The sequence below is a fragment of the Salminus brasiliensis genome, chromosome 3 (genome assembly GCF_030463535.1).
Source record: "Salminus brasiliensis chromosome 3, fSalBra1.hap2, whole genome shotgun sequence".
Lineage (NCBI taxonomy): Eukaryota > Metazoa > Chordata > Actinopteri > Characiformes > Bryconidae > Salminus > Salminus brasiliensis.
Window position 1 is genome coordinate 11,302,947 of NC_132880.1, and position 72,089 is coordinate 11,375,035.

The 72,089-nt window shown below is 37.9% G+C and overlaps 1 protein-coding gene across 1 annotated transcript; it reads right to left on the reverse strand.

Annotated features, from left to right (window-relative positions):
* Window positions 1–41,520: 41,520 nt before the first annotated feature.
* Window positions 41,521–54,779, reverse strand: tent5bb (terminal nucleotidyltransferase 5Bb). Its single transcript, XM_072674640.1, has 2 exons — window positions 54,320–54,779; window positions 41,521–44,078 (listed from the first exon to the last, which is right to left on the reverse strand). Exons 1-2 carry the CDS (start codon window positions 54,476–54,478, stop codon window positions 43,053–43,055), a joined length of 1,185 nt encoding a protein of 394 aa, XP_072530741.1. The 5' UTR covers window positions 54,479–54,779; the 3' UTR covers window positions 41,521–43,052.
* Between the last annotated feature and the right edge of the window lie 17,310 nt (window positions 54,780–72,089).

The window sequence follows — 72,089 nt, forward strand, 5'->3', positions numbered from 1 at the left end:
TTTTAAAAGTGCTTTACACTCTCAAAAAGTGTGTACATAATGTGACAATTCTATATCAATTCCAGGGTTCTTTCTTTACATTATGTACTGGATTTTTCATCCTCACACGTCTCATTTCCAAAACCTTTTTTTTCAGTGGCATCCCTCCTTTTTCTTAGGAGCGGTCTATAAAAGTGTAAGGTGTTTTATGTTGTTTATTTATGTATTTATTTGGTGATTTAATGATGCAGCAGGTAGGGTGTGTGCCACACAGCTCCGGGGTGGGGCTGTGGGTTTGATTCTTGCCCTGATCTTTGTCTGTGAGCAGTTTAGTTTTCACACCACAATATCCGGGTTTCCTCCCAAAAACACACATGTGGTTCAAGAATGGAAGGTAAATAAAACTGTTGAGGTCATCTTTAGACCTTTATGTGAATTATGTGTGATCCCTCTATGATTTCTAATGTGCCCCAGCCAACACATAAACATGTGGACCTACATGTGGCTGCTTTCACTTAGCAGCTGGCTACTAATAGCATGTTACACATGTTGCAGTGTGCCCTCACAGCAGTGAGGAACTTGCACTTGACAAGTAACCTCAATGGCTTTCATCTGAAAGCAGTAGTCAATATATCACATTTATATAACATAAGGCTTTGTTTAGTTATTCTGGTTTAGCACCAATTACTCAGGCTGGGATTGCCTTCACATTTTGATAAGTGCAAACAGCATTTAACCTAAACCAGGATTTTTCCTCCTGCTAACATTACCTAGGTGCTTGGGGTTCCTTACTGCCAGTGCAATAAAGTCAGACTCTGAGTATGTCTTTGTGTGCTCTGTACTTTAGACAGCAGGAATTATTTGATTTTACATCTGTATGAGAAGTGCAGCTGCCAGAATCTTGATGAACAGGAAACTCAAAATGACCAGGTTCTAGAAGCCTTCTTCATATGCACAAAGGCTACATTCACATTGCCAGGCTAAAGTGACTCATCTGATTTTTTTCCTTAATGTGACACAGATCCGATTTTTTCAGAGCAAATAATTAGACAAGATAGCCAAGTCTGATCTAGGCCAAAAAAATCTGAATAAAATAATGAGACTTGTAATGTGAACCTACTACAAGAATGTCAGTTGCTTCTGAAAACAAAAATAACGATTTAGAATTGCCAAAGGTTTCTCTCTAGAGATAAAATAGTTTCTCAGGCACTAGACAAAAACATATTAATTTAATGTATTAACTTACTGTAGAATGATTTTTGGATATGTGGTTTTCATCACCACCACTGTGAACTGTCTGTTTCTGTAGAATGGCACATTTCACATATGTCATGCCATTTCATTTATCAGTGGCTTATCATTTAATATTAATTACACAATATTATTACATTATAGTATAATTATGAAAATTATTTGGAACTCTGCTTTAAGACAGCCCAGAGTAATTTAGCAGAACAATCAGTGAGAACCACCAATGTCTCTTTTGGGGACAAAGAGTTAAGCTATATGAGAGCTGAGTGGGGTTTGTCCCGCTACACTGTACAAAGTTGTATAAAGACAATTACATGGTAATAAGCAATTAAACCAAGTTTATTCAACTCATCAGATTTCTAGGAAAAACAGAAGGCACTTCCAGAAGGCAAAAGAGAATAAACATATAAAAGGAACACATCCCAGGGTCATGACAAACTTGTAGTCACAAAAACAGGCAGTGGGTCGAAATCCAAGGTAATACATACAGGCAAGAAGTCCAAAGGGCAAGGCAATGAGCAAATAAAAAAATCAAAGACAGAAGTCATACACAGGATAGATAATCAGGTAGAAATGTTCAGTAGTTCACCAAAAGGGATATAATACTTAACAAATCACATAGTTTAAAGCCTGGGCTTATAAACTAAGCTACTGGACCATACACAGGTGATACAAATCAGTACTCAGGTGACTGAGAACGTGGATGGATGGTAGGAGTCACTCCTGCAATCACCTGAGGGATTCGGGGACATCTGTGGATTTGTGGCAAGTAGCATTTATCCCAAGACTTCATGTCCTATTACTGATTCCTGTAAAGCTGCTTTGTGACAGTGCCAGTTGTAAACAACACTATACAAATTTGATTTGATTTAGACAATGGCTAAGGTCCTAGAATGTAACATAGGGGCTAGGGGTTCAAACAGGATTTGCAAGACCTCTTGTGGTAAGGCCGTAACACTTCAGAATAATGCAAAATACAACAAGTGCCGGAGCCATTCATTGCTGGGAGACCAAGGGAGCATGAATGGGCTTAATCTCTCCCCAGTGGGTGTCTAGTAGCTAACACAACAGAACTGGCAGTTAGCGTTCTCCTATAAGTGGGTTCTGCTGTCCTCAGACTTTGCATTAATGGCAATAAAGATATAGCTAGTCTTCACACTCTATGCACTGGTTAGCAATTGGTCATGAGGGACAGTGGGTGGGAATTGCAAATGGCTAAAATGGGGAGAACATTGGAGGGAGGGGATGGGGTCAATAATGTTTTGGCATATTCTGTCTGGGAGCAAGCCTAGTGTTGCACTTTTTATTTTTGTAATAATTCAAACCAGAACTTAAAGATATCATGGTAATATTATATTTACTCTCATCTCATCTGCACATTTATCATGCTTATAGAGGACTGGCAAAATATTTAGAACAGTTAATGCATTCATTTGTTTACTTGCCTCCCCAGACAGAGAGAGAGAGAGAGAGAGAGAGAGAGAAAAGAGAATAAGGAGAGACATGCCTCAGAGCAAAGATAAAATTTGTTGTGTCTTGCTGATCACAGCAGTCAACTTTGAATCATTGAATCAACCAATTCCCCATTGCTTAAATTGCTGTACGATCTAAAGTCCTCCCACCCACCATAGCCTAATATTTTTTCTTGCTTGCTTACAGCAGGAGGGATAGACAGTATTTTCATTTGAGTCATAGGAAAATTTCTTGTTGGTGTTGGCTTTTACAGTGGTGTATAATACAAACATTTACCTATTCTCTAATACACAATTGTTTGGTGAAAATACTGAATACAAAGTAAAGCTCCTGATACCCGCTCTTTCTTGCTGGTTTTTTTTTTGTTTTTTTGCCACTATAGGTCAAAAAATACACTAAATCTAATTAATATCAGAAGATTTAAGCCCAGCGTCTGTTTGTCTCTGCCAGAAAACCTGTTGTGAGTGGACCTTTTAGAATGATATGTCCAAACACACAACAGTCTACACAGAAATAATTGTGGGAACACAAAATCAGTTTGCTATGACCCTCCCAGTGTCCAGATTTCAATTCAAATTTGATTAAACTTAATCATCTAAATTATGTGATGTGACACATAACAAAAACAGCTTTATTTAGGATCAGGATTTTCTTTAGGTTGTGGGATGTAGAGAAACTGATCCATGTTTTAGTTTTTTTATGCTTAGACTGCTGTTGTGCGCTGTATCTAGGATTACCAAAAACCACAATAGACTGACTGCAACTTTAAAATACTGGAGCTAGAGTACTGACACATACAGAAAAAAAAGAAAGTATTATATCTATTTCTTACACAAACTTCTTGACCAAATACAATAAAGTGCAGTAACAGCATATGATTGTAATGTAATGAGTTTGTAAAGCTCTGAAACACTCTTTCAGAGTATATATCATTATTATAGAGTATGACTCATGGAGCAGAAAGAGGTATTCTCCCACTGTCATAGATAGTCTTTGGCAGTGGAAAATGGTTGATGGGTGCAGATAGGCAGTGGATTTAGATGATCTCTACTACCACCTCATTCTGTACAGGTCAGTGAAAACACTATTACATGACTAGTGTAAGTTGAAGTATTATTGTCTTTTTAAACAATAACTGTGATTTGATGTGATTTAAGTTCAATATTCAAAATATTAATTCAAAATTTAATGAATGAGTTTTGAAATTACAGAAAATGACAGAAGGAGGCAGCGTAACTAAGAGTTAATACGTTAAATACGTTTCAGCAGTATTTAATTCAGAAATCCACACACATTTCTCCATTTCCCTCAGCATTTTACCTGAGTCTTGTTCAGAAAGCTATTATTATGGGTAAGTTTGCTGAAGTCTTTGGTAAAGCACAAGCCCATCCACAGGAGCTCAGTTTTTGCCAAGCTCACAAGGGTGGTAAAATATCAGACACTTTCCTGCAGTGCAATGATCCGTGGTATGGTTGTATAAACTTGACTGGTTTATAGGACAATGGGTAGAGTTTGTGTTTATTTCCCCCTTCACATTGCTTTGGAAAGGGCTTAGATTAGCACTTAGGAATTTTGAGATTAACTTAATTCAAGAAGTGATGAGTGCAGGCATACTGGTACATCATCTGGAACATCTGAAAAAAAAGGCACGCCCCTGACTAAATATTTACCCAAAGATTGTCCCAAGACATCATTTTAAGAGTCACTTTGTGCTTCAACACCAGTTAATTAAATGACTCTTAACAGCTCCCCTGTTAGTCCACCGCTGTGCATCCACAAGAAAAACAAAGTCTGGTGGCCACAGGTGTTGTTCGGCATGCATCCACACTCATTACGTTCACTCCGGTAGCTGTTGCCTCGAAACAAACAGAAGCATGACCACATCAGAGGTTGTTGCCAGGCAACATTTCTCCCTCTGAACATGCATTAAGTGCCGGCTTCAGACTGAGACTTTTGTAGTCTGATATTTGTGTGTTTGTACATAACACAGCGGCTGGGTGCACACGAGTTTGCAATGAACCAAAAATGACCATTTTTTGCTGTGTTTATTGACTTGTAGTAAAAGCACTGCAGTGTTTGATAAGTCGTATATACTCTGAATTGGACTACCTGTTTGAAATAACTATTTTGTAGTGTTACTGTATGCTATGATTTCACATTGCTGTAATATGTTAAATATGCTTCAAACACACTACAGGTTGTTCTTAAAAGTTGGAGCCAAATCATTTGTAGTCAGTTGTAAAGTTTTGAAATAATAGACTCTCAAAAATAGAATCTTAAAATGCTGATTTTCCTCTCTTGAGATCAGGTGCTACTTATTTGTCTTTATTTGCCTTAGGAATTTGTGGAATGTTTTGGGTCATTGTCACCATTGTTTTGTACCAGTTGGCTAAGTAGAAAGTATAGACAAACAACATTTATCCTTTTACTTCTATCAGTAATCACATAAACACATAATACCAGTGACCTAGTTCCACTTGCAGTCTAATCTGCTCTTTCTGTTATTGATTGTTACCAGGTTTGCATATTGAGGCCTTCATGAAGGCATATTTTGATTGAATTAAAGATGGCCTTTCTTTACTTACATTGACACCTTTTTGCACACTAGGGAGCACTATGGAGTGTACTATGGTACACTATGGGGCATTTCACCTCACTGTAAACAGTAGTTCTTCTGTTTAACCTATATAAATTACTTCATTTGGCAACAGGCAATTGAACAGGGTTTCTTCTAATCAAATAATTACAAATAATTAACCACTATTTTTATTTATTTAAGTTGAATAAACCCAGTACAAAGACTTGTTAACACATGACAAACCCCTTTTCACAGTGTAGGACCATAAAGCAACATAATTCTATGCTAGATAAAAACAAAACAAAATTATATGTAGAAAATAAATCTGATACATATAATAAAAAATATCATAACAAAGTATAGTAGACACAGTAAGCATACAGTCATCAGCACTCAGCACTCAGCACTGAATATGAGTACTGAATTAGGGGAGAAACTGTTGAGCTGTCAGCCTCTCCACTGAAACACCCAACTGATAAATGGCTAAGTGTAGTGCATGAAGATGTGAAAGGCACAATGACCAAACTTTATCAGGGACTAAGCATCTGATTGGGAGGAGAAAGGTCAGGAAAATAGCTTATCATAACAACTGGAATTTGCCAATGTGGTGATGCAATTTTTATTTTTAATTTAAATTTTAATTTAATTTACATTTCCTTAGCAGTGTCCTGTAGCCATTTGGTACTATCATTTAATCTGTAATATATAGTTGTTTAATGAAAGGTGTTGCTCCATTCTGTTTTCCATTTCTTATTCAAAGATCTTTAGAAAATGTTGTCTTTTTGAATGAAAAGAGTCTTCTCTTAACTTACCTTATTAATAAATAAATTAATGTAAAATAATCTTGATACATTTCAGTACTGAGTGTACCTTAATGTGTTGCTGACCTTACATCAAACTGTCAGACATTAAGTGCTGCATGTGAAAAAAATATTAATAAAGAAACAAATGAAAAATATATTTAGAAATCCAATTGTGTTCCAAAATGGAAATTCAGATACTAAGAAAAGACAGATAATTTACTTCCGAACTCACCTCCCTGCATTGGCTATCAGTCAGATATAGAATCAAGGTTTTTGAGAACTTTGATAACTGTTATGTAGCCTTAACATTTTGTATACTCCCATTGTTCTCCCAAAAGACAAATCATGTACCCTGGTGGTGTACAGTTTTTATGAAAATGTGAACAAAGTCAATGTTTCACTTTCTCTGATGTTGGGGTCACTCTAAGAAAATGTCATTAAATTTCAAGCTGATTTTTGTTTACTGTTTTTATGACTTTTAAGACAACACAAAGGTTAAAGCTTTAGATATAGTGTACATGTGTATATATTATATACAGTGGGGAAAAAAAGTATTTAGTCAGTCACCAATTGTGCAAGTTCTCCCACTTAAAAAAATGAGAGAGGCCTGTAATTGACATCATAGACCTCAACTATGAGAGACAAAAAATTCAGAAAATCACATTGTCTGATTTTTTTAAAGAATTTATTTGCAATATGGTGGAAAATAAGTATTTGGTCACCTACAAAGAAGCAAGATTTCTGGCTGTCACAGACCTGTAACTTCTTTTTTAAGAGGCTTCTCTGTCCTCCACTCATTACCTGTATTAATGGCACCTGTTTGAACTCGTTAACAGTATAAAAGACACCTGCCCACAACCTCAAACAATCACACTCCAAACTCCTCTATGGTGAAGACCAAAGAGCTGTCGCAGGACACCAGAAACAAAATTGTAGACCTGCACCAGGCTGGGAAGACTGAATCTGCAATAGGCAAGCAGCTTGGTGTGAAGAAATCTATTGTGGGAGCAATAATCAGAAAATGGGAGACCTACAAGACCACTGCTAATCTCCCTCGATCAGGGGCTCCATGCAAGATCTCAGCCGGTGGGGTCAAAATGATCACAAGAATGGTGAGCAAAAATCCCAGAACCACACGGAGGGACCTAATGAATGACCTGCAGAAAGCAGGTCCTGGAGTGGCCTAGCCAATCTCCAGATCTCAACCCCATAGAAAACCTTTGGAGGGAGTTGAAAGTCTGTGTTGCCCGCCAACACATCACTGCTCTAGAGGAGATCTGCATGGAGGAATGGGCCAACATACCAGCAACAGTGTGTGCCAACCTTGTGAAGACTTACAGAAAACGTTTGACCTCTGTCATTGCCAACAAAGGATATATAACAAAGTATTGAGATGAACTTTTGTTATTGACCAAATACTTATTTTCCACTATTATTTGCAAATAAATTCTTTAAAAATCAGACAATGTGATTTTCTGAATTTTTTTTCTCATATTGTCTCTCATAGTTGAGGTGTACCTATAATGTCAATTACAGGCCTCTCTCATCTTTTTAAGTGGGAGAACTTGCACAATTGGTGACTGACTAAATACTTTTTTTCCCACTGTATGATTGTCTATTCTGTTGTTTTTAGTTTAATTTTCTCTTACTTGTTTAATAAAGATAACTTGCCATAAGAGATTACACTTAACTTCCCCTTCTGCTTTTTCCTTGTCCGACTGCAGCTTTGAGACAGAAAGCCAATGGAATGGTGAGTAGACGAGGTCTTAGAGGTGTCTCCTTGACAGGAGCTGTGAAATTCACTTTGAACACACTATGTCAATAAATCACATACAATGTCAACTAAAGAACAGCACGGGAAAGGAGAAAGCAGGAATTGCACGAATTGCCACAGTAATCCTAGGAACTTTTCTTTTTTTCAGCGGAAACTAGGGGAACGAGGATAAACTTTACAGTAATCCTAGCAGAACAGTAAAGAAATTACTGTTATCACCGCATGGATGAATCATTTTGTACTCAATTTGCTGAGATTTGCTGTTGAACCACATTGAAATGTAGGTGTGTAAACAATTAATTATTGTTTCATGATTATTTGTCAATTGTTTTTAGAAATGTCTTTAGTTTCTTTTAGTTTCTTTCACATACACTGAAAACTAAATCTGAATGCAGATAGCTTTAGTTTCAACTTAGTTTCAACTTGTTTTACAATTGTTGACCAACAGCACAACTCTTTTGACTACACTGTCATCTAAAGAAACTGGCCTTGTATAGGAATGCTAAACATTAAAAGTTGAGGAGGAGTTCATGTTAATAGTATCTTATTTTGCTTAGATTATATAGCTATATTATCTGATGCTGAGTATCTACATTGCGACATTACAAGCCAGTGTAGAAGTCAGTGTAAGTGTAGGATATTCAGATATTATAGATAATGAATAGATAGTGAATAGATAGTGAATAGCCCAGTCTTAGCAGAGTGTTATTTTTCCATTAGCATTTTTTCTCTGTGCACAACCATGACAGAAACATCACACTGTCCTGACAAAAAGACTGTAAACCCTTTGTAGTGCCAATGAATGAAAGCATGAAGGCCCCTGTGCAGTATTTACAGACAGCTCAGCGTAAAGAGGAAGAAAAGGCCTCATAAAATCCCCAACAAATAGAGCAATGAAATGCAGATCAGGAATTCAATTACTTGTTATCACATCAAAGACGAGGGCCGAGGGGGCCCATGTCCACAAAAGACTTGAACACAAAAATCACAGTAAATAAACAAGTTGGCAGTCAGCACAAACATGTTTATCAGGTTGTAATGCACAATGAGAACATTACATGAGCCATAACATAGGATACAGAAAATATGACCAAACATGATGTTATCCTAATATATATAAGTTTAAAAGGATTGAGGATGCAATGTCGGACTGATCAAAATTATTGCTGCAGTTCATTACTAATAACCTAAAAAAAAAACATACTCTGTGTGACATTTATTTCTGGTTTGCAAATAGGCCAAAATAAAGTTAGCAAATAGAGCCAAAAATGGTTTGTAAACATCATAAAATAAATGTTCACAACAACATTTGCATTGCTATCAGGGTTTTTGACAAGGGTTGCTCAAGTTGCACAGTATTTGCAGAGTTGCACAGAAAAAAACAAAATAGAATGCAAATACAGGAATGTTTACTGAAACAGTAAGTATGTTTACATGTACGAAATAAACGGACAGCAATTAAACATTTTTGTGCCCTAAAAGAGGCTGTCTACTGATTCTTAAAAATATTCTTGCTTTCTGCCATTGACACCTACATGAATGTACTTTTCACAGCCAAATAATGGTCATTTTAATCGAGAGATTTCTGCAGTTGTTTCCTCTGTTAAAAGGTCTTAATATACCTTCGGTGAAACTAAGCTTATGAGAGTTGCACACAAAGTCAAACCCACTATGTTTTGGCTGTGACATACAAACACTCCAGAACTGTAGTGGCAATATGACACTCTTATGGTCATTTGCATGACTATTGAAGGAGGATTGCATCAGTAGTAAAGTACTGCCTTTTGACTGAGGCCAGGAACTTTAGATGAAACTATGCTGGAAAATATTGATATCAAGTGATCCCTTGAACCATTTGGGCCTAATGTGGTGTCATTTGTTGGCTCATCTAGTTTAACCAACAAATGCAAGCATTGCTTGAACAATGTATTGCCTACTAGTCACAGTACAATTTGTTAGCAATTGCCAATGCTGTTTGCATAACAGACTAATTTATACTTGCATTTGCTACAAAACACTCAACACAGTGTTTGTGACAGCTTGTGTCTTTTCTGTTTTATTTTGTTGTTTTTTTTTTGCATTGTTGTTGTTTACTGATGCTATATTCCTCATGGTTCATAGTGTTTCTGTTTCTGTCTAGTCTCTGCCCTTGCCCTACTTGCTCTTACATTTACATTTGTCTTATATTTATGGCATTTAGCTGATGCTCTTATCCAGAGCGACAAGGTTACTTGTATTACAGAGGTGGGCCAATGTAGTGTTAAGAGTCTTGCCCAAGGACTCTTATTGGTGTAGCGCAGCATAGCTATTCAGACCGGAAATCGAACCTCAGTCTCCCACATGGTGTGGTAGCTCACTGGAAGGCAGTGGTGTTATCTGTTGCACCACACCAACCAGTGCTCTTTAGTGTCTCAATGTGTAAATCATTTCTGTTGTGCCTTTGTCTTGCTTCGACGTGTCTGTTAAAGGTTGTGTTCTGCTCATTCTTGTGTGAAATCGTACCTTTATTATCTTCTCTGTGTTTTATGTCCTCTTGGACATAAAACGCAATGATATGCAATGATACATTTTAGTCAAGGACCTTGCAGCAGGAAAACTTACCCTCAAAGTCAGAGGTGGGCAATGAGGCCAGAGGTCAGCACAGTTCTAAAAGGCATACTAAACATGGCAATAAACAGGTGAGTTGAATCAGGTGTGCTTGAGCTCCTGTAAAAGCCCAAAACTGTGCAGGAATCCAACCCTGTAGGACCAGAATTGCGCACCCCTGCTCAAGCCTCTGTCAATGGCTCTGAAGAGTGCTGGCATGATGAGACCTGTCTACAAACCACATTCCACTGCTCTGGAGAGCACTGCCCAAGCAGTTTTCTCTCCATTGGTGGCTTGCACAACTGGAGTTGGCCCTCCTGTCCCTGCACCAGTAGTCCCAGCTTCTCCAGTGCCCAGTCCCAGCTACAATCATCCTCCAGCCAGCGGTCTTAGCTGGCCAGTCACCATGTCAATGTTGTTCCTGTTTATGTTAGTTTCTAAAATAAATCCATTATTTGCACGTATGCCTTGGTACTTGTCTTTGCCCAGTCAAGACACATAAAAATAATGTTTAGCTATTCTAAAGGGCATGCATTGCTATAAAGGCTTTAATTGCACACACAGCTTGAATTTTCTCCATAGCATTGCTTATAGAATGGGTTGCTCTGGAGCCGCCACACCTAAGCCTAGACTTTTTTTTTTCCAATGACAACCATATAAGTAAGTACAATAAGTACAAATCCCTCACCCCAGCTTTGGGTTGTGGAGCAATGGAACTGCATTTTCTGGGCTCATGACTCCCTTATACACTGTATGTCCAAAAGGACAGACACTGGCTTGTCCAGCATTTCTACTTAAATCAAAAGGATTAAGAAGGAGCTTCCTATGAGTTACACTGCTGTGAGAATTTAACTGCATTAAACGTTCTAGCAGTGGAAAAACATGAAGCATAAAGTCTTTCCAGAAGAGCAGAAGTTTAAAATGCTCCTTATTAATACCCTTCATTTCAGCAGAAACGCTGGATGAGCCAAAGTCTACACACATTTGGACATGTAGAGTATGAGGTAACTCTGTAAATGTCACTGGCGATAGCAGAACCCAAACCAAACTCAAATTATGCTGGCCCCTTGTACCTCTCTCAACCCTGAGGCCCCATCTTCCCTAAACACACAGAGTCTTTGATTAGATAAAAGAGAGTTCATACTGCAGGATCCATGTCAGCTCATGCCTCATTTTCCAACCCTAAGCTCTTACCTTCTAAAATTCCCTCCAAGGCCCCCAACCCACAATCTGACCTCTTCAGGAAGTGGAGGCTGGGGCCAGGGGGTGTTGTTTTAATGAGTTTTAGACTTGCAGGCAGAGAGGTGTTTCATATAAAAAAGTCTCACAGGGCTTCTATAATTCCTGCCCCCTGGAGGGAAAGTGAAGCTCGAGGGGGCTGTAAGCTCCATTAGGAGTGCTGAGGGTAGTTGTACACGTGGGCTGATATATCCATGAAGCTTCATCTAGGGCTTCACATGAATCACTATCACACTTTAATGCCATGCAGGCTGAAAAAAAGGATTATTTTAAATTAGGAAGTTTTACATAGAGAAAATCCATATTTGTGCAGTGCCATACAAATTCATTGATTTTTGATTAGATTAATGCTGGTCTTGTGGTACAAAGTCTAAGAAATATTACGTTACCATCTCTAAGTGGACTTTTTACTTTTTTACTTTTCAGCATGAGTGGGTTGGTAAACAGTACAGCGGCTTTTTGAGAAATTTAGCATATAATACTTTCTTGTAAGTTTAATAGCACTCAATTTAGGTATTGTACACATTTTTTTTCAAATGTAGCCTTTTACAAAACCTTTATTCTGAAGCCTGTATATGTAAGCATTTATTGTGATGATTTAGACACTGGCTGAACTTTAATTGAACACTGGCCTTTAATTGTAGCTTTGTCTCAGACATGGTGAGCATTTTAGCAGGAACATTTTAACTTTTCCTCCACACATTCTTAATAACACAAATTAAAAGTAAATAACTAAAATGATAACACAAGTGGAAATAAAATTTAATTTGTACAAAACAATTTATATTATAAACATTTTTTCAGTTTCACAAATGTCTGGACATACAGATGAATTTATGGCTTTTCTCAATTTATTTTTATGCAATAAATAGTCAATAGTGTTAATTCATAACATGTGGCAAAAGAAAAAGAATATCTGAAATGTTGCTATTAAAAAGAGTAAACAAATTAATTTATAATGTGTAGATATTGAATTATATGTAGATATTAACCACTAAGTATCGAAGTCACTAAACAATCCATAGCATCTCAACATACTCTTGTTGATATGTCAGTGATACGCTGTGAAAAGTTTATTAATAATACAAAACAAAAACAAAACAAAGAGAAACTAAATTTTCTCTCATCCACTACCTATATTTTTCCTCCAAAAACTGTAAAGCAACTCTGGATTTGTACAAGGCACACTATTAATAATAATATAAAAACTGCTAAAGGTTAAAAGTACTACCAAAAGTTTTGATCTTTGCACTAACTTGCAAGATAGGTGGACATCTTTGAGGTTCTTTATTGAATGTTTAAAAGCAAAACCTTCTAAATGATCTTGGTGTATCAGAGCAATGATGGGTGACCACAGTTGATCTGTGGGTAATCTTGTGCATACTCCACATTTGGGGAAAAAAAAAGATTGACTCAATAAATTGTACTTAAAGGTGTACATTTTAGTAGGCTTTAAAAGCCACAGAAAAAAAGGAACCATATGAAGTCATTGTGGGCCTTTCGTTAGGTTATTGAGCTTTGTACAAGCATAGCATACAGCTCATTTTACAAATGCTTTTGCACAGATTTAAATCATGTCATACACCCACTTTGATTATTAAGGTCCCAGTCTTTTGCATACAACATGCATTTTATTTTATTTTATTTTTAAAAAAGATTACTTTTAGGTTGAGTGGAGAGGAAACCTTTCTTTGAAACAGTAAAAATGAATGCTGAAAGTCAAAGCCCCTGAAAAGGTCAAACATCCCTTTTCTCAGATCTACCCACCAACAGGACCTCTTTTAGCATGCTGCGATGCAGTAAAGGAGGCCACTCCTTTTTGTCATGCACTGTTGTTTCACATGGAGTTCAAGAACAGGAGGAGACAAGTAAAACAGGCTCATAAAGCAGCTATTGTTTAGCCAATTTAATCACAACCACAATTTAATGCACAACCACACAATTTTTTTTCAAACCACTCTCCTGCATTTCTCATCAAAACCTCTCAGCTATTATGCTACAGCACATCCCACCCACATTAGAAGCCCCAATTAATTGTATGGGGTAAAATGAAAAACAAAAACGGTGAGCTGGCATGAAACAAAAAGCATGGACGAGTGAGAGAAACAAGAGGGAGGTGTTTGGATAAATACAGTGTTACACATGCAACATAATATCCTCTATAAATTTAAACTCAAATACAGACATACAGAAAATATTGCAGGGACAGAAATTTTTTTGCTGCTCTGCATTCTCTCTCTCTTTTTGTTTTTAAACCCTTTAAATCGTATGTAGGTTATCACAAGTTGCATTACTTTCAAATGCCCTAAACCAGAACCCGGGTAAACTAAACGGCTACTAAGTAAATCACTTTAGTTATTTATTCAGGGTTAATGACGGAATCCTTAACTTAGGATTTAAAGAGTTAAGAAGGCAATGTTTGAAGGAGGCATAAAGTATCTGAGTGTAACATGTCAAATTCCACTGTGTAGCACTACCTCTGTGCCTGCTACTACTAAATGACTTATGCTGACCTTTTTGGGACCTGAACTGGGAGGACAGGAGCTTTGCCAGGCAATACAAAAAAGTAAAAAGTGTGGTCACATTTCAGATGTAAAGTCTCACTCTTCCAGGCAGTGTATAATATCTAAATGTTTTACTGTAAAGCTGTTCACATTAGGAATGTGTATGGGTCCTGGAGTACACAAGATGTGAATGCTGTCACTGTATCCACTGCAGAGAAACAACCCTTATGTAGGACAATTTTTCAGTGGCATCTTGTTACATTATTTGTAATTGAAAAATCACCTGGAATACAATAGCAACCCTACTGCAACACCATCACAACTCCCTGAATACCTTAGCAACACTAGCAACCACCTGGAAAACTATATCAACCAAGCAAGCAAGACCCCATCAACTACCTGACAATACAGCAACTACATAGCAACACTCTAGCAACAACAAGGATTAACATATCAATGAATGCAATCAGCTACTTTAAGTTGTACGTATGGCTAACACAGATGTACAAATGCACACACACAGCTTGTTTGATCCCTGTAGAGAAGTGTTGCCTATAGAATAGGACTCTCAGAAGAAACAATAAATGAGCAGGTGTTTCAATACCTTTGTCTATAAATTATAACATTAATCTTCTGATGTTAAAGGAGAACGATTGGAAAAAGAGTAGGCCATATGATAACAATAGTAACTAACAAAACACATTTTGTTTTCTGCTGATATGAGCCCAGACTGATACTGATTATTGGAATGTTGCCATCTGTAATCCTAATACATTATTTAACTCCTAAACACGTGCAGTTATTAAGGATTTAGACAGGCTTTTTGATATTTTGCTTAATTTACTACACTATGACAGCAGTTTTTGAACATGTTTAGATATGATATTTACAGCTTTTTTATGAGAATTAGATGTGTCTTTTATTTTAGGTCACCAATTTGTTCTAGACATGAAGTTCCCAGAAAACCCAATTACAAAACTGTAGATGGAACAGAAAGGATTTAGATAGAGAGCAGCAGAGGTGGGTGTTGTGTTACTGAGTCTATTTGTGCTCATGCTGATAAGGAGATTACTATTGGAACAAAGCATTACACAATTTCATCCTGCAAAAAAGAAAATCATGCATATAAACTCATCTGCTCCATTAACACATAAGAAACAGAGTAAAAAAAATGTGTGTTGTAACAGAATCTGGGCTGTTAGTCATCATTTTCAATTAGTTAGTAAAGCTGTAAAGCTGATGAATTTTGCAAATCTTGACAAAATTTATGTTGTAATTTATGTTTAATTGTTGGAACAATGATCATTCAGATACACAAGGCCAATCATCATCGTTTAAAGAAGAAAATAATAAATGAATATAAATATGGGATATGCTCTTTCCTCCAGCCTGGTCTCAGGAGACATTTGTACCTGTGTGTACCTGTTTTCCACCCAAATCATCTTCCACCCCCACTCTTGCTGAACCCTGGGCTACTGCATCTATATTTCTCCACGTAACTTTATAGAGTTGCATACACATAGTAAGTCATGGTTGACACTGCCATGGGTTGCTAGCCCATGGCAGCCCCACTTGGGTCTATTCACCCTTGCTATTCACAGCAGTCACTAGTTTGACTAGGTAATGTAAGTACTAGGTAATGTCCTGCATGCAAGGATTCTGCTCATAGAGTGGCTGGATGCTCTGTCCTCATCCTGTATGTCTGTTGCCCTGAAGAGTTCATATCCACCACAGATACTCCTCTAGGCCATTATTATCTGGATCAGGTGCATATTAGGATTGGACCTCTAAAAAAATGCATTTTTGTCATGAATTAGTTTTGTTTTACTAAACACTGTATTGTAGGGTTTTTTTTTTTCTGTATCACCTATTCCAGAAGTGCGGCCAAACAAAGGTTACCAGGACTGGCAAAGGTTAAATAGATGAAGAAAATTGCTACAACAATATGTCTTCATCAAATTAAATATCAAAATAAATAAACTATATTTGTATTTTGTAATCATTTGTCATGATTTTAGCCCTGCCCAAATTCACAATGTTAGTAATTTTTACAGATTGCAGTAGCCATCTCCAGGTTCCAGATTAAAAATAAGTGAAATCTGTAGCATTGAGCACTAATCCAACATGCCATAGGAAAACCTCAAGTGTATTATGATTCAACATTAAAATCTTGAAGAATTTACAAATAACTTGCATAAGGAGCCATGCTTCTAACAGATGTGATGAGACTTTCATCCCCTACATTTTAATAAAGGGGTACAGTGAACTGTCACAAGGATTATTCTAGTGTGATGATAGTGATGCATAAATTGAGCTGCCACTTCCATCTTTTCAACTGTATGTTCAGTTTGAATGCACAGTTGCAAACGAAATTATTGTAATTCTAAATTAGGTTTATTAGCAGTTTGCAACCTTTTAGCTGTTTGCAATAAACCAATCAAACTATAACAATTTAAATAACAACACTAATATAACAAAATGGCCATTATTCAACCCAATGACAAGTAACTTTAGTACTTAGTAGAACACCCTTCGGCCATTATGACCTGCTGTAAATGTGATGTGCTAGACTGCTTCTGCACATAATTGTATTTGAAACAAACTTCCAATATGTTAAAAGCACATATGCTTTTATCAAATGCTTGGTAGTAAACTTTGATCACACACATCACAAATATAATATAGTATATTTCTATACATACATTACTATGAAGTATACTTTTAAACATCATTTAATTGAATATACTTCTTAAATACTTGTTTTCAAATGGACTTTCATTTTGTTTTCAATGGACTATACATTTTTGCAAAGTGTATTAAAACAACTACAGCAGTAATTTATTTGAAGCACACTTGAAATGTCACATAAGATTATGTAAGTATACTGCTTTAAAAATAAATTAAGCCTTTCATTCATATAACTCATATAAAATTTAATCTCACATATTAATAAAACTTCATCTCACATATTACTCAACTGTAATCATTTTACAGATTTTTATCATTTATAATAATTGAGTTTATCTAGGACTGGAAACTGTATTGACTGTTTTAGTGCAGTTATAATACTTAATGTATTTTAATTTATTTATAAACTTAAGTAAATAGTATGTAAAATATATGATTAAATACATATGTATTAATGTACAGTCTACCTAAGTTTACTTAAAATAGTTCAATGTGCAATTCAAGTATGAAAATAGTTGTTAGCACTGTAGCAAAATAATGTTTAATGTACTTGAGTCATTAGAGAAGCCTTTCACTAGAATAGCCTTAGCCTATTTCTTATGTGTAGGGCCTACTAAATTCACAGGAAAATGTCTCTAATGTCACTGACCTTTTTTCAGATTTTACAGAAGTTTCAAGAAAATTGGTACATTTCATGGCAGTCATTAAGCAATTCCTATAAATCACAAAGAATAGTAGCTGCAATACCTTAATGGTTAAATGGAAGCATAGAACATCCAGTGACAGTGCTAGGCTTCATGCTCTGTGTAGATGAAAATACTTGTCCATGTTTTGATACAGTTTTGCAAGATACTAGTTTTGCAAGATGCAGGAGTCTTGACGTAAATGACTTACATGGTCCAAAAACAATACATTGTCAATGTTGTGTCTGTCTCATGTTTGTAGATTGGTAACTCCAACCTACAGTTTTTGTAAAATCCTGGAATGACATTTACATCACTGAAGAACTTGTGCAGGGACAAAAATCCACACTTCCATCAGGAATTTAGCTGCTGGCTGATGAAACCTACTTTGAATAATGTTCTCATTTGATCTTCATAGCAGTAATACTGCTGGATCCCCTGAATAACGCAGGAGAACAACTGATGGGCACTGGTATTTAATTGCAGTTACAGTGGGTTTCCATGAACTAGTGTTTTTTGCTGCTTTAGACTTCAACATATTGGACATCTTGACTAAGTGATTGGGTTACTTGTTTGCCGTAGGATTGCTAGGGCAAGAAACATTTCCTGATACTTAACTGAACATACTGCAGGTTTCCAGTTTCTTTCTTCAGCCATATCGCTGCTCCAAAGACCCCAAAAGTTTTGTTTTACCACTCCACAGAACAGAATCCCAAAACCTCTGTGGCCTATTTATATGGTTTTGAGCATATTGGAGACAACTTTGGAGTTGACTGGAGTCTTGTTTTCTTGTTTTCTTTTAATTTAATAAAACCATCATGTAAAACCATATCCTTAATTACTGCAGTAATAAACTAGTGTAAAATATATGACCAGATTGACACTACCAAGGTAGCAGTCTCTGTTGAGGTCATGTCTATCCCGCAGGTCCATCTCTGGAGCCACCGAGGCGGACTGGCAAAATGGGTCTAAATATGCAAACTCAAATTGCCAAATGGGGAGAAATGAACAAAAGCTTTAGTGTACAGTTGATGTGGCATTAGACCAAAATTATAGCCAAAATTACAGTCATTAATCAAGCTACCAGTGTCTTCTTATGCAGGTAGTTATTGTCCATGCCTTTTGCATTACCATCTGCAAGATTATTTAAAAATGCATTTAGAATGCCCTGCGAGTAAACCAACATGCACTTTTCAAGAAATTATACTCTCCAGAGGTGACTGGAAATTCCTCTTCAGCTGTGCCATATGCTATGCCTGGGGGTTCTCAAAAACTGGGTGCATTCTCATTTGCAAGCACTTTTCTACCCTCCACATCACTAAGAAAAATATATGGGGTAATTAGGGGTTTGCTTGCACACGTGGCAGAGTACTTTAACATGCTACGATGTCTGTGCTGTACCATGAACTGTACACTAATTTTCCAGTTTACTAGAAACATTGGTTCCTTACACACACTCATGGGTAATTTTATAAGGTACACTTACCACATAGGTGTACATTTACAGTTACTACATGATTCCTTAGCCAACCTCTACTCTGTCTATAAATGGGCTTTCACCAGATATTATTTGGGTGGTGGACGGTTCTCATTGCAACATGGCACTGACATAGTAGCATGAATTGCAAACATTTTAGTGATTTCTCATGCTAATTGTAGAATGAATAGGCAAAGAGATTGCACTAATTTTGCAATTCATCATAACTATCATAGCCATGTCATAGAATGTTAGCATGTGTTGCATAACTGTACATTTCAAGAAGTCAAAGTTGCTTTAGGTAGCATAGTCTAAATCCAGTCTATGGGACACAACAAGCTGACGAGGACAAAGTAGCTTCAATTAAGGCTGATTGATGATCATCTTCACCATATCATCTTTTGCCTCCTGCAAATATTTATATAGACAGAAGGAAACTGGACACTCAGTGTATGTAAGAGGCTTAGCCTTTCCAGATGAGTTTTTGTGAGACTGAGAAGAAACATCTCTAAACAGTCTTGCATTTTAGTGGGCTCATGTTATTTATCTCATAAAGTTACCCTTGAGTTCTCATCTTTTCTTTGAGCTGTGGCAGTACTGTGAACTGTGATCAACACATAATCCCAACTGCCAGCATTAGCACATTGATATTCTACTTGCTTGAAGACACCGGCCTTTAGGCTTTTCCAACTGAACACTCTTATCATAAATAAACTGTGCTGTGCATGAATATATCTGGTCTAGTGTAACCTCTTTAACCACCCTTTGACCATAACACATTTGACACAAGACTACACCAATGTGTGACCAGATTATTACTTGAAACAGTAACATTCTTCTTTTATTGTTGCTATATATCAACCATATACACATGTGGAAAATTGTTGGTACCCCTCGGTTAATGAAAGAAAAACCCACAATGGTCACAGAAATAACTTGAATCTGACAAAAGTAATAATAAATAAACATTCTATGAAAACTAACCAATTAAAGTCAGACATTGTTTTTTTTATAATTCTGTTTAAGTATGGTTCAAAATCAATGTTGGATTTTCATTTGTTCATTTTCATAGAATTTTTTGTTATTACTCTTGTCAGATTCAAGTTATTTCCGTGACCATTGTGGGTTTTTCTTTCATTAACCGAGGGGTAGCAACAATTTTGTCCACGTGTGTAGAACCAGTAGTTACTGACCAAGGCCATCCATGTCCAAACTTTTGCTTCAGGACATTTTACATTTTTTGTTGTTTTTAAACTGTAATAGATAAAAATAATAGTAATCTTGCTTATGTCTTTTGGAAATCAGGTCATATTTTATTCGTCTTAGCTATTCAAAGTAACAGAAATTTTGACCAGGTGTGCCCAAATGTCTGTCAGTGTATGCTTTTAACTGCAAGTAAAGGGCATCCTAGGCCTACACCTTGCTATCTAACTGTATTTCAGCATGTCTGGGACAGCTGGTATTGTGCTCAGCAGTGTTTAGTGAACAATGGTCTTACAAAACAGCAAAAGAGAAACCTGAGATTTGGAGGGAAAAGAGCAAAGGACGGGTGGAGCTGGAAATACTAGAGCCATGATCTGGTTTGACTCCTCTTTTTTCAATACAATGGCCAATTAAGCAGACCCGAGCCTGATGGCAAGCGCTATGAGCTCATCCAGCTCAAGCAACTCACCTTGGCACGCCAACTCTTGCTGCAAACGGGGGGGGTCAGCCCGTTGCGGAACAGGTCGACCAGTGCGGCCTGACTCCACCCACTACGCGCAGCTAAGGAGCGGAACTCCAGCGCATAGTGGGCTGCCGACCTACTGCCCTGCTCCAGCTGCAGCAGCAGGTCACCCTGCATGAGCCCCCCTCGGGGATGCTGAAACACTGCTTTGAAGTGCTTCAGGTATGCCAAAAGGGCTTCACGCTAAGCTCCTCCCAGGTGGCAGTGGCCCAATCCAGAGCTTCGCCAGCAAGACGGGATACAAGAAAGGCGATCTTCACCTAGTCAGTGCCGGTTGCTTGGTTACTTAAATAAAATGAGCACTGAAACAAGAACCCCTCGCAAAGGTCAGGATCGCCAGAATACGTATCCGGTCTGCCCACCGGATACAGACTAGTGACGTGGCAGGGAGAAATAACTGGCTTCACCGATGCTTGGAACCGCTTCGTGAGCCCCTGAATGTTGCTGCTGTTGGTCCGCCTGTTGCTGCACCAGGCGACTAACGGTCTTAGACACACTCTGCAGGGTGTGGTGCTGCTGCCCCAAGACTTGTCTTTGGGCGCGAACAGCCTGATTCAAGGCATCCATCCCCGCTGTTCGGGGGTATTCGGCCGAGAATTCTGTCATGACGGGCTAGGTCAGACAATAAGGGCAAACACTCGCAGGGGATGGCGCGATGCGAGAGTGTTTTATTAACAAAACAGGGCTAAACACAAGAAAATGCAGCAATGTTACAGGGAATAAGAAACAACCAAAATACATTCGTGACAACACAACGTAGGCAAAATACAAACATACCTGAGGCTGGTGGGACCTATGGAGCTAGGCTTGAATGGGGGGAATGAGAAGGGGAGGCCGAATAAAAAACACAAACCAACAGGCAGAGCCTGGGGAAAACAAGGGACAACAAAACCATGCTCGTCAGGCGCTACAGAATTTACGTGACGTAGAACAAAGGAACTGAGAGAAGAACCCAGAAGGATAAACCAGAACAGATCTTAAACGTGGCATGCCCATGAACAGTACGATAAACTTGAACTTAGCAGGAATATGAAGCTGCTCTGACGTCTTCGTGGTTTCTCAAACCTGAACTTGACCTTGAACTAGAACTTGACGCCAACACACCAGGATGGCTCAGAATAAACAATTCTCGCCCACGGGTATCTCGCGCTAGCTCCAGCCTTAAATACTCCAGCCTCAGGTGAACTGAATCAACAGAACAAAGAACACAAATCAAACACACGTGAAAACAACTAAACCGTGACATGAGACAGGAGCATGGAAGTCAACTTAAGAGTCTGTGACAAAAGGCGTGAACTTGAACATCCAACTAAAAGTCTGTGACACTTGACACAAACTAAACTTCAACATAAAAGTCCTTGAAGCCTGCGGACCGTGGCGACGCGGACATGACAGTGACTTGAACAGAGTCTGCTCTTTGTCTAATTTTAGTTTACTTTACTTTAGAACATTACCTGGAATAAACTTTTATTTTAAAATGCCTTCCATTCCGAGTGAAGTTTTAGCCTTCCCCTGTAAAGTTGCCATTTTCGAGATACATGCTTTCATTGGACAGCTATGATTTATGTGTGTGTGTATAAGTGTATGTATAATTAAATTATATAATTGAAGTTTCTGCAAAACATGTCTAATAACAAAGGAAAAACCTTAAATTATTTTTGTTTAGGAGTAGAACAACTTTATTTTTATTTTATTTTTTTTATTTATTTAAATATTTTTTTACTTTTGTAAGTTTAATTTTGTGACACCATCTTCCACCATGAAGACAGAAGGACTTGTTTTATACAAGTGACACACATTTAAGTAAAACAATTCCCAGTATTGGAAATGTGTTGGAAAAGTTTTGGTAATAATAGGTCAGTGATGCAGAGTGCAAGGATTGTGGCAGTTGGCAGTGGAACTGACTTAAAGGTTCAGTGATATAAAGTGGTGTAACTACCAAGCAGTTCAGGTGTAGCAAAGCATGGGAGGTGCAGTTAGTAAATTGGCTACCTCATAATTTACTCATAATTTGTCATTATTCTGACATGTACTGTACATCTCAGAGGCTGGGGAAAGTTTATAGTGTGCTGTGTAGCTGTCTGCTTAGACAGGATCAAGGCCAGTAGACCACATTTGGGTGTCTCCTCTGCGGAGAAGACAGTCTTCTTACGTTTAGTCTATTCATCTCGCTTTGCTTGCTCATCCATCTCTGTGGGTGGTCTCTCACACTCATAGAGGAGAGAGAGAGCACATGGCATCTGGACACAGTTGTTTTTATTCAGTGCACTGGGTCATACACACAGCTCCAGAAAAAAAATTAAGAGGCCACCCAACATTGCCAGTTTATCTGGTTTTACTATTTATAAGCAATGTGTTTGGGGAAATGTTTGCGCTGTTTTTCATAAACTATGGACAACATTTCCCCCAAATAAAAAAAAAAAATGTTGCTTTTATTTACAGAAAAGACAACTTCTCAAAAACAACTGCTCAAATAATGCAAAGAAACTACTACAATAAATATAATGCAAAGAAGTTATTATTCAAATTTAAACAACATACTACAACATACAATATTTGAACTTCGAGAGCATTCAAACAACACTATGGTGAAATAACCTTGACTACCAATCCCAGCTTTCATGTCTTGGCAGGCTCTCCACTAGTTTTTCACATTGCTGTTGTGCCATTCATAGTATGCAAATTCAGGTAACTCAGCTTTGAAGAAATGCCTGGAATAAAATGGCTACCATAAATGTACCATATAAGATACAAATTTAAGGAAAAAAAATTTGTGGTCTCTAAATGTGTATGTGACAAACAGCACTGTGCAAAAGTCGGATGCCATCCTTAATTTTTTTTTTTTAAGTTCTTTATTTTTTAAGTTTCTAAAACTGGAAATAAAAAAAGCTCAAAGATTCATTAAAAATAGACTTCCAACAACCATGCAAGACCCTGTAGACCACTGAAAACTATGATCTTAAAAATTTAATTTTCCAAAACTGAAATTTAAGAAAGGTATTCAAACATACAGAGAAAATTGGACACCTAACAACCATGCAAGACATGGTAGACCTGGTAGACTGGTGTTTCTGTCAATCCCTTCACTGTAAGTTGCAAACAGTGACTCACAGTCCTTAAAATAAGGTTTGATTACCAAGAATATTTGAATTAATAGCTTTACTTTGGCACATCTTTTGTGCTTAATGCATCTCATCAAACATTACAAATGTTTCTTTCTTTCTTTCTTTTTTTCTTTCTCCCTTCCTCTCTCTTTCTCACTTTCCCTCTCTTTCTGGACTAGAATGAAGCCACACTCTCACACAGCTGAATTCTGTCAGCTGTACGGACTCAGTGACCCAGCCCAGCCTCTGTGATATAAAAAGCCAGACCATTTTCCTCCAAAACCCATGAAAATGAGTGCTGAGATGCAATCCTGCCTTTACTCTGACCCTGATACTGTTGCACAAGGTCTCATTTGCCTCCTTAAACATTTTCCTTTTTATTTTCTCTACCTTTCACAGTACTGTACACTGTGAAAAATGTCATATGATGAAGATGTAGAGACTTTTTTTAAACAACAGTTATTGTTGTTATTATTGGGGCATGCATGTATCTTCAGAAGTTCTTAGTAGTTTATCATGAATTGAAAAACTTGCTGATATCTATCAGTGCAGTGTTTACCTCAACACTCAAGACTGATCCCATTACAATAAATGTAATACATGCAAGTCTTTCTTTCCTCTAGCAATACTATATTAACTATTAAACAGAATACTTGTAAATGCTGTTTCAAACAAAAGAAGCCATACAACTGAAAAAGAAAACACACACAAAAAAATCTGGATTGTGCCAATATGATCAAAAGAGAAACACAGTCTGGTGCAGGCACTGGAGGGACCTGTGGGACAGGCACAGGGACCAGAGCTGTTGGCAATATGATAGGAGTGGCCTTGGGCGCTGCTGCCCTTGTATGTGCAGTAGTTTGTTCATAAAAAAATAACAAGCAACAAGGTGCTGGAGAGAGTATTTAGCCCATTTGGGGCTAATATTAGTGATGTAGACATTGTGACCCCTGGTTCCAATCACAACTACTGTAAAGAAATCACTGCCATTGGGTTTCACTACTTAACCACTTCAAATGATTGTGCTTACTTCTAGACAATTGAATTCCGTTGAGAAAAGGTGGAACTTCTGTTTATTAGCTTAAAGCATGCAGATCGCAGAAGTTCATTATGTTTAGTCTTTGTTGTATTTAACAACAAGGTAGAAATGCAACATTATATACTATAAGTAAGTACTCTCCAGTGACCAGTGTTGTAGTGAATTATTATAGGTAAAAGATTGCCACGGTTATATTTCCAATCCGTATTATATTTCCAAAGACATTTTATGCCTGCCAAAAAAAATATGCCTGCAAATAGATACAGTTTTAGTTCTATCCTTGGCTGTCAGGTTGTGATTCACCCTGCTGTGTTTTGATTAGATGGAGAAGAGATTAGAGAAATGTCTCACCAGAAAACACACACACACACACACATAAACAGAAGGCAGAACAAAGCTCTATTTTGATGGAAGAGCACAGTAATCAGCAGTTGGCTTCCCCTCTCCACAGGAAAGCTTCAGTGCTGATTTAGCTATATTCTTTTTCTCCATCACAAAGCACATCTCTTTTTCTTCTTCCTTTTTTCTTTTTTATTTCTCGGCTGGCGTGCAGACATCTCATCCAGTGGAGTTAAATGTTGGTTTTGATCACTTATGTAATGATAGTGTTCTAGAGTGTGCACTTTGATATTATGCTACAAAGGAACATAAGAAGGGAATCATAAAGAAGAGAACTGCATGAGTCACTGGGTTTAAATTGGGAACAGCTCCCTGCACCCCCCGTCTGTCATTTTCTATGGGATTTTGACATTTTGGGGAATATCACAACAAATATCTAAAATTAACATACAAAAATTGTTTGATATTATTTTTTCCCTGTGCCTGATTCTAGTTCATTTTAAACACCATATTCACTAGAAATCCAGTGGTTCAATATACTCATGTACCAATGAAGGTAATATGTACCCATCAAAATGTAGTTTTGTCATTTTAATTCCTGCAATGCTTTGATTATTCTATAATTCAGTCTAGTGATTTAATTTAATTGTTTTTAGCTGAACATACTGAACTGTATGAACACAATACTCATATTTCCATAACATATCTTAATATTTCCAAACATATAATATTTAACATAAACATATAATATATAATATTTCCAAACATATCTTGGCAGATGTCCTATGAAATTCCTCCAGATTTCCTCCTGGAGGCCTTTTCACGAAAATAAAAAGCAATTGTCACCTTCAGACTCTTTAAACCAGGATTATAAGAAACAGTACACCATGGCAAGTGAAGCAGCATTTCCTTCCTCAGATTCTGATTAATATAGTCTCCAGGGTTGAATATTTCACAACGAATGTTCAAACACTGAAGACAAAATTAGGCAAAATCCAGGCTTACAATCCAATTAATAATGCACCAAATCAATTCTTGTTTTATGGTATTAAGTATATATATACTTACTCATTCAAATCAGGTGGCAAATCAAGAGTATCATCACTAAAACACTTTTTGGGTTTAGCTTTCAAACAACTGGATTTATACACCAGACGCTGTCTGAGGAAGTCCAGGTGGATTATATAGGACTCCACCCACCCAAGCCACTATCTTCTCTCACTGCAAGATACAGTGAGGAAAATAAGTATTTGAACACCCTGCAAATTTGCAAGTTCTCCCACTTAGAAATCATGGATGGGTCTGAAATTTTCATCTTAGGTGCATTTCCACTGTGAGAGACATACTCTAAAAATAAATCCAGAAATCACAATGTATGGTTTTTTAATAATTTATTTGTGTGTTACAGCTGCAAATAAGTATTTGAACACCTACCAATCAGCAAAAATTCTGACCTGTTAGACCGTGGGTAATACACTAAGACGTCATAGTTTTAAGTCATGCATGGCACCGAAGGTTCCCCTGCTTAAATCAGCACACGTCTAGGCCCGTCTTAAGTTTGCCCATGACCATTTGGATGATCCAGAGGAGTCATGGGAGAAGGTTCTGTGGTCAGATGAGACCAAAATAGAACTTTTTCGTCTTAATTCCACTCACCGTGTTTGGAGGACGAAGAATGATGAGTACCATCCCAAAAACACCATCCCTACTGTGAAGCATGGGGTTGGAAGCATCATGCTTTGGGGGTGTTTTTCTGCACATGGGACAGGACAACTGCACTGTATTAAGGAGAGGATGACCGGGGCCATGTATTGCAAGATTTTGGGGAACAACCTCCTTCCCTCAGTTAGAGCACTGAAGATGGGTCGTGGCTGCGTCTTTCAACATGACAATGACCCAAAGCACACAGCCAGGATAACCATGGATTGGCTCCGAAAACAGCATATCAAGGTTCTGGAGTGGCCTAGCCAGTCTCCAGACCTAAACCCTTTAGAAAATCTTTGGAGGGAGCTCAAACTCACCCAGAAACCTGGCTGATCTGGAGAAGATCTGTGTGGAGGAATGGGCCAAAATTCCTGCTGCAATGTGTGCAAACCTGGTGAAAAACTACAGGAAACATTTGACCTCTGTAATTGCAAACAAAGGCTACTACACCAAATATTAACATTGATTTTCACAGGTGTTTAAATACTTATTTGCAGCAGTAACACACAAATAAATTATAAAAATAAATCATACATTGTGATTCCAGATTTTTTTTAGATTATGTCTCTCACAGTGGACATGCACCTAAGATGAAAATTTCAGACCCCTCCATGATTTCTAAGTGGGAGAACTTGCAAAGTCGCAGGGTGTATAAATACTTATTTTCCTCACTGTAAGTGTTTATTTAAGTTATGTTAAGTTAAGTTCTTGAAAGAGATGAATCTTATTCTTATTTTAACATAGCCCTCCTTCCTGTACCAAAGTAAATACATACCCATTCTGCTAAACATTTTAACCTTGTTTGCTTGTAGTAGATTACTACTCCAGTAGATTACTTGAACTGTTAGTTTCCAGACATGCATTTTAATTCTAAGTGATGGGAATAGAGTGGAGTCAATATCAAACATTGATTCCACATAATATTTTTGTTATTCTCATTTTAAAAAGCAAGACATAAAACACAAATTAGGCAGCTTAATTACAATTAAAGCATCATTATGGTAAATTTGTATTTCTTGCTCCAGGTCTCCTCCTAGAGTCCGAAAGTGTCATTTGCACTTTGAGCCATTACTACATGACGTTTTTTTCTGGAGCAGCTGAGCCATACAAATCAGTTACTAAAAGTTAAAGAAGCATGTGAGCAGGAGTAGCAAAAATTTTACATTGATTATGTGCTTTGCAGTTAAAGTGAGTGTTGCTTTTCTTGCTTCTCCAAAGTTACATATTGCTGTTAGCAGCATGCCAAGCCCAGAGAAGTAACAACAGAGGCGCTATTCTCATTATTACAGGCCAGTGGAGCATCAACTGTTATTTTTAAAGCTGTTATTTTATGGTAAAAATGCTACTGCTAGTGTTGAATAGCTTTTTTTACAGCTTTGATCTGCTGAAATGTGTAAATATAAGCTGTTCCTAACAGTATGTTATCAATTATAACTAGTAGTTTCTAGCATGTACTCTGTGTGGTTGCTGATAATTTGAACATTCAATGGTAGCTAAACGTATACTCTAGATAGCTAGAATGGCAATTTGGTAACAGGCATAAAATGTATGACAGACAACATGTCCATGCAGAACAGGTGCAGATAAACTGGAACATCCCTGCTTAGAATTGAAGTAAAATCAAGGAACTGACTATTTTATTTGGTTAACTCCTGTATAGAGGCTGTCCAGTTTGATTGGTTTTGAAAATATACGTAGCACCACCAATGATCCCGTGTATGAGCAAAACAGCTCATTTAAGTTAAGGTTTATCTGGTTAACTAGAAGTGATTAACTAGATATACTATTAATACTATTAGACTATTAATACTAATAGTCTGTTCCTGTATGCCTTTATTTTATTATTAATTTATCACAGTACTTAGTACTTATATTTATTTACTTGGCACCTCTGGGTCTTGGAATAGCACCCATAGGAGCTCCATGGGTTGATGAAGCCACCACTGGCAAGGTGACTTGGGCAGAGCATGGAAGACAGAATGCTTATGGGATAGAGACATGACAGGATGCTTAGAAGCTTATGAAATCCCATGGTTCTGTGAAGCTCCTCAGCTTAAGACGGTGCTGCATACTTGCTCCTTTAGGGGCACTGTGTAGAACAAGAAAGGGCTCCCATGGGGCGAGAGGTGTGTTTTGTTGGAAGTTCATCATTCCAGAATTCTCCTGCAACACACCACAATAGGCCTCACCTTGGGAGCTCACATCTCAATGCCTTTGGGAATGGCTTTCCCAAAATCCTGACCTAAAAAGTTGTGTCTGTGCCAGAAAACTAACCAATTGAATTTAATTCTACCAATGTTGCCAAGTGGTCAAATACAATATTCCAAAATTCTGAAAGATACAATTGTGTGTCGATTTCAAAAAAGCCCAAAAATGACAAAAGCTGTGCATGAAGTTTATAAAAGCTTAGTAACAACCATGTCGACTCCTGATGACCTGAACTGTAAGTGCAGTTTTCACTGCTGGTTTTGAACAGTGAACAACTTAAACTTTAAATGACACTGGAATTAAAAATAAAATAATATTCCATTCTAATATTCAAAATATCATATTTGGGTCATCTAGATTATGGCAGCTTGGCAATAAGAGCAGACATACTTTTTTCACACTTTCCTCAAAACCTCTAGCTAAATTTGAAATGGATGGGAAGAGGGTCTTCAGTAGAAATTACGCCTATGTGCCAAAATATGTGGAGAAGAGGAAACAGAGGCCCACTAATGCACCTACTGCTTTTTACTATACGCCAACATTCTGTCCGTCATGGGAGTAATGGAAGGGATGGAGAAGAGGAATGAAAGGTGTGTAGGCGGGCAGGAGATTGAAACGAAAGTTTAGAGGAGAGCAAGGACATCAGAATACCGCTTTTCCCAAATAGGAACTGGAGCTCAGCATTCCTGGCATTGCCACTAGGGTGGGGGAACAATTCTGACTCTATCCTGTGCTCTGTCCAGCCTGAATAGGTGCAGTGTCTGGGGCTCCCCAAGCAAGAATTCCCTCATGGGGAGTCCAGCCAACAGACCCAACATGCTCAGTGCAGCTGCCTAGACCTGGCCCTGGCTCCCCCACTGCTAAAGCAAACACGGCCCTGTCTGAGGAGCCTCTGTGCAGGCCCAACCGCTGCAAAAAATACTAGAAAGAAAAAAAGACAAAAAAAGAAAGAAACAGGCCACAAGGGAGAAGAGAAATATTTCATATATTGGAAAGAGAGATTAACTCAATACAATGAGAGGAAATACAATAAGGGGAAAGTGGTTATTACTTCTTCTCTAATGGGGACCATTCATCACAGTGGGGCTTCGCTTTGCAGTGATTTATTTTTGTAAGCAGTATTGCATGGAAAAAGCAGTAAAAATGTCATGTTAATAACCTAAGATCAGTGAGGGGAAGAAATTAGCCAAGGAAGAAATAATGAGACATAGGAGTCACACAGTAAATATCTTTACCCAAGAAATGTTACATAGTACACATTACATTTACATTACACTAAGACTTTTTCATGCAATTTAGATTCAGGGTGGCAAAATGCAGTTTATTATGACATTTGAAATCTGTAGTAAGTGTTATGTTTTTTATGACCAGTCCACCTGCTAAGTAGCATTAGCTTAAGCTAGTTTAATAATAATAATTGAATTCTCTTTGTTTGTTTCTCTCAGCACCTACAATGGCAGGCAAAAATAAGGCAGGCTTTAAACAGCACATAGTGTTTACTCTTAGCCTCAGACAATAGTATGAATTAACAATAGTTCCCTCCATTCTTATTGTCAATGAAGTTGATACATTTTTATGTCAGTAAACTTATAAGATGCCCAAATGTATTCATATTTATATCATAGTGATTGTTTTCTTCTTCTTAAAGGATGGTTGCAGCCACTTCTTTTTGAACACTAAAAAGTGGTTTATGGCACAAAACATTTTACTGGTAGCAGTGTTGACAACCTACCAAACCGGCAACATGGTGGTAGGCATCCAAGATTTAAAAAAAAATTGGTGACTAGAGTGTCCAGACTGACAGAAGGAGTACTGTGGAACAAGTCACAGTCATTTTTAATGATGGCAACAAGAAGAATGACTCACAGCACACAATGTATCACACCCTGCTGCATATTGCACTGCAAAGCCACTTACCAGTCAGAGTGCCCATGATAACCCATGTCAAAGGACAAACTGCATGCCGGGCATTGTGGTATATTTTTTAATTTAGTGATATATTCCTTATGTGATCATTAAGATGAGAGTTTGTAGTCTTTATTTTTAATTATGCATGTTTGGTCCTGTATAATGTTTGGGCCTAGATAAACAGTTGATTATATTTTGTTTCATCACAGAATCCTTAATAAGATCTTTAATAGGATTTTAATTTTGTAATCCTCTTGTTATCTTCCAAGTCATGCTCCTTTCTCTTGCCCCTACCAAGTTTTACTTCTTCTTTGGATAAGTAAAGCATAGAAGTGCAGGATACAATTGTGTAGTCTGTCCACAGCTTTGTAGTATGGTGTCTGCATAGAAGCTTCAAAACTAAAAATGTGAGAAGTTGGAAAAGAGTGGTCTGTCTTTTCTAATGTCTTTTCTTTGCATATGTCCCCTTTAAATTCAATGTCAGCCTACAGTATAGTTTAATTTAGTGTCCACATTGGGCCGTAAAATTGATCAGCAGATAAAATTATACCATTCGGTGTGCTAATGTTTTCTGTCACTGTAAAAAAGAAGTTCCATGCGAGATTCTGACTGTGAGCACACATACAGAGGACAATTTGGTCACACTTTATTTTGATGGTCAAATGCTTAAATTGGCCATTAAAAGGTTTAGGTTTAAGGGGTTAGAATAGATTTTATTTAGATTTTCAGCTGCATTTAGCAGATGTATAGGGAAATATTAGTTAAAGATAAGATGATGATCTAAAGCATGTACAAGGGACTATCAGCTTTGTTAGATCAGCAGAGATCCCAACATGTAGATATAGCCACTTCAACATTCAAGGGTTATCATAACAAATGTTATACAATGTTCACAGTCATTTGTAATAAGAAGAATGCTGAAGTCCCTAATTTGCACAATAATGACTGTTCTCCCTCCTCCTCATCCACAAGCCCAATTTTGAGTTGTCCAGCTGAGATACAGTCAGGCTGGGCCTCCATTAAGCATTCCAAGTCTTCTGCCTCTGCCATGCAGCAGATCCTCTCCAGGGTAATATTTCACTATCATCCATGCGTCACTTCATGGGACGAAAAGACTAAAAGAGGGGCAGTGGGGTTTACTGAATCCTGGCAACCAGACAAGCTTATGTAAAAATAACATATGCTCAGTGCTTCTGCTTACATTAGCAACATATTAATGATTCCCAAGATGATCTGAACAAACAGTGTTTAGATGAATCCACCAGTTTGTTTATACAGAAGTTGGGGCCTGAGCATGAACATACATAGAAAGTACATCTGCTGGTTGAAGATTGTGTGACTGAAGAAATGACTAGAAGGCAGTGTGTTTTTTAATGCAAATGCATATTTGCTTTTGTGAAGGCTATCAGTAGCATACGCAGTTCAGCAGATCAGATTTTCAAAACTTGTGCTTCTGAAAAATTCAGCAGAAATATGTGGAATGGAATGAGGACCATTCCCAACAACAAACAGTCTGGAAGCTTGGTGGAGGTTGGACAAAGGTTACATATAAACTAAAGTAATAATTTAGTAGGGAAAAACATGCATATATCAAAAAGTCATACATCTCTAATATTAGATCATTTGTTTTCAATACTATCATGCCTGGGATTATACTACTATTTTTAAATAATCTGTTACAAAGACGTTACATGTATAAGATGCTAAAAAGAAACATACTCAATATTTTTTTTCCCTCAGAGGTATCTAGGTAACATTTGAATGGGGCAATATAACATACCACAATAAGAGTAATGACAATCATATTTTCACTTACTATGGCTGGGACCACTTTCATTAAAAAAAAACTCACTTTCATGACTTCTGGAGGTCTGAAGGTCTGGAGATATCACTGACTACAGTAATCCAACTAATCTTTCACCGCTCACGAAGCCCAGCTTGTTTTAGAGATCTTTTTTTCTCTCTTCCAAATGTAGAGTTAGTGGCAGGCTGTAATGAATTAGCAAACATACCATCCAAACACCAGATACCTCCAGGAGAGGATGCCTACAGAAAGATTTTTGCTTTGGAAGCTTATAGAATAATCAAGTGTTAAAAAATGGCCAGACATGTGGTGGGTTGTTTGAGAAGGGGTGGGGGCTTGGGAGTTCTAGATTCATCTGAAAGATTTTATGGCTTATATTTATGAAGCAGCAGTCACTCTGCTGTAAATTCACACCCGAAACTGCCTGTGATCAAAATGTCTGCTTCATTTATTGCCTCAGGAGCTTGCCGATAATGTGAGTGAGATCCAGCTATGCTGCTCTATGGAGATTCATATGCCAGGAGAATCTGTTTATAATAAGGACCATGTGTTTGACCAAAACATCAGCTCACGAGACGTGCATATTGTTACAAAGGTGAAAAAGTGAGAACTAAATGGAAACATTTCTCCAATGTCTGATTACAAAATGACAAATACAATATTTAGAGCTGGTCACTGGAAATTAGTGCAATTGCCTCTGACAGCAGGTAAAATGGACACAAAAGCAGCTGTACAGAGAGGATGTCTCTATACTTTTTGCTTTAGACACTAACAACATATCCAAAATGCATTCATTAGAAGGGGTGCCACAAGCAGCTGTATTTTACCAAACAGTACTGTTTTTTATTTGAAACCATAACTCTGATTATCTGAGACTTTTGGTTTTCTTTGATGAGGCACATCCATTTTGTAACACCATTTTTGTATTCTAATTACATAGCAGAATATATGTATTATTGCAGCAGACTAAACTCAGCAGACGCAGTCTGACGCACCAGTCTTCACTGGTGAGAATGAAGCTTCCACATGTATATTGTGCTCCCACAACATTAACTCAATCATAAAGCAACCATGAAATGGGGCCTTAGGGTCTCCTTCACCTCTGCCAGATTCAAAGGTACCACATCAAAGATAGTTAATATTCCCAGTCTATTAATCTTCTGAAAGGAAACAAAACTTTGTTTTAAAACTTTTATTTGTGACCGATAGATCAAATTAGCATTGAGTGTCTACAAAGTGTGGCCAAATAAGTCCAGAGATCAAAATACATCCTCTTGCATGCCTATGTCTGTGGAGTAGCGAGAAATGGAGCATTCCAGATTTTAACATACAGAAACATTTACTGAGGTCTGTCTCACAAAGCAAATTCTGGGTTTCTAAATTTAGGTTAATTCAGGTTAACAATGTTTCTTACAAGCAGTGAACAATCCAGGATTCAATACTAAAGCAGTGTTTAATCCTTGTTTGCGGGGTTGCTATAATGGGGGTGGATTAGAATAATTCCCCAGTGCAGTATGTAAAAAAGTGTTTTAATTTCAACATGAATCCAAAATGTTTGCAAATAGATCACAGTCTAGAATGTGTACTTCAATCATGTCTTCAATTTTAAACTGTGGAGCAGAGCAGGAAATGTGTCCGAACAGTTGCAAGGCCAAACAGTTCTGATCACGCTGATCACCAATGGGTTTTTCACAGTTTGGCATGGGCTGAGCCTGGTTTCCTCAGCATGGTTACCTAACTGTACTTGGGGCCTCAGAATCATTTGGTGGGAGGGCTTAATGACATAGGGATCTGCTGCTTAGTCTGAGAAGAAAGACTGGAAGCCTTCTACCCAATTCCACAGCCACAGTTCCTATTACTGATTCCTGTAAAGCTGCTGCTGCTTAGTGGTTGTAGTGTAAGACTAGAGGACAAAACTGTTGCATCATAATTACGAGATAAGATAAGATAAGATAAGATAAGATAGTCCTTTATTAGTCCCGCAGTGGGGAAATTCACAGTGTGACAGCAGAAAGGGATAGCAAGACACTCAGTTACAAAAATTTAGATAAAAATTTAGATGGTCCTGATTTGCAACACACCAAATGCAAAAAGAACATTATGGTGTGGCCTTAGTAACCATTTTCCCTTGCAGTGGAAAAAGGGCCATGTGTCTCAGCAGAGGTCTATACACCACTGTTATCCAATGTTAAACTGAACTCAATTTAATTTAGTAATTGTCCTTAATAGTGGTTTGTGAGGCAGCATCTCCCTGCATCTCAATCTGCTGACTGTTAACACTGGCTCACTAAAACTAGCGTAGATTATGGAATAATACCATGTTTGAAACGTTCAATTCATAGTATGTTTGTGTCTGTAAGTTATCTGATATTTTATAATAATCTAAATGAAATAAATTGTTTTGTTCTGTGTAAAAAACGTTCTGAACCTATCAATACAGTGTTGACAGTCAACAGAAAACAGGAAAAAATATTAGTGACTCTTAATTTCTAAGTGCCTAACCTAGAGTTCATCGTAATGTGCTCTAGCAGCATACGGGGGCCCGGGGGGAAAACAGGGCAACCTTTCAGTAGACCAGTGTCTACACAGAGTAGCACACAGGAAACAGGAAGGATAGGGGTTTCACCCTCCCTAAAATGCTCTCTCTCTTTCACACACACACACACACACTGCAGATATTACCATTACCATACACATACACACAAAATGAAAGCAAGCTGGTGTATTCATTCCAGCAGATGTTTGCAGATGGTTGTTAAAATAACGCTCAGGTCAGCCAACTTTGATGCTGCCAAATAATTTGCACATATGTGTGTGTGTGTGGGGGGGGGGGGGGGGGGACATGTGTGTATGTATGTATACCACTTCTCCTATTTGCTTCAAAAGAAGTGTTTTAATGAGCTTCCCATTTCCTAAGCATTTTCCTAAGCAACAGAAAAAATCTGTTGTTGGCTTCTGGGCACCTGCTTATTTTGCAAAATACAGCATAAATGTTGATCTTGTTTTTTTTCTTTTGGTGGGAGTTATTGTGAAGCTACTGTTTATCCCACAGTTAAATACACTGGCTTATCCATAAGACTTAGTTGGCTGTAGACATCTGGGCATTTTATGTATTTAAATTAGTCAAAACAACCAATAACTTAAACATGCTTAATTTTTAGAAAATATTTGTGATGAATTTGTGGATTGTATGGTCACATGGAAAAAACATTTAGCTCTGTATTATGAAATATGGATATATTCATATTTGATCTATTTTTAAACAATAAAGGTGATACAATTGAATCAACTTTGCAAAACATTTAATTTTGTTATTGACAAGTTATCACATATGCAACACAATTCCTACTGAGGAAAAAGATGGCCTGCTCTAATAACTAATATTACTCAAATAACCTCAAATAGACATTTTCTATCAGAAAATGACCATCTACCAGTCTCTGACATCAACTGGGAGAAAGTGTTTCCCACTCTTCCATTCATAATTCTTTCAGCTATGTGATGTTTGAGGGGTTTGTCACATGCAAAGCCTGTTTTAAATCATGCCACAGCATTTCACTATGGTTAAGATCTGTTCTTTTCAAAACTCATACATTTCTTTCTTTAGAGCCATTCCTGGATTTACTGACATACTTTCGGTCATTGTCATGCTGCATGGTCCACTTCAGCCTTCGGCAGTTATTTGGACACATAGTCTCACATTTTTTTACATCTTCTGATGTATTCATAGTGAATTCAAATATGGAAAGCTTGCCAAGCAGCCCCAAACCATGACATTTTCACAACCATGCTTCACAGTTGGTATGAAGGTCTTGTCCTGAAATTTTATGTTCAACATTGGATTCATCTGTCCATAGTACATTGTTCCAAATTGCTAATTTCCTTGTGTTGTTCCCTGAGCTACCTGGAACTGAAATCATCAAATAAATGAAGAGATGAAGAGGGTGATAAAGTGAGGGTCATCCTTGTATTTTATTTGATTGCAATACTGCCATTGAAAATGTCGTCATTTAGTAGCCATTCATTCATTCAGATATTTATTCATTCATTCATCTTCTAATCATCTTCTTATCTGCCCTTCTTAACCCTTGGAGCAGATGGTGCCCCCTTTTGGGATAAACAGGTGTTTGACTGTGGTCTTTGTAGGTCACATAAAGCATCTTGGGACTCTCCAGTCTGTCAGTCCATATTTTAAAAGATAAAATTTAAATTAAAAAAGAATTTTTTATTTGTTCAATTGGAAGTGACTTAATTAAGAGGTTGTCTATGGGCCTAAACAGAGTTTTTGGCCTAGAACTGCCACTATTTATAACGGTTGAAGAGTAGGCTAACCAAGCAGCATTTATGGTATCTCTGTACTGACAGATATGCTGAATGAAAAGTATTTGCTTTTAGCTTGAGGCTGTTTTATGCATTTGCTAACTAACAATTAAGACAGTAAAGATGATTACCTTTTTTAAATAAAAAAACTATTTTAAGGAACTATCCTGCTAATACAAACTATACATGTTTTCCGGTCAACATTTAAAACCAAGGATGTGCAAAGTAGAAGTAATAACATATTTCTACTAGAAGACTATAGAGGCAAGTGTACAAGAAGAATTTTCTTTGTTTAACAAAGCCCCTGCCATTGGCCCAGGTCTTGTAACATCTGGACTTAAAGTTGACTTACTTTTTACACTCAGTCCGTGTCCATAAAAGACTCTCACACCTTTCGCTTCTGGTCACAGACTAATCAACTATTAAATTTGTTGCCAAGTAATTTGGTTGTCTTTTTGAGTCAACTAAGCTGGTTAGTTGTTGCACCCATAGTGAAGTAAATTTATGCCATCCAGAGAGGACAACTGTTGGAACAGTTGGAAGAGATGAAGCCCTCATAAAGTTGAAAAGTAGGAGCAGATCAAAATGAAGACTATGGAAATCACAAGCAGTTTAAAAGTTGGGGTACTGAGAATACAAACAATGAGACCTCTCAAGACAAAGTGAGGAGAAGTCAATCTGCTGTGATCTACTCCCAATAACCAAAGTATGGAGTTCACCAAACTTTTTAGTTTAGTAAAAGTTTTTTTTTAGAAAAATACATCTTTTTTTAAGAATATACAACAAAGTTAACCCTGAGATCATTTTGTGTGTGCTCATCTTCTCGGACTCCTGGTTGTGGACAGCTACTTGTTATTCAGTTACAACTTACTATTTAATGTATAGTGAACTCCAATTTTAGTCACCAACAAATAATGTAAAAATGTAAGGTATGTGTTCCTAAAACTGTGGCAAATTGTGTTCATATTTATATTACAGTATTCTGTAATATAAAAAGTAAAAACATTCTTAGCTTTTAAGCCAAAACAAAATAATCTGTATCATAATAAGAGATTCTGAAAAGGCAAACTTTTCATTTAAATTAAAAAAAAGTCAGAAATCAGAACTCTTTGTTTTATTCTAAGATGCCATGTGCCATACAGTACTATACCTTTAAGGTTAGTCTTATGCGTTTCCATTTCCTCTTTACCATCCAAGTTTTCCCAGATACATTCAGTGATGTAGTCTTTATGTAAGACTTTGGTGTGATCAGTCCATTGACAGTGGGTGTTGAATAACTTTCTGTCTGATAGTTTCAATTCCAGTACATTTTCAGGTGTATTCAAATATATCTACCTAAAAACAAGCTACCTACCAAAACTAAGCTTAAACTAACAGGTTTCATGTTCAGTGCGGCACTATCATTGTCTTTTAAATTGTATGTTTGGTGAATTATCACTGTTGCAGAGTGATCAACTAATAATGTTACGATTTAATTAATTACAAACTCTGTGTTTTGGGGCTCTATGTAGTGATCCCGATATCCCAACACAGTAAATGGTGATACAGCTCACAGATAGCAGTAGCATTTATGGAAGCAATTCTATTCATCAGAGCATATGGCTTTCCTTTTGATTTTTACTACAGACTGCCTCCCAAGCGGAACATTGTGTAATTTCCATATGTAGGATAGCCACTGTTTACCTTTTGATTCTATTTTCCCCACATAAAAAATAACCATAATTTTGATGGTGAAATTAAAAGTAAGTGTCATTTTCTTTGGATTAGACTTTAGCTATGGATTGAAAAAAAAAATACATGCCGCCTTCATAGTTATTTATGCACATCTGTCTGATCTTAACAAATAAGTGACAGAAAGCTTTTTTTGTACTGCCCACGAGGCCTCAAATTAACATCAAGGGAAATCTCCCTGTCACACAGTTTGCCACAGTCCACTGTTAGCTGTGCTGTTTTTGTGAAAGTTTGTGTATTTTTCCCTCTCATTTAATTGCAATTCCATATTACAATTAACAAATTCCTCTGTTTGTTTAAGAAATGAGACATCGTCTTCCTGAAGGCCATACGGTTCCAGTGGAACACTCTCTGACTTCACATTTTCCTTTCCATTTTCCTTTTCCATTTAAGAAATTTAAACCAGACGGCTCACCCCAGGACAGATCCACATGTTTGCTACTGTAGCTCAAATTGTCTTGACAGGCTGAGTGCAGGGAATCCATTTTTCTGCAATGGATAACTGGGGCCTTATTAAGCTCCCACAATTGCTTACACAGTCCACTCAGTAAGAGTAGATGTTATTTTCCACTTCTCGGTTAATCGCACAGGCTGGCATAGCATTCCTAGCAGCCTTTGAGTGCCTTGAAGAAGGCATTTGGAAAACAGCCCCAAAGTGTCCCAACCAATAATGTGGACCAACATTTTAAGGGTTAGCATAAGTCATGCAGATCCTGTTGCTTCCTACCAGTTTCTCTTGGGCAACTGAACTACAACGGAGCCAAACCGTTGAAATGTTGAAATGTTGAATGTTTGTCTCAGATAGCCTGAGCTAAGGTAAATTATTGATCATTTTAAGTCACGTCTTTACCCACAGTTGCAGTTGGATTGTAATAAACATAGAGTGGATTCATTAACATTTCATACACAGGAATTTTAAAAAAATATTTTCTGCAAAGTAAACATATGAAATAAATTATTTAACAACACTGACATTTTCACAAGTAACAATGTTCAAGATGTTAGGTATATTGGTATAGAAACATTTACACTTGGTAGACAGGTGGGGACATCAATGATGAGATTTTTAAACAGGAAGCATTTTGGAATTATACACTGTGTGCACTGTGTGTGCACACAGTGTATTATTAGGCAAATGAGTATTTTGATCACATCATCCTTTTTATACATGTTGTCCTACTCCATGCTCTATAGGCTTGAAAGCCAACTACCAATCAAGTAAATCAGGTGATGTGCATCTCTGTAATGAGAAGGGGTGTGGTCTAATGACATCAACACCCTATTTAAGGTGTGCTTAATTATTAGGCAACTTCCTTTACTTTGACAAAATGGGTCAGAAGAGAGATTTGACGGACTCTGAAAAGTCAAAAATTGTGAGATGTCTTGCAGAGGGATGCAGCAGTCTTGAAATTGCCAAACTTGCAAAATTGCCAAGCGTGATCACCGAACAATCAAGCGTTTCATGGCAAATAGCCAACAGGGTCGCAAGAAACGTGTTGAAAAAAAAGGTGCAAAATAACTGCCCATGAATTGAGGAAAATCAAGCGTGAAGCTGCCAAGATGCCATTTGCCACCAGTTTTGCCATATTTCAGAGCTGCAACGTTACTGGAGTATCAAAAAGCACAAGGTGTGCGATACTTAGGGACATGGCCAAGGTAAGGAAGGCTGAAAAACGACAACCTTTGAACAAGAAACATAAGATAAAACGTCAAGACTGGGCCAAGAAATATCTTAAGACTGATTTTTCTAAGGTTTTATGGACTGATGAAATGCGAGTGACTCTTGATGGGCCAGATGGATGGGCCCAAGGCTGGATCAGTAAAGGGCAGAGAGCTCCACTCCGACTCAGACGCCAGCAAGGTGGAGGTGGGGTACTGGTATGGGCTGGTATCATCAAAGATGAACTTGTGGGACCTTTTCGGGTTGAGGATGGAGTGAAGCTCAACTCCCAGACCTACTGCCAGTTTCTGGAAGACACCTTCTTCAAGCAGTGGTACAGAAAGAAGTCTGTATCGTTCCAGAAAAACATGATTTTCATGCAGGACAATGCTCCATCACATGCATCCAAATACTCCACAGCGTGGCTGACCAGTAAGGGTGATGACATGGCCCCCTTGTTCACCTGATCTGAACCCCATAGAGAACCTGTGGTCCGTCATAAAATGTGAGATCTACAGGGAGGGAAACAGTACACCTCTCTGAACAGTGTCTGGGAGGCTGTGGTGTCTGCGGCACGCAATGTTGATCGTAAACAGATCAAGCAACTGACAGAATCATTGGATGGAAGGCTTTTGAGTGTCATCGTAAAGAAAGGTGGCTATATTGGTCACTGATTTTGTTTTTGTTTTTGTTTTTGAATGTCCGAAATGTTTATTTCTAAATATTGTTATATTGGTTTACCTGGTGAAAATAAACAAGTGAGATGGGTATATATTTGTTTTTTTATTAAGTTGCCTAATAATTCAGCACAGTAATAGTTACCTGCACAAACAGATATCCTCCTAAGATAGTCAAATCTAAAAAAAAAAAACACTCCAACTTCCAAAAATATTAAGCTTTGATATTTTGGGTCTTTTGGGTTGATTGAGAACATAGCTGTTGTTCAATAATAAAAAGAATCCTCTCAAATACAACTTGCCTAATAATTCTGCACATACTGTACACCAGCAGAGATGAACAATGAGTTGAAACTAATCATGCTCTTTTTTTTTTGACAGCAATGGCTCCTTGCACATCTGCCATGAAAATGTGTGTGGTCTTTTTCTGATGGTAGACTGTACTTTGACTTTAGCTACCTGTAGATCCTGTGATGACTTTTTAGGAGTGGCTGGAGACTTCTTTATGCAGTTTGTGGTCTGCTATTGGACTGAATTTGTTAGGACTGCCTGATCTGGCCATGTTGGCAGTTGTTGCTCTCGTAAATAATTTAGCAGACAATTGTTCTCAGATCTCTTCTCAATTTTATTTGTTTGGATCTGTTCTAAATCTCTTCCAAGACTCATCTGCATCTACAACCTTCTTTCTGAAGGCCTCAGAAAGTTCTTTGAATCTTGCCAGTAAAAACATCCACTTTACAAATCAAAAGCTAAATGAAATCAAACTAAATGTCTGAGGTTTAAATAAGACAGGCCCCTCCAATGATGTTCTAATCATCTGCAGCTAATGTGCTGCACCTGATTCTAATGTTAGACATTTCATTTCATTTTCAGTAGTAATAAATGTGTCCAACCTTTTTTCTCATCAAAAGTACATTTATTAAAATATATTTAAAAAGACTAAATGTTTTCATGGGATGCCCACATGACTGTATCTCAGTAGAAGAAGCAGAGATGTGATACAAGTAAATACATAAAGCACTTATTCATGTATACAAGAAACAAGACTTGGAATCTTTTTCAACCTTTAAATTTTCTGAAAGATCTGAAAAGGAGAAGGCCCTGACTCTGAAAATAAACATATACGGTACAAAAAAGGATGAAAATTCCACAATGTTTAATTTACATACTTTTCTGCTTGTGGTCAGCTTTCAGGCACTTGAAAAAAATTATAAAAGTCAACAGTCCACTTGTGGAACTACAATCTAAAATCTTTGGTCCTCAGAAGTTCAAATAAGAGGGACGGTTGGAAACCACAGACAGATATAAACATCGGCACTCAGCTAGAATCCAGTTTGATTATTGTGGATTTGTTTTGACAATTTGTTTTTAACTCCATAAGAGAATGTGAGCATTTTATAAGTTTTACAAACATTTAATGTCAAATACAAATGAAGAACACTAGATAAGTGAATTACAGAAGTGCTTCAGAAATTCTTTTGTTGTCGTCCATTTTTAGCACACTGACCAAAGTCTTCACGTAAAAAAGTAAATTTTACAGAGGAATGTGAAAAACATCACAGAACGGCTCAAACCAGTTTTACAGTACAGCAGTGTTCTTTATAACTTAGTGGGAGGTGGATGGGGAATTCAAAGATTTGGCAAAAAGAAACATACATTGACACGTCTTTCAATTCCTACAGAACACAAAGCTACAGAAATGTGTCAGAAACCCTCTAGTCGCCCTGCCCATTAACAAACTGAGAACTAAAAAGCTTTTCTCTTTTATGAAAAAAGAGGATAGCTCTTTACTGCCACTCAGCTGCAGGGCAGCCACGTCCGGAAAGAGCTGCTGCAGGCAGGTATGGGCGAGTGCACACGTGCCACGTAGTAGTTGCTGAAGTTGACATCTTGCACGTACGGTGCCGGCTGGTAGTAACAGGTAATGTTGGCCAGAGCGGGGATGGCGTTTTGCTCGGCCAGCACACGCAAGGCCAGCGCCGAGATCAATGCCAGTGTTTGCCGCCGCTCATGACCCATCAGGCACACGGTGCTCTCGTCCACCACACGCCGCAGCGTCACCAGGCACTCATACCGCTTGTGCTCAATTCCGTTGAAGTGGTTCTGCAGGTAGGCCTCAAGCTTGCGCTGCTGCTCGCCGATGTCTGGGAAATCAATAAAGAAGCGTGAGCACATGTAGCGCTGCAGTGTCTTTATCTGAGCCTCAGATGTTGGCCGGAAGCCCCGAACGAGCAGGTGGCAGTACTTCAGGAGACCACCGCCACGAATCTCCTCAGGGCTGCGTGTGGCGATGGTCTTGGAACGCAGGTGGGCCAGCGCCTCCTCAAAGTCGCCGTACATGCTCTCACCTACCACGGTGGGGTGGAAGCTCTCTGACATGGGCGTCTCAGAGCAGCGGTCAAACAGCAGCAGTGAGTCCAGGCCAATCTGGAAGGAGTCCACGCTGAACTCAAACTGCCGCCGCAGAGAATCCACAAACTTCAGCTCCACATTCTTACCTGTGTTGTTCGACAATGAAATGAGGCTCCAGCGATCTGTGTCATTGCACACTTTTACCAGCTTCTGCACATATGCCTCCTTCAGTGTGAGGGAGCTGATGCGTTCACGACTCACACCGGCTGGCAGGAAGTCTAGTAGGCTATCCAGCACAACGTCCTTCACCAGGCGGAATGTCTTGTCATCTGTCAGGCTTAGGCCAAATATTAAGTCCAGGTCCTTGTAGCCTAGGCCAGTGTCCTGATGGAGCACATGACTTGCTGCCGAACCGTTGAGCTTTACATCACGGACTGCCACGCCTCTCTCCTCCAGCCTGACCCGTACCACCTGAGAGAGAGACAGAGAGACAGACAGAGACAGAGAGAGGGAAAGAGAGAGAGAAAGAGACTTTGAAGTTGCAGGAAAAGGCCAATCAAAATGTCTAATGTACCAGGTCATGGGAAGATTTTTTATTTTCATTATCAATAGAGTAACAATTGTTGGCGAATGACCCTAGTCAATATAGACAATTCACAGATTATTAAGTATTAACAGTTAATAATTAAAAACTTTTTTGGATTGATAACAGCAGAAATATTTTTCAGCTTAATTAACATTATTATATAAAAGGTTATTAAATGTGGTAAAAGATTCACCACTATTGTGAAGATACTACCCATCACACTTGTAAATAGGTCATAGTAGTCATATTAATTGTAGAAAGAGACAATTGGTAGAAACAGACAATAAACAGAGTAATAGCCCGTAAAAAAGACAATGTCAGGCATGGATGTTACATTTAACAACTTGTCTACAAGAGACAGAAACTAGAGCAAAAGTTCCTATCCAAAAAACATCTACATCTTCTGCATCATTTAAATGTCTTACCACAAATGTCTGTACATGTCTGTAACACACTGCCTCAGGCAAAGCAATTCACATCTAAACCCTTCAGCAGTCTGGCAATCAGGAGGATGTAGGATTCAGCAAACTTTACTTTATTTTCCACTCTGTAAGACTGTAAGTAAAGGAAAACATTTTGTGTTTGTCTTCCATACACTGTTCTCAAAAAAGGGACGTCCACCCCTTACCAGTTTGACACAGGTGAGAGATTTAGCCATATCCTTTTACGTGGGGAGGGTATTGGTTCTCAGAAAGCATGCGGATTATCCTTGGGAAATGACAAGTCACTGCTTGTCTTTGTTTAAGAGTGCCTGGCAGCTCTCTCTCTCTCTCTGAGCTGCCGCCATAGACACACAGTTCAACTAGGTTCACTATGAACTTTCAGACCCAGGTACAGGGTTAAATGAAATATGCAGCCTGAAATATGGAGCATACCATTACATCTCATGACCAGGTGTGTGGATATCTATGAGGCATTATGTTTACTTTTCTATTCTTCTAGTACTGCATTTACAAGAGTTGCACAAATCACTGACACAAATGTGAAATACACTAATCCCTGTTTTGCCAACAAAATAGGATTCTCTGGAGCAGATAAACATGAACTTATTGTTACCATTCCTAATACCAGGCATGGGCTACAGGGGTATAAAGCCCCCAGCATTGAGCAGTGGAGCTGTGTTTTATAAAATGATGCTCAATCAAACTGATGCTTAATCTACATCCCAACACTTTTCGCTTCGAATTGCAATCAAATCCTCATAGCTCATGTTCCAGAATCTAGTAAAAACATTTCCCTGGACAGTAGAGACAGTTACTCCAACAAAAGCAGGATAAACCTTTAACAATTTTTAATTTTGGGAAAGAGGAGGCATAAGGTATTATTTCACCTCATCACAGCACAGCGAGGCTGGTTTCATATATGACTCTTTCTTCAATCGTTTTGAATAATAAGTGCAGAAATGTCATTATGTATCATTTATCATTATGAAATTAATACCTCAATATATTTCTTATTTCTCTAAAGCACATTGTCCAGATATCCTAATCTTAGTCTAGGCATTAATCTTGCTCTGATCTGGGGTTTTTTTTTTGGGGTTTTTTTTTTGACAGCAAGGGTTTCCTTCTTGCACACTTCCCATGAAAATCAAATACATCTACTCTCTATCTCTGATGACAAATGCTGCACTTTGCCTAGCTTTGACAAGAGCTACCTGTAGATCCCGCAATGACATTTTCGGGTTGTTGGAGACTTCTTTACGCATTTTGTGGTCTGCTGTTGGACTGAACTTGATAGGACAGCCTGACCTGGCCTTGTTGGCAGTTGTTGCACTTGTAAATTATTTTGTAGACAGTGTAACGGCTAATTTGTAAGTTTTCTGAGATTAGGGTTGGGCGGTATAACAGTAATACCGTATATTGTGATATTTACAAATGTTGATGGTATCTCAAAATGAGAATGGCATTTCAAAAGTGCCACATTTCTGTTCTGTGACTATTTAGTACATGGCCAAATAAGCTCATTCTCCCATGTTGTCATCTTGAAGAATAGAGTGGAGAGTGGAGATGGGATTGCCACTGTTTGCATAATTTCATCTTGATATCTCTGCATTAAGATTGCCTCCAATTATGACAAGACTCGTTTTTATCTTGTTATTACGAGATGTCACCCCACACCATCACACTGCCTCCGCCAAAAGTGCAGCAATCAGGAAAGCGTTCTCCGTGTCTTCTCCACACCTTGACCTTGAGATCCAACTGCTGTAAAAAGAATCTGGACTCATTGCTGAACATAATGTTACTCCACATGTTCAGCTACTAGTGCACGTGTTGCACGACACCAGCGCAAACGAGCCTGGCAGTGAAGGGCAGTCATGGCAGGCCTCCTGGAATCCCAATGAGACCGGAAATTGGCAGCGTGCAGCCTGTTTCCAGATTGTCTGGGCAGAGAGCCGTCGGCCATATCGTCCTGCAAACCTTGAATGCAAATCTGTAGAAGACAGCCTCTGGACTTAGTGCTAACAGGGTGAGGAGATATGACCCCTTCTTGAGGTTTCATATTCTTGGGACTCCAATAAGCTTTTTTGCATTGTCACAGAAGATTTGGCACATTTGTTCCTTACAAATGTGGCACCATTTAAAAGGGATATTAAGATTTATTGCCAAGAGGCATTGTTACAAGAAAGAAATACTACTCTACTAAACACATATTTCCTTACTTTTTGTTCTAATTTTAGATACATGTATATAGATTAGGTTGTGATATTCTGTCTGCGAACCCTGTAATTGAGTGCAGTCTGTTGTAAACATTTATAAACTAATTATATATTAGCATTATTGTACAAATTATTTGATAACATCCCTCATCAGGATTGTCCACTTGCTCTCAGACTCATTAAATCGGTGAGTTTGGGAACTTCTGTAGGCCATGCTGGGTTTCCTCTGAATCACGTCAGTGTTGTGAAAGATTTCATACACACTCACTGCCAGCCTTCTACCCCCATTCATTCATGAATCAAGGCAGTTTCCCTGCCTCCTACTGTCACCCTATGGGAGTCTGGTGGCCTATTTGTCACCACGGTTACACAAGCTTACTGGCAATGTGTCCCTCTCGAAGGCTAAATGCCATGCAACTACTTGCAGCACAGAAACAATCAAAAGTGCCAAGCAACTTATCTTGGTTTATATTGACTTACAGGCAGGTCCATGGTCTGCTCTTATAATGCTCACAGTCACATTTTCCAGGAAGAGGTCAAAAGGGAAAAAAACATACAGAGTATATTTTAGTGTCTTAGTAACTTATCCAGTATCAAGGATGAAATTACAGTGTTTTGAGCACCCAACCAAACAGGTTACTGTTCCTTTAGACTGTGCTTTCTAATGTTTACATCAGTAACCTAAACCTTCAAAACAAATGGTCATCAAGAAATATTTCTAGAGTCAATGCTGCCTCAGAAAAAAAGCACTACCATTACACAGTCACATGTCTATGTCCATCTATATTAGCTCGTAACAGACACACTTTGCAGAAGAGATATTTAAGGGGTGTTTCAGTGGGCTTGAAATCAGTCACTGGATGAAACATGGTAAAGGGAACTGAGGCCCTTCTCTTATAACTCAGGCCTAGAACCACAATTATTCACAGTTTTCCAACCAAAACACACTGAAAGTTCTATTTGCCACCAACGTTCTACAACACATGGAAAATGGAAAACCAGGAGAACACTTCCCCTGACCTTGTGCTAGAGACTCATAAAAAAAAGCCACAAACACACTGGTCTGTCTGGTGCTGACAACGCCTTGGCAAAATGTGCACAAACACGCACACTCTAGTTTTCCAGCTTGCATTGGCTCAGTAGTGCTTTTGCACAGTATTTTTTGCACATGGCAGGAGTGCATTTTTTATGGGTCCAGCCAGGGGTATGGGCCAGAAACACAGAGCCTCACTGCACCCTGGACACCAATTGGTGCTCTGGGCAACCAGGCACATTGCACTCTGCCAAATATAATGGGATCAATGAACTGCTAACAAGCTCTCTGGCATCGACTGCAAACATAGTCAAAGAAAAGCAGCAAGAGCCACTATGTTATTAAGAGTTTCCTGTTTCTTTTTGAAGTTTTCTTCCTTTATGAATGAATGAATCCTTTTTGTGAATCTCTAAGACCCCATTTACACCAGGTCACTTAATCCATATCAGGGTAATATTTGCAAAGCCAAGCCACATAAAAATGTGTAATCACACCCAAGACTCATTAAAAAAAAGTTACAAATCCGATCATTGAAACCACTTCAAGAGGTTCTGAGCATTTGATTTACATTGTAGCAGTGTAAATGATTCTCCAAGATGCATTTTGATGACCAAAAGATAGTTATAGTTATATATAGAACTGCATCCAGATTTTGGGGCCATAAAGGTCTTTTGCCAAACACAGCGAGCAACCTTTGGTCAAGCTCAATAGCATCTTTTGGCTTATTGTGTTATTTTGGATATGTATGAATAAAAATAGTGTAGTAGAACATAATGAATAAACAGCAGAAAATAAATAACAGAACTACAAATATAAATTCATTAACGAGTATTTTTATAAATTACTTTTTAAGGTCACCTCAACCCTAGACAGTATTGATATGCACTGATAAAGGAATTCTAGGCAGATGCCCTGACAATATTATAACAAATGCTAGTTAAACCCTTTGTGCTTGTTTAAACTTTGTGCTCAAGATACACTCAAGTGATGTTTCCTTTAAATGTAACGGTGGAATATTAGCTTCATGCTGCAAGATAAGGCAAACATGGCAAACTATGCATTGCTTAGGTCTTTAAAATAATACTTTCAGCCTTTTTATTTCAGTTTGGTCCAGTTAATACAAAAATCAAAGTCATGAAATGGCACTACTTCATAAAAACTAATTAATAAATGCAAAACATGACTATAATAACAAAACAATACCACAGTATTCATAATCTTGTCTATCTGCACAATTACTGTCTGTTGATTCCCCACATCACTCTTCAGATGCTATATAGCTGAGTTGCTGAGATATAGTCACATTCTAGAACTCCCTCCTGCTCCTGCCACAAGAACTCTGTGCAGACCATCACAGATAGCCAGAACTCACTTGCGAAGGGTTAATAGGTTTTATGTAGAACCAACTTCAAAAAAAAATTTCACCAATCCAATAAACCCTTTTACCACTTTTAAGCTAAATGTGACAACTAGCCTTAATGACTCATACCTCATCTCTAATGTTTACCACACATCTCTGACTGCTGTCCAAAGACCTTCTACAGTGGTTAAATTTTTCCCCACAAATTTGTAACAAATTTGCAATGCTTGAGATCGTGTTTTTCATTTGCCCCCAATCTGATCTGAATACCTTATGCTGAGTATCAGCCAATATCTAATTCAATCTTATACGCTCATTGAGTGCTTAATATATTTTAAAACAGTATGACTGAACACTCTGATCATTTAGTTCCCAGATACCAAAAAAACATGTAAAAATATAATTATTAAAGTGAAATTCAGAAATATATAAATATCGGCCTCTAATCGACTTTATTGCATGTTATGATGGACCTTTATATAAGGAGGTGAGATGTGATGTAATGTAATGGAATTTTGACCACAGACTAGAAGCTGGTTTAAAATCTAAAAAGGCAGCACAGTATTCCCATCGGTAAAACTAACCAGCCATAATTCCAGACATGGCGAGAGTGTATTTAACCATGTGGCTCAGGAGTCTTGTGAGCATCTTGTGAATAATGTCAGTGCTTACATTTCATTACAGTTTCAGTACAGAGTGTATTTAGTGCTGTTTATTTATATTAAGTTTAATCAGGTTTTGAATATAAATTATTGTACTATGTATGGGAAAGTATGTAAATAGCAGTTATATAGTATATAATTTTCATACCATATTGCCCACCCCTACTATAAACTGTTTTGTTACCTTCTCTGTGAGTCTGTGAATAATGTTTGTTAATGGCGTTAATGGCTAATGATGCTAGAGGACGCTCTGCTAGAATGGTTTAAAAAGAAAAGAAAAATGGATTTAGTTTAAATACCCTATTTACTAGATACTATTTCCATTAAAACATACCTGGATCCTGATCAAAACAGGGCATCCCTATCCGTAATAACCTGGAGAGCATTTACTTCAGCATGGTGTTAATTTAAAGTAAACATCAGTTATACAGCTGATTAGCACCTTCAGCTGATCTGCTACTGAAAGCACTCAAGTTCTCTCAGAACTCCCCCTTCTGTAATAACTGGACTGCACTGTGCTCCATGTGCAGCTTCTGTTTTCCATGAGCCTACTGAAAGGAAGGAAGGCTCTTACTGAGGAGATCCACTAATGTTTAATGCAGATGCATTTGAAAGCACTCCAAACTGGCCCTTTCTCAGAAGCAGGGATATTTTTGTGAAACCTTTTTTAAACTACTTAACATACTATATATCTTTGGTTGGTATTAACTATGTGACTATGCCTCCTTACATTTTAGAAGTCATAAAAGGCTTACACAAAACATGTATTCTGTTCCCTTTATGAAATACACAGCATGAGAGTCCTGTAAATCATTGCACTGATTAAAGCACTGCATATTCATATACAATACACATCCAAAAGTGACCTGCTCTAGAGATCAACATTGTTGCAATCAACGGGAATCAATGAAATAGATTTCTACAGGTGCTGGTCAGGAAATTAGAATAAAATGAAAAAGTTGATTTATTTCAGTAATTTCATTCAAAAAGTGAAACTTGGATATTATATTCATTCATTACACACAGACTGATATATTTCACGTGTTTATTTCTTTTAATTGTGATGGTTATAACTAAAAACTAATGAAAACCTCAAATTCAGTATCTCAGAAAATTAGAATATTGTGAAATGGTTCAATACTGAAGACACTTAGTGCCACACTCTAATCATCTAATTAACCCAAAACACCTGCAAAGGCCTTTAAATGGTCTCTTAGTCTAGTTCTGTTGGCTACACAATCATGGGGAAGACTGCTGACTTGACAGTTGTCCAAAAGACAACCACTGACACCTTGCATAAGGAGGGCAAGACACAAAAGGTCATTGCTAAAGAGGCTAGCTGTTCACAGAGCTCTGTGTCCAATCACATTAATAGAGAGGTGAAGGGAATGAAAATATGTGGTAGAAAGTGTACAAGCCATAGGGATAACCACAACCTGGAGATGATTGTGAAACAAAACTCATTCAGAAATGTGGGGGAGATTCACAAAGAGTGGACTGCAGCTGGAGTCAGTGCTTCAAGAACCACCACGCACAGACATATGCAAGACATGGGTTTCAGCTGTCGCATTCCTTGAGTCAAGCCACTCTTGAACAAGAGACAGCGTCAGAAGCGTCTTGCCTGGGCTAAATACAAAAAGGACTGGACTGCTGCTGAGTGGCCCAAAGTTATGTTCTTGGATGGAAGTAAATGTTGCATTTCCTTTGGAAGTCAAGAGTCTGGAGGAAGAGAGGAGATGCACAGAATCTATGTTGCTTAAGGTCCAGTGTAAAGTTTCCACAGTCAGTGATGGTTTGGGATCTATGTCATCTGCTAGTGTTGGTCCACTGTGGTTTCTGAGGTCCAAGGTCAACGCAGCTATCTACCAGGAAGTTTTAGACCACTTGCTTCCTGCTGCTGACCAACTTTATGGAGATGCAGATTTCATTTTCCAACAGGACTTGGCACCTGCACACAGTTCCAAAGCTACCAGTACCTGGTTTAATGACAATAATATCCCTGTTCTTAATTGGCCAGTAAACTCGCCTGACCTTAACCCCATAGAAAATCTACGGGGTATTTGTGAAGAGGAAGATGCGATATTCCAGACCCAACAATGCAGAAGAGCTGAGGGCCACTATCAGACCTGGGCTCTCATAACACTTGAGCAGTGCCACAGACTGATCGACTCCATGCCACGTCGCATTGCTGCAGTAATCCAGGAGCCCCAACTATTATTAACCAGTATTGAGTGCTGTACATGCTCATACTTTTTATGTTCATACTTTTCATTTGGCCAACATTTTTTAAAAAATCATTTTTTTGTATTGGTCTAAAGTAATAATTCTAATTTTCTGAGATACTGAATTTGGGGTTTCATTGGTTGTCAGTTATAACCATCAAAATGAAAAGAAATAAACACTTGAAATATATCAGTATGTGGGTAATGAATGAATATAACATACAGGTTTCACTTTTTGAATAGAATTACTAAAATAAAGCAACTTTTTCATGATATTCTAACTTTATGACCAGCACCTGTACATTCAACAATTTACTCATAATCAAAGTCCTTTGAGTGGTTTGATGTGGAATGGTTCATGTTAAAGAACAATATGTAACAAATTAGACAGCAATTATAAAACTACATAATATTTATTCAACATACAAACAAAAGGCACAGTCATTTCAGCTCAAATGACTGCCTTAACTCAATTAGTCCTTATGTACTGTTGAAACTGTAAACTTTATTTGGAAGCTTTTTTGACTGCCGATACCCCTGTACTCGGAATTTAAAAAACAATATATACTTATTATACTTTTCTTTTAATTAGACAGAAACATTAAGGATAAAAAAAATATTACAAGAATTTGTAAAAGAAAAAAAATTAAACTGTCTCATGCCCCAGATAGCACCTTTCCAACCATGTCATGTAATAACATTCTGTGAAGGAGGTTTTTAAGGGTGTCAAATGAGTCAGGCATCTGTTTTCCATCACAATCACTGTAAACAATTTTGACTTTTTAATTTTTTTTCTAGAACAGAGCATCACACATTAAACCATAATGAATTACAACCATTTAGTTACACAGAAATTTTAAAAGATGAGGTGAAATACCCCCTTAATAAGAAGGTTAGATGTTGAAATATTGCTGTGAAGATTGTGTTCAGCCACAAAGCCATTTGAAAAAAACAGGTAATGATGTTGGATGATTTAGTCTGGTATTTCAAGTCAACCCAAAGTTTAAAGCAACGCCATCACTCTAGAGAATGATGGGGGGCGCTTTTTTACCTCTCCAGTTGTCACTTGGCATAGGGCAGAATTCTTCAAATCCAGGCCTGAAGGGCCAGTGTCCAACACAGTTTGGTGATTTCCCTGCTCAAACACACTGACGACACTTGGTAATTAGCAGACCATTTGATCCAGATGTGTTCAAGTGGAGACCCTGGCCCCCAGGGCTGGATTTAAAGAACACTGGAATAGGGCATAATCTTAGGCTCATGCTTGGCTATGTCAGTAACGCGTCCACCTTAAAATAGCTATAACGACTAACTAGAACTGGCCACTGAATTTGAGTTCTGAATTAGTGTGACAGAGCAAACACAATAAATGACCATCCTGTGTGATTAAACAAACATCACACATTGAAGCTGTGAGTGTATTGCATAAATATTTCATCTTTAATGAGAGGCTGGACAAACAGTAGCTGCCAGAGTGTCTCTACGGATGCTGGACGGTAAATCGATTAAGAAGGGAAAGTTGGTGCGCAAGCGCACGATAGCTGCTGGAATCTGACCAAGAACAACGGAACTTTTTTTCTCTTTTTTTTTAGGCCTTTTTTCCTGCACACGAAAAAACTATTCGCCCAAATAACACTGCATCGACTGAAATAACAGCTCTTATTACATCTGTTAACGTCTAATTTTACAGTCGTAGTCGCAGCCTAATGTTAAGGTAAAAAACAAAATGCTTTCTGACATGTCAGCTCGTAAAAGGTGTAACTGCTCAATGTGGATATTTCAATGATTTAACATTAGTAAACGTAATTCTTTTTCCACGTATGTGGCTGTTAGCTGCATCTGAAAAGAATGACACTGCAAACGAGTATAAAGATAACATCGCAGTGGAAGAGATCGAGGCATCATGTGAATAACACAGTATAAGCCGCTGATAAGAACGTTATTAGTTACAAAAAACAGCAAGAGGAACGTGGTGTGCATTTGCTACGCTGTCTGCCCTGAACAGGCTTCTTTGACGGCGAGACAGCGAAGCTGAAGTTATCTTTTCCACCTTAAAGTGGTGCGATCAGCCACATAATGCACAGACAGACTATCACCCGACCGCAACATTTAAGGCAGAACGGAAAATTCGAAAGTAGCCAAAGTCAGCTTCGTGGCAAAGCGTGAAGGCGAAAGCACGATAGTCCTCCTCACCTGCACGATCTGTCGCGGCTGGACGGAGAGCGTGGGGAAGTTCCCGCGACCGTGGATTGGCACGCTTTCTCCCAGGATGGAGTCCAATCGCTGCACCTGCTCCCAGGACAGCACGCAAAACCGACCGCTCTGCTCAGACCCCTCTGCCGCCGATGACATGGCCAAGTTCTCCCGGGGGAAAGAAGCAAAAAAGTTGAGCTGTAAAAAAAAAAAGGACCAGTGGGCTGAACACCCGCTGCTTACAATTCCCAGTTTCTTTCAATTCGACTCAGCACTCAAACAGTGAATCTCGCCTCCTCGTGAGAAGTTCGACGCCTCTAATAAAATGTCAACAAAGTTCTGACATCGCTAAAATATTACATTTACAATAAAATAAATAAATAAAACTCATCAGACAATAGCAGGCGTGTGTTTCTAATGTGTAGGACTCGCTGGTAACAGCAAAGGAGTCATCCGGTTAATAAACTCTTCCTTTACTCTGGTCTGAGGGTTACAAACGGCTTTAAACGAGCATGGATTAACATAAACAGCATGATTGGCTGAACGTCCGATAGAGGGCTGGACCTTATTTACACGCCCCATTCGTCTGCCTAACACGACACGTTCATTGGCTGCTGCCTGGGAAAGCAGTAGGAATTCCAGCCACTGGCACCGAGAGAAAGAGGTCGGATAGAATAGGGATGTTCTAATATCTTGACCAATACCGATACCTTTAATAGTGTTTAAAAGTGTTTTTATCAACCATTCATTGTAATTTACCGGCCCCTTTTGAATGACATGTTATTGTTTATTATTGTAAAAACAATCTGTAATGCAATAATAAAAAGACTTTTATAAAATATATATATTTTTTCAAATAGAAAGCATGTAGTTACTTGCAGGACGGACATGAACAGAGATGCACAATAAGCCTTGTTCACCAGTATCTTTCTAAGAATAGTTTTGTATTTTGTTCTTGAAAAAAGTCAGAACAAAAAGTAAGTTGATAAAAAAAAATGTAAGAAGTCATTTCTGTTGGTGAATAAAACTCAATGTCTTTATGTAAGTACCCCATACATTTCTTTCTTTGTGAAGTTCAAATAAATTCAGGATTACAGGAACACTTAAAATGTGGTGAATGAGAGGGAAGGGGGGTGAAGCTGAGCTGAAAGTATGTGACACTTAATTTACTCACAAAGAGTAAAATTGGTGAGGGTTGGGGAGGTATTCATTTGAGAGATGAAGATAAGAGGTGCATCACAGCCATCCAATAGTTTTTTTTCACTCTGTGTTTCCCTGGCAACAGATATCCTGGTCACACAATGTTGTTGTGGCTATCAGACATGACATGTTTCAGCACTTGCGTCAGCATGCTAATTATAGCCTCAGCCTGTGGGATGAAGGGGGCATCACCGTATTGTCTCTGATCTACCCAAGCCCACGTTTGTGCGCTGCCATGGGAGAGATATGGGCTGACCATTAGTGAGGTCAGCTATCCTTTCTTCTTCTCATATACTGGAAAGGGTATTAATGAATTTAAGGATTTAAGTATGTACGAAATCTGTACTGTATGGTGCCATCCTATCACTTTTGCATTATTTGACTAAATTTTAGCAGAACGTACAGCTGTGTACACTTCAGAATTCATCTTTCTTTTTCAATCAGCAGTCCCATCATCAATACACACCAATGACCAAGTTCCATTGGCAGCCAAACATGTTAATGCCATAACAGTGCCTCTATAGTGTTTGACAGATAATGTTGCTGAGCTCACCAGTGCATTCCTGTTTTTTAGGAATGTGCCCAATTGTTAATCTGGCCACTTCTAAAGTTTCTGTTCTGTGTTTTCAGCCTAATGATGGCCTCCTTTGCTTGCGTCAGCATTGGATCGCATATTGAGAATTCTCATGAACAGGTAGCAAATGCTGAACACCTGGAATCAACTCCTGACCTTCTATTTCCTTAATGACATAATGAGAGAACAGGCCACATCCTCATGACATAATGAGAGAACAGGCCACACCTGGCCATTAAACTGCTTAGCTGTCCCCCTTGAATTAAAGCTAAATATATACAATTTGATCACCAAATCCAGGCTTCCAGTCCAGTTAGGGTTCCACCAATTCGGCAAGATGATGCGAACCGCAAATATCTACTCTGACTGGGGTAATGTTCTTGCACAGCATTTATGTTGCAATGATTACCTTCATGGTTCAATAGTAGGATAAATATGCCTTTTATCACTGAGTGCAAGGTCAAACAGGCCTGTATCTTTTGAAACATCTTTTATTTTCTGTTGCACCATTGACAAACAGAGAGTCTTCTTAGCATACCTGATCTTAAACTGCCCTAGATGTTGTTTAGGTAAACAGATACGTAGTATAGAAGCGGACACTGTTGGAGAATAAGGAAGACAATAGCTTTTGCTCCCCCACAGATCATTTCCTCTTTCCAACATGTCACAAGCTGTGAATGGCAATACATGGATCACTGGGGTTTACCTAAACCTTTACCTTTGTGTGTATGTACAGGACTTGTAAATGGAGTCATAATCACTGTGTAATTTGATATACAGTGACTTGAAAAGCTATTTGCATGGCCTGATCTGTCCTCAGAGAGACTAGGATGAGCTTTACATGAAAAAACAATCTGACAAGCACACACAGAAACTGGCTAGATAACTTACCTGCCTCCAAGCCTCATTCCTCCAATGTACTATGGTTTTTGCTTCATCCTATATTATTAAATACTCCTTACCTTTTACCTTACATTTTCTTTGGGGGTCTTAGTAACTAACCATGTAGAGTCTATACTTTAAACTGGCAAGCACAAACAAATTTGTGCTATGTTACACATTTCAGGTTGAAGGTACAGATAATGTTGCAATGAGAATATGGAAAAATTGGCATTATCATATTACATCCTTCATTTAAGCTTTTGTGGTGGTCTTTCAATAAGGAAGATAAATGGCATTTATGGAAGAATGACAGCTGATTTCTTCATTTTGCCCCTTTGAAGGGGAAAGTCACCAGTGTAGAGGAAGTTGATTTTCATTGTCTCACCAAGTATACTGTCTGTATCTGTCTTATTTCAGTCCACCTGGTAAGTAAAACAATGAAAATCATATGATTAAATGACAAGTTTCAATATTAGCACTGCATCACTACTAGTGACTCACACTTTCCAGCTAGCCGTATGTGAAGTGAAACACGTTGCTGGACACTGAAAGCTTCATGTTTAGCAATAGGGAAGATACAGTCTGTTTATCAGTGTTCTAAATGTCACAGCGGTTTCTGTTTTGCTGTGCTGTGTAAGGGTGCAGGGTGTTATATTTCCTTCTGAGAATAGCCCAGGGACATCAGCAATAGTCATGTGGCTCTATTTGTCTGTGGGGCTGTTTTTTTTTTTTTTTTTTCTTTTAAAGGACCAGCTTTAACAAAACAAATAAAAGACAGCTTGTGAGGGAATGACGTCTGGAGAACAACAGCCTTTTTCTTTTTTTTTACTTTTCACACCAAATTGATGGGGATTGCCAGGTTATATGGTAATTTGAAGAAACTCAGATCCAAAACATGCAAAGTAAAGGGTAGGACTCTCTGTGAATGAGCACGGACAGGTCGAAAGCAGAGACTGTCAGTACAACATTAAACAGAGCAGAAGACACATCCATTTAGCTTTTCACTGAGCTCCTTCAGGGTGAGCTTGAAGGAGGTAAGTGAAAAGCTAAATGGATGTGTCTTCAGTTCAGGTTTTACTGTAATTGTTAACACCATGAGTACACTCTTACAAAAGCTTCTTAATGGATTCTTGTTGTGATGTGAGTAAAGATAATTCGCCTCTGTGAGGGACACAAACGATTGTGTGAAATGTTACAAGTCCAGTCATTATCATAGAAATAAAGGCTATTTACAGTGCTGTGCAAAATTGGAAAAAAGGAGGAAATATCCAGCCCAGGACGCTACCGGTTTTTGTGTCAGCCTGTGTTATAACCTTAAAGCTGACCTAAAGGTGATTGAAAGAGAAAGTGAGCCTTGGAAGTATCATGTCACTGTAAGTCCCTGATCCCCCACATGTATTGCCAGCTGCTCTCGAAGAACCTTTTGCCTGATATTTACATTCACACACACTTACATAACAGCCTGTACACACTCACGTCAGCACAGAAACTGGATACATTGGTGGTGCAGAAAATATGACTGTAGATAATAGGAAGGCTTAGAGCACTGCTTTAAAGGGGTAGGTGGTGGCTTTAGTGAATTACAAGGTGTGCTTGTTTGCACAAGTAAAGAGTGGAAATAAGTAAGTCAGTAGTGATCAGTAGCAGAGATTTAAAACTCTATCCAATGTGTGGAGGCTCAAATGATTTATGTCCTTGATTTATGTCTTCATGTGGGGAAAAGGCCCTGAATTAAAAAGGCCTCAAATGGGCACATATCTGAAGCTGTCAATATTATATTTTAGCTATAGTTATTCAGTAAGTATATTAATCATTAAATAATTTAGAATGGTTTAATCATACAGAACCTATGTAAAAAAAGATCCTTGTGAAAGACAACAGACCTTTCTGTAATATTGCTTTAACTTCACAACATGAGAATGAACTAGCTGTTTAACATCCTGCCATAGCATCTCAATGGGGTTTATTCAGGACTTTGAGTAAGTGGTCATGGCGTGTACGGCCAGACAAGACAGGATGAACACTCGCAGAGATGGAACTAAGCAAGGTGTTTATTTGAACACAAAAGAGTGTACAAAACAAGATTGAGAGCAAACAGGCCAAGAAGCTTGAGTCGGAAGCAACGCAACGCACTTTCCTCTAGAACCGGACTAAAATATCTCTCAAGCCAGATTAGACCTCTAGTCTACATGAACACGCTGCTGACGCGTGGAGAAACGTGGAGAGTCAAGGAGATTCAATTCACGGCAGCAAGTAGCAGTCCGTGAGCTGCTTAAATGCTCCCAGTCCCAGGTGCAACACATGAACGTAAATCTAACACACAATTGAACCGGAATGAACACGAATGAACTTGAAACAAGGCAGAAGTCCTTATATGGGCCTGTGGGTGGCTGTGGGATCACCCCGGGAAGGGCGCGATAACGAGGGCCTGACGTAAGCTAATTAATCTTGTTTATTTATTTTTGCAATTATGAAGAACGTAATGGTGTCATATTGTATATTCAACTGCAATTTAATTCACAGAATAAAGTAATGAAATAATTAATTTAATTATCACATGATAACAAAATGATAACAAAAACAATAACAAAAATTATGGTCTACCTGTGAGCATATTGTGTTTTCTAAGCATTATTTCATTCAATTCTGTGGCAAAATGAATGTAAAGCATATATCTTTAATTCATCAAGTTTAACATTTTGGGGGTTGGGGGGGTAAAAAATCAACATAGGGTAATACATACAAGGTCAAAAAAGAACATACAGCACAACTTATATTTGTTAGAAAAGTTGCACATTTTTTATAGCCATCAACAAGCTTCTAATTTTGATTGGATATTTATTTAAGTTAATATAGAGTATAATTAGAGTATAAACTATATTATAAACTCTTTGGTTTGTTGGTTTCCTAGCATTGACCCGATTTTATAGCACAAGGTCAGGTCAGAACTTTGTCTAGCTGCTGTCTTGCTGATGGTTTGAGATCATGCAAAAGTAGCCTGTGGGGGTCCTCTTTCTTTATTATTCCATCTACTTTGTGCAGTGTTCCTGTTCCACTAGCAGCAAAAACTCCAGAGCATAATGCTAGCGTTCGACTTAATAGTCGGTACAGTGTTATTATGGTTAAATGCTTCACATTTGGTCATTCTGGCCAAAGAACTCAATCTTTGTCTCATCTGACTCAAAAATACATTTTTCTTTGTCAGTGTTGTCAGTTGCAAATTGTTGTAAAACTTAAATAGATTAGATGAACCTATTGTCATTGTGCAGTGTATAAAAATAGAATATAAATTACTATACATATATACAGTAAGTGAGAGAAATGCAACAATTGCACAGAGCAGTATGTGTTGTAAAATTGTAACAATATATGTAATAACTATAGATATGAATAGTGCAATGTGAATAGAATTAAATGTATTAAATTAAATGTAAATTGCAAATATAAATATAACTGTACATGTATGATATTACAAAAATAAATGTGCAATATGAGTAGTGCAGTAATACTATAGAGTTAAGTACAGTACAGTGTTCAATAATGAGGCTAAAGTAATGGCGTGGAGTTCAACAGGGTCACAGCCTCAAGAAAGAAGCTCTGTAAGATGAGGCTCTTGTAATGCCTGCCGGATGTGAGGAGGGTAAAAAGTCTGTAGTTAGGGTGAGAAAGGTCCTTTATGATGCTTCTTGCCCTGCTCAGGCAGGGCTTCTGATAAATGGTCTCAGTGGTGGGTTACTACATGCTCGTGATGTGTTGGGCGGTTTTCACCTCCCATTGGAGCACTTTATGGTCATATATGGAGCAGCTGCCATACCACACTGAGATGAAGTTTGTAAGTATGCTCTCAGTGGTACAGCGGTACAAGTCCACCAGTATCCTGGGACACAGGTGAACTTTCTTGAAGCTCTGTAAGAAGTAAAGACGCTGTTGCACCTTTTTGACCATGATGGAGTTCAGTGACCAGGTGAGATCCTCCAAGGAACTTGAAGTTGGACATACATTCTGCCCCAGCTCTACTGATGTGGATTGGAATGTGTGCCTCGTTTCTTGTTCTCCTAAAGTCCAAGGTGATCTTTTTGGTTTTTTTGAGTGTTGAGTGCCAGATTATTGTCATCGCACCACTCAGCCAAGTGCTGCACCTCATGGGTGCCTTGTAATCAGTTATGGAGCATATTCCTTGCCACATCCACAGAGGGTCAGAGGAGTTAAAGTCCTCTTCAATCTGGATCTTGTAACAGTATTGAACCTTTGGCTCTAGCTAGGCTGTAAGCCTTTTGATTCGGGAAGATTTTTATTGTTTGTTAGTTGTCACTCTGTCCATACAGCTGTTAATATGTTCCAGGACAGAGTTTGTGTAAATGTTTGTGTATGAGTCAGTGGTGGCCTGGGCTGCAAATGCATTCCAATCAGTGTGCTGGAGCTGGAACACAGAAAGGTGGTCAGATTGTCCCAGGTGGGGTAGTGATGTAGCTTTGTAGGTATCAGCTACACAGCCACTCATTCTGATGGTAGATGCATGTACTTTGACATCAACTGTGGCAACCCATAGGTCCCGTGATGACATTGTTGGGGACTTTGTTACACACCTCGTCATTTTCTCTAAGGCTAAACTTGCTGGGATAGGCTGTCATGTTTGCAGTTGTTTTTTTTTTATGTTCTTCACTTGGAAATTATTTGAATGGCTGATTTTTAAACCCCTTCTAAAGGGATTCCTTCTAAAGGCATTCTAAAGGTTTAAATAAGACAGGGTCCTCCAAAATCAACTCTAACAATCTTCTAATCATATAAATAGGCATTTAAGTAATAATAAATGTGGGGGTGTCCAAATTCTTTCCTCACAGGAAAATGACATTTCTATTACATTTTACAAATGATTATTTTACAAAAGACATCTGTTCACCTGTCTGCTCAAGTTTGCTTTTTTAATTTAGAATGGGAAATGCTAAACTAGACTAAGAATAATCTAATCTGTGTAATTATGAATATTCAGAAACAGAATACAAGCAGGCAATAGATAGATCCATTTGGCTGGCCTAACAAGCTTAGATTCTGTGTCTCCACTCTTCCTCCAGGACCTTGATTTCCAAATACTAAGTAATTGTAGCCTCAGTCCAAGTTTTTAAATCAATATTCCGTGAAAATCATATTAAGGCTTCTGCCAAAAGTAAAACTTAAAAAAGGCTTGAAATATGTCACTTTACATGTAATAAATATCAAATATATCACAGTTTACCTTTTTTAATTATGTTATGAACAAAAAACATATTTTTTTCATGATATTATTTTTTTGGATGCACTAATACATACTAGTAAAAAGTAATATGTTTAAGCTTCAGTGGTTAAATAAGGTCTATCCATTATGTAAATTTAAAATGAATTGATAAATGCCTTTTACCTTATATCTTTGCCATTTTATAGTAGCTTTGGCACTGTGGGCAAGTGATAAGTCTGAGTAGAAAAGGAAATCAACATAAGGACCTGTCAGCAGACAGAAATCTCCACAGAAATCTTCTGTGTTGACTTTGGACTTGATAAAACACAGAGGACCAACACCAGCAGGTGACATGCTATACACTGGACTTCAGACACCTTGGATTCTGTGTCTCTATACTCTTCCTCCATGAGTTAGTTTCCCCTTTGCATCTCTACAAGCAGGTTTGCAGGTATTGAGTCAACAGAGTGTTGGTAACTTTTATGCACTATGCACCTCGGCAGTTTGTGACCCTGCTTTGTAACTGTTTGTGGTCCATGTTGCAGTTGTTTCTAAATGCCTCCACTTTTTACTAATATCACTCACAGTTGATTGTGGAATATTTAGGAGGGATGAAATTTCACAAGCATCCCATTACAGTACCACATTGGAATTCAGTGAGCTCTTCAGAACCTCCCATTCGTTCACAAACATAAAGGCAGACTGCAATTGCTAAGTGCTTGATTTTATACACCTGGGACAATGGGAATGAATGAAACACCCGAATTCAATGATTAAGAAGTGCCCTAATATGTTTGTTTATATATTGCATTTCTTGTTTAGTTTTAAGAAGCAGTACAACTCACAGGAACATCTCACACATTCAAATGTAAGCTATATGGCATACCATGCCCTCTTTGTAGTATGATGAGTGGTGCAGACAAGATTATATCAGGACACATTAAGCCCATGCATGATCCTAAAACTCTCAAAACCATACATTTATGCAAACAGCCATGTATATCATCAAAATTCAGACATGCTGCAAGGATGCATTGCTCCTAGGCCCTGTCTGTAAAACATGACTGCTGTCAAACACACTGAGCCCACAAGCTTAAAAACGAGAACAGGAGCTTGTTGAGTGATAATAGTACATATGCAAACATGCAGCAATTCAGGTTTTCATGAGATCTGATCCATTCCGTCTTTCATATTGTATCTTCAAATCCCTGCGTTATGCCTACTCCCTGACCTCCTCCACCTTTCAGATGGTAAATAAACATGCTCTTAAGCGGTATAGTAGGATGCAGCAAAGTAATTCAGACTTGTGGGACAGAAGGTTTTTATCATTACTGTAGCCATTCTTTTCCAGATCCATAAATATAATTGAAACTTTTTAACATCCCTACTTTTTCTCCACATCATGTTTTGTTCTGTTTCATTCCTATCACTTTTTGGAATGCTTTTGCTCCAGACACTTTATCAAATGCCTCACAATTGCCTCATTTTAAATGCTTGATTTTTTCCTGTTTTTTCATTCTTATCTGTGTCCCCACTACACTTCATTTTGTTCCTCTCACTATTGTAAATGTTTTTACACAATAAGGTTTGAAATGCTTTACTTTCCTTAGTACTTTTTAAAATTATATTTTTACCTTGCTTCCTTTTGAAATCTTTAATTTTGTCCCCACTACTTGACACAATGATACCAGCAATGGGAGGGCAAAAACTAACATGTGAAACCACTTCTTTTCAGACTGGCACTAATATGAAACTGAACAGCTTAAATATATCTGCCAATAATGTCACATCAGCTAATATCTAACCTGGGTTGGATATCATCCTGTTAGGATATGGAGGAGTGAGGCCAATTATGCTCTTTGGACCAGATCATGATGGTTGTTGCATCATCTGAATCAAATTTGCAAGCTCCTGATGATAAAGCCAACAGTTAGAGTTGCTGTTTTTATTTTTTGTTGTATATTAGTATGGACCCTATGCAAAATATCTGAAATAAGGCTGTAATTTGCTGGGTTTCCATTCTAAGTTAATGACATTAATGTCATGGCTGGTTAGGCAAGACACAGAGCGACAAACACTTGCAGATATGGATCCAATGCAAGTACTTTTATTAACAAAAAGGGGTACAGCACAGTGGGCAAATGAAAGCAAACAATGCAGCAATTAAAGGGACTAAATAGTAAAACAACATAAACACGACAACTAAAACATCTTTTGATTCCAGAAAATTGTACTTGTTCCTCTGCATGAATGCCTTAGTAGATTTTTAGCAGTGTTTATGGTTGTTGTAGGGTTGTATCCAGCCCCGGTGCAACTTCAACTTTGTCACTGATTCTTAAACATTGTTCTCAAGAATCTGCTGATATTGACTGGAATCGATGAGACCCTCAACTTTAATAAGATTCCCAGTACCTGCACTGGCCACACAGCCCCACAGCATGAGGGAACCATCAGCAAATTTTACTGTGGGTAGCAATAAAAAATTAAATAAATATAAAAAATAAATAAATAAATAAATAAATAAATAAAATAAAATAAATATAATTTGTCTTGGAATGCTGTGTTCTTTTTCTGTCATGCCTTGCTATGTCCAAATAACTAACTTAACTAGAACTGTGCCTGTGGTCTTCCATTTCCTCACTTCCTCACAGTGGAAACTGACAGCTGAAATCTCTAAGATAGCTTTTTGTATTCTTCCCCTAAACCATGATGTTGAACAATCTTTGTTTTCAGGTCATTTGTGAGTTGTTTTGAGGCTCCCATGTGCCACTCTTCAGAAAAGATGCAAAGAGAAGAAAACCTTGCAAACCTCCTTCACATAATTGGATTCACCTGTATATGTAGGTCAAGGGTCAATGAGCTTACAAAACAAATTTTTTGTTTCAATAATTAGTGGTAAAGGTATTCAAATCAATAAATCAAGGGTGCAAAAATGTATGCACCTGACCTGCCTAATGTTGTTTAAATAATTATTGAACTGAAGCTGAAATTAACTGAAATTGCTGATCCAAACTAATGATTTATAAAAGAAAATCATCAAAAGTATCAGGGGTGCCCAAACTTTTTCATGCCACTGTAAATACAGCTTTTTGTGTTTATGTCAAACCTTGTTAAGCAGGTTGTGGAGTAGGTTTTCCTTTACCACCACCTGAAAGCAGTGTGGCTGGTGGAATACGATAATAGTGGACTCAATGAATATAAGTAAATAATTTTACTCTGTAAATACATTTTACAGAGTAAAATTTACATTTCTTGTTCTTGTCTAGTTTTGTTAAGAAGAAATTATTGTTTTCATCATATATATTTATTCATATTCATGTTTGTCCTTGAATTCTCACTTATAGTATACAGGAATGATTGTTCATGGCATGTTTTAGCTTGATAGGATATATGGTTGCTGTCATGGCGTGTTAGGCCAGACGTGAAGGGATGCACACTCGCAGAGATGGAATCCAATTCAAGAGAGTTTATTCAACAAAACGAACATAAACACCAATAGTACTAAAAACATGAGCAGCAATGAGAGGGCAAAATCATGAACAAAACCGAAACGTGACAACACAAATGGCGAACATAACAAACCTGGGACTGGGAGGAGTTTGGAACTGAGCGGGTGCTAGATCAGCGCTCAATACATAGACATGGAGAGCTGGGGAACCAGCAGCTAGACCAAACAGCAAGGCCGACCTAACCTAAAAAAGGCAGCACGCTGCCGCGATGCGTGGGTCGCTTTACTGGGGCGTGGGTCACTTGAGTATCCAGACCTGAAACGGGCGAGCCTTGCTTGATGTGTGAGTAGCCAGTAAAACCTACTCCTGAACGAGGGTGAATCGCCTGAGCTGACCTAAACACACCTGAGACCAAAGAACTGCAGGCCAACCTGAAGGCTCCAACAGGTTCAATTCTCGGCACCGAATGGTGGTATCGAGGCTCCTTAAGTTCCCCCCAGTCCCAGGTGAAACACATGAACCAAATGAACATGACTCGACTTACACATGAACACAAAAAAAGGGGAAGTCCTTAGTTGGGCCTGTGGGCGGCGGCTCGGAATCGCCCCGGGGGAGGGCGCGAGACAGAGTACCTGACAGTTGCTAAGAAACAGTAAATTAGTTATTACAGTGCCTAATGAGATACATGCCCCAATTTGCTAGCTTAAATTTAGTCTTGAATAAAACCTTGAGGTTTCACATTTTTACGATATAGCATTTTTTAAATTTCAATTTCAAATATTAACAAATACAATAGGTTTCAATGCACAAACAATTAGAGTTCATGCTAGTTGTAGTAGTAGAAATAGTAATAGTAATACTGGTAGTAGAATAAGTAGCAGTATTAGTACTGGCAGTATTAGTAGAATGTGTGACATGTGAATATAACTGTACTGTGAATAAAATGTACTGAACCATCACTGTGTGGATAGTATGGTTTGGTGCTAAAAGGCTTTTGGGAAACCAAGCCCTATAGCTTACAACATAGATCAGAACAAGTTTAAACGAATCATGTTTAGCAATGTCAAGCTAAATATTACAGAACAGAAAATGCTGAATAGATCACATCTAGATATAGTTCAAATAAGGGTCATTATTTTAGAATTTTATCATAATGTATTGTGGATACTATATGTTTAATTATCATTATCAGTGTACTGCTGCTTAATTAACTGCAAATTATCTGTAAGTGTTTATTGTACAAAAACATTTAACATGTAGCATAGTGGGTATATACACATATTATTCTGTGAAAGTGATGTACAAGTAAAATACTACAGGAATAGATGATACAATCATGCACCTAAAAACTTTGGTCAAACATGGGGCCCAAATTAAGCACGACACCTTCAGAAAGGTCAAAAGTAAGGTCTCTACAAGCTTACTACACAGACCTGTCACTTAACCAACTTCTTCCATGAGATAAGTGTATGTAAAGGTCTGACCACAACTGGCTTATCAACAACTTAAAAAATATTTGTACTACCTTAATATAAAGTGTTTCTATAACTTTTGTACACCTATAGCTTATTTTATTGCTAAACAATAGTTTGTTTTATTGTCCAAACAATCCAGTCTTTGATCTAAATATTCCAGATGACATGCAGTAATCTATTTGTTATTCTTTAAATAAATGCAAGCAATTCGTTTTTGTCAATTGCTCCTCAGGAATTTGTTTATTAACTAGTAGAATTAATCATGTACATAACAGTACTTCTGGAAACAGTTAATGAGCTGTATGATTTTCTCATGCAGAATTTGACATTTCCATTGATTGGCTGACAAGATAAAACCTGTGTTCATTAAAGGTCACTGGCGCCGAAAAACAAAACACGATCTTGTTAATATTCATGTCTTATCTACCTTGACTCCAAACAAGAGCGAAATGAGCAAATTAATTAAATGAGTTTGTTTCCGACGCACACCCTTTACAGGCCATCCCTGCAGCCAAAAGGCACAATGCCAAGAGCTTTACTCACTTTTCGAAAGGTGAATGAAGCCAGGGGGCTTGAACATGTGCAACCCTGCTGCCTCTTTTGAGGAAATTAATGTATTCTCTGTCTTTAGGCAGTGTTTGGTAATCTGAGCTGCCCTCTGAAAAGACTTAATTGCTCAGACCTAGGCCTCTGTCCTGCCTTACAGCCTGCTGTGCCTTTGCTCACGTTTGACCACTTATCGTCAGCAGGTCTGTTGTGTATATCTCATAAATGTCCTGCATTTTTAATGGATTTATATCATATCAAATCATATCAAAATTGTAATTTTTCAGGGCCATTTTACAACCTCTCTTCATCCCTTATAATTAAGATGAGCATACACTTTCTATACACTAATACAAACAATGCTTTACATTTTCAATAAAAATATTGACATTATTTTCACATTAATAAAAACACATTTTTTGTCTTTCAGTTTAGTTAACTTAATTATTTAACTTTATTTTAATATATAATTCTATATAGTTTACTTGATCTAATATACTGTATTACATATATGTGGAAATGATGTATCCATTTGAATCAAATGCAAATGCAATACTTTTATCAGTGTATCAATTTACCAATATGCTGATCAATAATCAAATAAGGTCAGGTTCTTACCTAATCTGGTAAAGGTATAAGGCTAATGAGCTGATGAAATGGGAGATAATGTGTATTTTGTGAAATGCTATATTATCTTTAATCTATGTATTAAATATATAATAAACTTTTTCCACTATCTGGCACTGAAGGCAATCGCCTGAAGCTTGACTACACCTGATACCCATTTTAGGTTTTTTTTTCTGTGGGACTAGCTATAGCTGCAGAGGTCATGCTCTGCTCTCCGATTGGATTAGATTAACTTGTGAGCACAACTTATTTGACAGCTAATTCATGCTATCAATAAATATATGCACATTTTATTATTGTATACATTGTTGCTCACAAATTTGTGTACCTCCATTGTGGGAGTTGTGTGGAGAAGACGTATGTTGTAGACCAGGTAATTTTTCTTTACTACAAGTCTTCCCTTTTTTTCCCCAACCCTAACTCTATTTATTATTTTACAGGTTTTTAGATTTCCATTGAAGCCTTCCTTCACAAAAAAACATGTTTATGATAACTAACTAACCAGAACATTTAACAAAACTCTGCCTTTATGCACATATTTTACATGCAAAATAACGTATTTATTTACTTTTTGAGACCTTGAATCATGTTCTGTGTATTACACATTCTCCTTTTGACATTTTATAATAATAAGGACTTCCGTTTCACTTCCTGTTTTTTTGTGTTAATTCATGTTCAGTTGTGGTTCATTTGTGCTCATTCTCTGTTCATGTGTTGCACCTGGGACTGGGAGCATTTAAGGAGCTCCAAGATGGCAACACATTGCCGTAAATTGAATCTCGAGGAATCTCCATGACGCGGTATTGGCGTGTTCTGGTTGGCGATAGTTCTGTTCATGGTCTGAAAGACTCACTGTTTGCTCTAGAGTATGCTTCCTTCTTATGTTCCAAGGTGACCCAGCAGCTGGTTTCCCAGCTACCCCTGTTTATATACAGAGCGAAGCTCTGTCCTCAGTTTAGTATTTCCCTCGTTGTCCAAGCGAGGCTTGTGGCTTTCTGTTTAGTCCCCTCTTTTGTTTATCCCCCTCGTAATTCTCCTGCTCAGCTCCCTGTTCCTCCCAGTCCCAGGTTTGTTTTGGTTCGCCATCTGATTTGTCACGTTTTGGTTCTGTTCAATGTTTTGCCCACGTTTTCTGTACTTCGCTTTTGGTATCCCTTTTTGTATTTGGTTTTAGTTAATAAAGTGTCTTACTTTGATTCCATCTCTGCGAGTGTTCATCCCTTCTTGTCTGGCCGTACATGCCATGACACGTGACAAATATGCAAAAATGGAAGACATTGGGATTTTTTTACAGCAGTGCATTTTCCTTTTTGCTTCTTAGATGCTTTAGCTACTAAGGTTTTGTTAAAGATTTATCAGGGCTGGCCCAAATGCCCTGTTGTCAACTAAAATTTGGCCATTTGTTAGACTGAGTAAGATCGGAAATACTTTTCAAGCCGAGCTTGTTGGTGTTGGTTAGCCTTTTGAAAACTTAAACAATAATTAAAATTGTATAATGTTTGTTTTAAATTTTAAGTTTAAAAATGACAACACGTCAAACAAGTATGTAAAATATGCAAAAACAGAAAAAGGGGTAAATACTTCATGACATTGGAATGTATGGCACTGTATGTTATGTACTGTATATTGTAACTGTTGCAAGAAAGTCCAAAAAATGCAAATGCTTACATTTTGTATTGTATTGCTATTTTAATCTTGCTTGGTGTTGCCAGGACCATCTTAGATTATTTTCTATTATTTTTAGGCATTTTAGATTGTCTTTATTTACATAAAGATTGCAATAATTATACAGTAAGTTGCTATTGACTATTGACATCCTACATATCAAAATGCAACAAAATGGAATTTTTCTAAAGGCACTGTAATTATTAGACAAATGTATTTAAATGGGTTTTTTCATATATCAATATAATAACAAGAATATTTATGTATATTGTCTACATGATTTTTTAACAATTTTTGCACTGCATACAGATTATACTACTGCTGTACAGAAAAGTGGGTTTCTGGGCAGAATCGTATAGCATTTACTTTAAAAGGGCACTGAAAGATACAGTAGTTTGATAGCAAAGCCCTAATTTAGCCTCTGGCTGATGGGTTTCTGCAGCAGTACCTGAGGCCCCCTACCTGGCGGCCTCTTCGCCCTACAAGAGAACAAAGGCTTTGTGCTGCCTATTACACACCATGCTAAAGATTGAGCACAGATGTCAAACAGTTTGCACTAGGCCCAGAATCCTCTTTTATTGCCACATAAATTTCTCACAGCCGGTTGCGTTTGAAGTGAGGTTAAGAGGTATGTGTCATATCGTTGACATACTGCAGTTCTTTGAAGTTGAGCTGCAGTGATCCTGATATGTTCTGAGGCATATCTGATAATGTCAGCTGGCTCACGTGGTTGATTTATGCTGTATTTTGCTGAAGCTATATTCTCATACATATACAGATAGATTCTAAGTTCAAGGCTTTGAAAAATTCCAGAGAAGACACTGGATGTGACCTTGAAAAAAATCATTCCTTTATCATTCTTGATTTGTTTGTGGGTTAGTTTGTACCATTTGTAGGTCACAATAGCCATACATCAACTAATATAAGCAACTCAAAACAACAAAGAAAGCTACTGAAGCAGTAGAAGGTACAGAAGCATACAATTCAGAACCTGCCAGTTCAGAGACAGCTTCTTGCCCCAGACCTGTTAATCCTCACACTAAGGATCTCTCAGTCACACTGTACACCCATAGATTTTTCTTTACCCCATTCACAATAGCCCTGGAGTTTGTTTGACAGCGAGATTTTCTTCCTCGCACGCCACCCATGAAAACTTGTGATGGTAGATGTAGGAACTGTGTTTCTTTACAGAAATGAATTATAATAGCAAACATTAAAAAAAAAACTCTGCTCTGGATGCTTTGGTTTTTGCCAATTGTAAATGTGCTGTTTTCTTTTTCTTTTTCAAGCAGAGAATGTGCACAAAGAACTGTGGGTAACCAAGGTCCAGGAAGGATTTACCAGTTCTAGGTTATATTTCAGGGCTGTATATTAAGAGCCTTCACTTTGTAACAGCCTTCATGTAGTGGTTGAGAAATGCAGTCAGCCTCGGTTGCATTCTAAGCTTTGGAATGCAGCTGTTGGGTGGTTCTGGGTCTCCTTTTAGCCTTTATTAAGGCTTATGTTGTACAGATGCCTGTACAAAAATATTGTCCCTTCACCAGCTTCCCTGGCCTTAAAATCTGCCTAGAAGCATTTGGTTTGTGAAGTAAGCTTTCACCAGCTTTAAACTTGAGGTCAGTAACGAGTAAATGACTTGTATATAACATCTTGTTATGGTAACATACTAGGAAGACATTAATATTTTATTTACATTTATTTATTCATTTTATTCATTAATCTTGTTCCACATCACTACACATACAGTATTTTACTTAATTGGTTGGAGTTACCATACACGTCCTCTTTTTGGAATGTGAAAAAAGCGTCAGGATTCCTGAAATGTATAAAATGTTTTCCTGCCAGTGTTTTAAAGTCGTTACTCAGTCTGTGTGTGGATTTTTACAGTTTTAGACACTGCTGACCACCCTATTGGTCTACATGTACCTACAAACTGCTTAAGTTCTGCCTTCTCACGCCATTATTGGTTAACATGTACCTGCATGTTACCTGCTCAACATCGACCATTGGTCAAACTGGTTCTCACCACAGATTGACAAAAATGCCTGAATGCAAATGTAAAATAACTGTACATGACTTTATTTTATTGTTATATTTATTTATTAGTTTTCGTGAATAAATAAATGTTTGTGTATGAATG

What these genes read in the sequence shown, in the direction of transcription:
- tent5bb (XM_072674640.1), bottom strand. Translation starts at nt 54,478, where the DNA reads ATGTCATCGGCGGCAGAGGGGTCTGAGCAGAGCGGTCGGTTTTGCGTG. An exon ending in AGCCGCGACAGATCGTGCAG is followed by an intron (nt 44,079 to 54,319) that starts GTGAGGAGGACT and finishes TCTCTCTCTCAG; the next exon opens with GTGGTACGGGTCAGGCTGGA.